This window comes from Malus sylvestris, chromosome 14 (assembly GCF_916048215.2).
Source record: "Malus sylvestris chromosome 14, drMalSylv7.2, whole genome shotgun sequence".
Classification (NCBI taxonomy): Eukaryota; Viridiplantae; Streptophyta; class Magnoliopsida; order Rosales; family Rosaceae; genus Malus; species Malus sylvestris.
Genome location: NC_062273.1, coordinates 18792918 through 18861859, shown reverse-complemented (window position 1 = coordinate 18861859; position 68942 = coordinate 18792918). Strand labels below are relative to the sequence as shown.

Below are 68942 nucleotides of genomic sequence, written 5' to 3'. Positions count from 1 at the left end.
ATGGCCCTTTGAAATTCCGTGGGGTCCTCCTAGATTCCCGAGTCCTCTGGCCTAGCCCTCGGTTGGAGACAGTTTTAGGGTTATTTTCGGCCTTCTGGCCTTCTGGACCCTTCGGTTGGAGATGACCTTATAATGTTTCATAATAAAAAGTATGATTAGAATAAGAAGTAATATTGAATAATAAATAAAAAATATCAATAAACATTGGATTGAAGTACTATAATTAGAATTAGAAAAAAATATAGCAATACTTACATTTTTCCAGTTCTTCACATGTCAAACATGTAAAAAATACCTAAAATATCTAATTGTCGGTTCGGTATAATGCCAACCGATTATGAAAAAAAGCCAAAACTATACCATAACATTATGAACTGATCGGTATGGTTCAGTCGGTAAATCGGTTTATGACAATCTTTGTGTGTATATATATATCTCTCTCTCTTTGTGTAATCGTTGGCACTAGTGAGGTGAGATTAGGAAATTAATTAAGATGTTTTATGCTAATATATTTGGCGACAAAGAAAAGAAATTGACATAATTTGACCTTGTTTAATGTTTGACACTATGGAAACTGAAATGAATATGATGAAATGAGTCACATTTTTTATGGAATCAGGTTCTTATTTGGACATTTTTTATTTTTTATTTTTAAATTAGTTTTTCATCCTTGTTTCGTTTTCTATTTCATTGATCAAAATTATATTTCTTTTTAATTTTTGATCAAGACGCTTTGGTTTTATATCCACCTCATTATTTAACTAATTAAATATTTATGTGTCAGCTTATTTAGATTTCATAATTAAAAATTATTTAATTGTTTTCAAATACATTTATTTAGTGTTAGAAACTTTACTTTTTGTATATTTATATGTGTAGCTAAATTTTATATTTTTAATTTGTACTCATTTTTTAGTTTGCAAACATTTTTTTAAATTGCACCAATTTTCTTTTAATTTTAGTTTGTACTCCATATATTTAATTTATTTTTGTGCCTATATTTTTAAACTTTTATTTGTATCCATAATTTATTTGTATTTTTTATTTGTACCCATTCATATATTTATAATGTACTACTTTGTTATATATCGAATGTACCAATATCTAAAACGTACTTATATTTAAAAAAAAAATCTGAGATATCCCTCTATTCAATTTTGAGGAAAAAATAAAAAATAAAAAATCCCTTATTTGGGATTAATCTTTCCCTGATTTTATAATTTTTTTATATTAATTTTGGTTATTAAATTTCTTAATTCATACTAAAATTCAATATGTTGTCCTTTAATGAAAGTATTCAAACGAAGAAAATTGAGGTCTAAGATTTTGGTTTAAACCAAAGTTTCCCTTTCTTTTTCATGTAAAACATTTGTTCTCCTACAAAATATAGGCTTCGACATCATTGTGTGTGTATAATTTTTCTAGTTTGTTATGTTTTATCCAAAAACAATGAATACGAGACTCTCGATCTTAAAATGCATCGAAGCCTTAACATTGCATTATTCATTGGCATTTGTAAGGGGCGGCAACATCACATGTTGTGCTAACGTTGTGTTATGCATTCCATACGCGTGGGTTGATCATTTTTAAATTAAGGTCAAGATATTGAAAATTATAAAAGTGCTATAATTTTAATGAGTTCGATTGTAACATGATGTCAATATGTCACATTGTGAGTATTATTTGGTCAATTTTGTGCAATATTAAAAAAAAAATCATTTTATTAGCTTTATCTAATTTGAAACGAAAGATGCTTGTACGTTTAAAGAAGTGATTGATAGACATTATCCATAAAGGAAAGTGTATAAAGAATTTATTCTCTTTCATTTTTCAGGGTTAAAGATTGAAGAACATATTCTAGATATTAAAGATATCTCAATGATTCCCTTTTAGTTTTTTGATTCGCTTTTAAGAGCCAAGAGTAAAATAATGTTATCAAAGCTATCACTCTAAATAATAATTAAGTTTACCACCAAATCAGAGAAAAATGACAATCACATAATAAATATTTTGGTATGTTAATAAATAGGCTAAATTTTTTGTATGATCCATGTGGTGCCACCAAACTTTTAATGTAATCCTCATTGTGAGTTCCGTTATTAATTGGTGCAAAACCTAAATTTCTGTTAGTTTCCATTAAAAAAGCACATGTGAGTCTCACGTGGAGCGGTTAAAGTCGTCCAATCAAACTAAATTAAGAAAACCAAAGGCATTTGTTGTTTGCTTTGGTCATGGATCCTGTGAAAATATGCAGGACCTTGTTCTTCTGTCCTTCATTAGCTGGTGATGGATCCTTCGGCAACAAACTACATCCCTTGCTTTTGGTCGCTGTTTATGGCATTTTCGTGTTGCCTTTTTATTATGGATGAGATAAGTTCCTGGTATAGGCTATGTGCGACCATAAAACATATTCAAAGCTCACATATGTTTATTTAACGGAAGACTAACAAACGTTTAAGTTTAGACCACAATTTCTAACGAAGCTTACTACAAGGGTTTCATTAATAATTCTTATCACAAGAGTCACATTGAAAGTGCATTATTAGTCACTTAATAAATGTTAACACCACGCAACAGCGCTTAAATACGTCGAAACATTACATTAATATTCAAAATTTGAAAAATTTGAACAAAAGGAAAAGTGGGGGTGGATATGTTTTGAAGTTTAGGAACTATTGAGTAGAGGGGAAGAGTAGGTGTGGGGGTTTGTGAAGATGTGATCACAAGGAAAAGCATGGCTGTTGTGGAAGTGCAGGACACGGAACTGCAATAACAACGTCAATACATACCCACCACCTCCTTTTCGTGAATATTCGGCAGGCAGGTCACGAGATTCTCATCGCCCCATTCAACATGGAATCACATTTCTGCTTTACCTGTTCACCAAGTAAGCCAAAAAGTCTTCGAAACTAATACCTAAAAGTTAAATTTTATAGCTCGGTTAGTTTGGAGTAAAAATTATTCGCTCGAGACTCTGGATTTTCAAAACTAATACATTCCTATCTTTAAATTGGGAGAACGAAGTTTATTTTTTAGCGCGTGAGAGAACCAATGAGACAAAAAGAGAAGAAACTTGAACAAAAAAGAAGGGCTTGAAAATTGCAAGAGAAATTATACCAAGTTAGAATGTTATTAAACGAATATGACAAGAAGATCTTAAGTTATCAAATGTGAATGAAAGCATTACCCGATTATGATCTCAAAACCTATCAAATTCTAATTAAGAAATAATATCACAAAATAAATCAACAAATCATACACAAGAATGAACGTATTTATACCTCATCATAGCAAATTCATATGGTACCATATCTGTAAACTATAACTTTTCTTTTTGTCAGATATCTGAAATTATCTTAATAAAAACAACTATCTAAACTCGCCAAGAAATTTGTTTTATGATTCAGAATGTCAATTAATAATGTAGTCTCCTTGAAATTAAGTATTACCCATTGAAGAACATATTTTTAATGTCAAGATATAACATTTTTTTATAAGAAAGGAACAAAGTATTATAGTAATAAAAACAAAATGACGATTTGTGAGAAGAAGCATCAAGAGTTTTGTACAGTTGTCGCGATGCCGGAGCGGGGAGCCTACAGGGAAGATTGGGGCAATGAGTAGCTCGACGAGTATCTGCAGACCCTCTACCCAGAGAAAATTTTCATTATGCCCATACCACGTGTTATTATATAAGTGGAGGGAAGTTTTATTTCTTAAGTTTTTAATTTTTTGACACAAGTATTCCTCAACTTGTATAGTGATATGTAGTATACCACTTCATGTTTTAGGCACACTGAAAAATCTCTCCTCTACACCATTGTAAAGGAGAAGAAAATAAATAATTAAATTTGTTAATTTTCCTATAAAGTATTGTTGGAGTAGAAGTTAGTTCGTTGGTTTTGGTCACCAACTTAATCAAAATTCAAAGGATGTAAGCATATTTTAATACAGATGATCTCACATTGTATCAATCTCCACGTGGATTAGCATTGACAAATAAAAGGAAGAAGAATAAGGAATCTCCATGTGGAAGTGTGATTGCCATATTTTCATTCCACACAATGATTCCACATTAGCGAACATTCTTTTCTTTTACTTTAAAATCCAATACAATGAAAAATTCACACATGCAAAATGTAGGTTGGAACGACACTTCTTTAACAAATTTTTAGGCGTTTGTCAAATTTTTAGGCGTTTGTTTGGTATTTGAAATTAATGAGCAGTAAGTAATTTCGTCATTTTAAAAACAAAAAAATTGAATTAGAGCAAGAGCGGAGTTAGGATTTGATGTGCAGGAACGTGTTTAAAAATAAAGGCAAAATTTTACAAATAGAAATTAGAGAACATCTTTAATATTAGAAAGCCAAAAGACTACTTTGGTGTCTCAAGGCTTCACCAAAAATTTCTGGACTAGAACACCCCTCAAACAAAAAAATCTAAAACTAATGAAATTTGATACATAAAAAAATGCAAGGGAAATTTTGTCAAAAAAATAAATTTGTTTTATTTAAAAAAAATATAGATAATAAAAAGGGAACATGCTCAAACTCCTCCATTTTAGGAGACATATAATGATACAAAAATATATAAAAAATAAGAAAATAAAAAGACAACGTGGGAGAAGAGGGGTAGAGATAGAGAAAACTGTTTGCAGTTGTCGTCAGGTTTATACTCCCCACTTTGAAAACGCTATAAGCAGTTATCATTTGGTTTATTTCTTTCTCCACCACTTATAAACTGAATTGTCTCAGCCTATCGGGTATTCTGTATTGTGTTTTTTACTTTTTTATCTTCTCTTTTTTTTTTTTTTGTTGTCTACTTCTCCTCTTTTATCTTGCATTTTGAAACATATACAAACATATTGCAGGGAGCGGATGGAAAGGTTGATGAAGACGAGCACGACCCTTCTTGCGAAAAGTGGAGGAAGAGGTAGGTGGAGCGGTATATTGTTGCTTGATTAGCGGATTCTGTTAGAGTATAGTGCTTAAGATCGAAACACTTGTCATAATCCTATAATATCAGTTAGTTAGGTTGTTAGAGTTGTAGCTTGTTAACAACCTATATAAGACTAAACTGATGTAATTACTTACAGATTAAGAAATATACAGATTGTTCTTTCTCTCTCTAAAGTTTTCCTCTCTCTCTCTAAAACTCATTCTCTGTTCTTCTTCCAATACACAAGATTACATTGTATGAATGATCAATTGATATAACTTAACATGGTATCAATCGCCATTGTCGCTTACGCTTGCCGTTTCGATCCTTTCCTGCTTCCGCACATTCTTTCTCGGATCGATTATCCTTTTCGATTCGGTACTTCGTGTTTTCCAATTTCTTGGTTCTACCATTTCTAGGGTTTCTATATTGCTCTTCCGTTCTTGATCGACTCTCTATACATAGTGCACACCACGTGTTTGTTGGATTGTCTCACTAGTAATTGGACCTTGGAATCACGATGGTGAATGCTTCGCAACTTCAGCTGCTTTAATCTCCAATTACGGCTCTCATTCCGTCCATTTCTACGTCGGTGAATGTCAAACTTGATGATTCAAACTATCTTAATTGGCACTTTTAGATGCAGCTTTTGCTTGAAAGCAATGGAATCATGGGGTATGTTGATGGTTCTACTCTCTATCCATCTCAACATGTCTCGATATCCGGCGAATCTGGTAACAATTCTCCTATTACTTCTTCATCTACTACGAATGATGAATATATTGTGTGGAAAATGCATGATAGAGCCATTATGCAATTGCTTACTGCAACATTATCTCCTATTGCTATGTGATGTGCCATTGGTAGCACTAGCTCCTAAGAATTGTGGGTTAGGTTAAAGGAACAATTTTCCACTGTATCTAGGACTAGCATTTTTCAGATGAAGTCTAATTTGCAGACCATTAAGAAGGGCTCTGATTCAGTTTCTCAGTACTTCCATCGAATTAAGGAAGCCAGAGACTATCTTTCGGCTGCTGAAGTGTATTTTGTAGATGAAGATATTGTAATCCTTGCTTTGAATGGGTTACCAGCTGAGTATAATACTTTCAGATGTGTCATCAGTGGACGTGAAAGTATGATTTCCCTTAAAGATTTCAGATCCCAGTTGCTTACCGAAGAAGCCATTGTTGATAATTCCACCCCTGCACCATTTATGACTGCTATGGTTGCCAACACAGGTCCATCTATTTCCAAAGGCCCTAATTTTCAGGCTCGTGGTTTCTCTCACACTTCTGGTCCATCATATTTTGCTCCTGGAGGGTTCAAACCATATACTGGGAATAAGAACAAGAATAAAGGCCGATTCAATCAGGGCTCTCGATCTTATAATGTTAAACCTGTGTTTTCTCCTCCAACACATGTGCTTCCTAATTCTAATCCTGGAATCCTTGGTCAGTCTCATGGTTCATAGTTTGGAAGTCCTTCTGCACCAACAATTCAAATTTTGTCAGTTATGTAACTCCGAAGGTCACACTGCTCCATTATGTGGATCTTCTTCTTCTGAGAGAAACAAATGTTAGATTTTTGGAAGAAGCAATCATACCACCTGGTATTGCTTTTATAATGACAAAGGTCCAAACTTTATTGGGATGCATAATACTCCAGCTTATTCTTCACAGTCCTCTTATCCTATGCAACCACAAATGGTCAACTACTCTTCATTCACACCTCCATATTTTCACTCCCAGCAACCTTCTATGCAAGCAATGCACACAGTGCTTCATTCTTCTGCATCACAGTTCTCCAATTCTCAGGCTTCTCCTCAGGTGCGGCTTACTGATTTAGGAGCAACCAATCATATGACAGCGGATTTGACAAACCTGTCTCTAGCATCGCCATATCCCATAAATGAAACCATTCAAACTGCCAACGGTGAAGGTTTGACAGTATCTCATGTTGGTTATTCAACTATTCACACACTAATTTCTTCCCTCAAACTGAACTCTGTGATCCATGTTCCTCAATTATCTCAGAACCTTCTATTAGTATATCAAATTTGTCTTGATAACAATTGCTGGCTGATTTTTTATGTTTTTTGTTTTTGGATTCAGGACAAAGCCACAGGGAGGATTCTTTACAAAAGCTTGTGCAGTAATAGGCTGTATCCTATCCACTCCTTGACAACTTCATCCTCACAGAAGATCCATTCAGCTAAGGCACTTCTTGGACACCTTGTGAAGTCTAATCTTTGGCACCATAGGTTAGGTCATCCCTCAAATCATGTTGTATCTCTGATGATGGCCAAAGCTATACCTTTTACCAAAACTTTTTTACCTGCAATGTGTCATAAATGTCTAAAAGGGAAATTTACTAAACTACCTTTTCCAAAGCATGTCAATAAGTCTGTAATTCCATTTGAGACAATTCACACTGATCTATGGGGTCCTGCACCATGTGTATCAGTTTATGGTTATAGATACTACACCATCTTTGTGGATGAATGTACTCGCCATTGCTGGATTTTTCCCTTAATAAACAAGTCAAATTTGTTTCCTACTTTTGTTGCTTTTCATTCCTTTGTTGTTACTCAATTTTCTACAACCATAAAGAATCTTCAATATGATGGAGGGGGTGAGTATATCAGCAACAAATTAAAACAGTTTCTTAGTGAAAAGGGTATTTCCCATCATTTATCATGTCCATACACTCCTGAACAAAATGGGTTAGCAGAGAGAAAACATAGACACATCATTGAAACCACTATTACCCTATTACAAACAGCTCAATTGCCATCTCAGTTTTGGTCCTATGCTTGTCAAACAACTACCTATCTTATAAATCGAATGCCCACTGTTGTTCTTAGTAATAGATCTCCTTTTGAAATGTTGTTTGGGACATATCCTCTTCTTACTCATTTAAGAATATTTGGATGTGCATGCTTTCCTTTACTCAAGCCATATAACAGTACCAAGTTGCAGGCCAAAACTACAAAGTGTGTGTTTATTGGGTATGCTACAAAATATAAAGGCTATATGTGTTATCATGTACCTACAAAGAGAGTGTTTATCTCTAGGCATGTCATCTTTGATGAACAAAACTTCCCATATACAAACTTATTGGCATCACATCAAACTTCCCCTGCATTACCACAAATACATCTTAGTTCACCTGATCCTGTCTCTCTGGTTACTTCAGCAAACATCATTGTCCCCCTTATATCACACCCATCTCATAGAAGTCCTAGTGTTTCTATATTTGCCACACCAAATATACCACATTCAGTCTCAGTATCCCCTCCAACCTGTGTTTCAGCAAATATGTCTGCAAGTTCTCAGTCCATTACTGCTTCAAGACAAGCTTCTCCTATAATCCCTGTGGCACCTGACATCAATTCCTCTTATGCGGCAGAATCTAATGAGTTTCATCCTCATACTCTGCAAGTGGTATTGTCCATTATACCTCTCAATTTGCATCCCATGCAAACTAGAAGCAAGAGTGGTATTATTAAAAAGAAGGCTCTCTTGGCACATGTTCAGGATTCTGGAGGCACTGATCTATCTTTGATTGAACCAACAAGTTACAAATCAGCCATTAAAGTTCCTGTGTGGTTAGCAGCAATGAAGGAAGAAGTTAATGCCTTACATGCTCAAGGGACTTGGAATCTAGTTCCTTTACTTGCCAACAAAAACCTAGTTGGTTGTAAATGGATTTTCAAGATTAAGAAGCATTCTGATGGGTCCATTGCTAGGCACAAAGTACGGTTAGTTGCTAAGGGTTTCAGTCAAGAACCCGGGTTGGATTATGGGGAGACCTTCAGTCCTGTGGTTAAGCCTACCACAGTAAGGTTAGTTCTTACTCTTGCTGCACATTTTAATTGGCCTCTTCGACAATTAGATGTCAAAAACGCATTTCTTCATGGCATCCTTCAAGAGGAAGTATACATGTCTCAACCTCCAGGTTTTGAAGATTCCATTCATCCTCATCTAGTGTGCAAGCTGCATAAGTCTTTGTATGGATTAAAACGGGCTCCTCGGGCCTGGAATGAAAGGTTTACTCAGTTTCTTCCTTCTTTGGGGTTTTCAAACACCTATTCTGATTCCTCATTGTTTGTTAAACATGTTGGAAGTGAAATGGTGGTGTTGTTACTCTATGTGGATGATATAATTATTACTGGCAGTGCTTCTGAGGCTATTTCATAGGTTATCAGTGTTCTTACTGCTGAGTTTGATATCAAGGATTTAGGGTCCTTACATTATTTCTTGGGCATCCAAATTATCAAAACTGTAACTGGTTTGTTTCTGTCACAAGCCAAATATATTCAAGATTTGTTGCTGAAATCTGAAATGCTTGATGCTAAACCCTGTGATACACCATGCCTCCCTTACAATAGGTTGCTCAAAGAGGATGGAGACCCTTATTCCAATCCTGGGTTATATCGAAGCATAGTGGGAGCTTTACAGTACTTAACCTTTACACGGCCAGATATTGCGTTTTCAGTGCATCAAGTATGTTAGTTTATGCAGAATCCAATGGTGTCTCATTTCACTGCAGTAAAATGCATTCTCAGATATCTCAAGGGCACGATGCAGTTTGGTATATCTTACACTAGGGGAGATTTGCAGTTAAAGGCCTTTAGTGATGCTGATTGGGCAGGAGACCCTAATGACAGACGGTCCACTACTGGTTTGGTGGTGTTCTTGGGTAACAATTCTATTTCTTGGTCCTCTAAGAAGCAACACACTGTTTCTCGTTCTTCTACAAAAGCAGAATATTGAGCATTGTCCTTTACCTCTGCTGAGTTGGATTGGATCAAACAATTACTAATGTTTTTGCATATACCATTGCCTGATGTTCCTGTGCTGTTTTGTGACAACCTCTCTACAATTGCTTTATCCTTTAATCCTGTTCAGCATCAAAAGACTAAGCACATTGAAATCGATGTGCATTTTGTCAGAGAAAAGGTATCTCAGAAACAACTTTTTGTCCAGTTTGTGTCTTCCCAGGAGCAGTTTGCCGATATTCTTACCAAAGGCTTAAGTGGTTCATTGTTTCGCACTCATTGTTGCAATCTCATGCTTGGTTCCTCTGCAGTATACTCTTGAGGGGGGATGTTAGAGTATAGTGCTTAAGATTGAGACACTTGTCATAATCCTATAATATCAGTTAGTTAGGTTGTTAGAGTTGTAGCTTCTTAACAACCTATATAAGACTAAATTGATGTAATTACTTACTGATTAAGAAATATACAGATTGTTCTTCCTCTCTCTAAAGTTTTCCTCTCTCTCTCTAAAACTCATTCTCTGTTCTTCTTCCAATACACAAGATTACATTGTATGAATGATCAATTGATATAGCTTAACAGATTCAACCAGGTAGTTTTTTCTCTTTGTCTTACTTTGTTTATCAAAGTTTTGCTTCCATTTGGTTTCCGTTCAGTTTTTAAACTCCCACAACTTTTTATCATAAATTATCCGACTGCATTTAGTTCGATACAATATTCTGATCTTCGTCCATCAAAAAAATGTTTTGGTTAGTGATTCCCCTCGTTGGGTTTTCATTACAGTTCAGTTTTAAAGTAAATGCAATTCCAGTTCCTGAAGCTCAAAGATGAGAAGGTTGATGAATGTACGTTAATGTCGTGTTCCTTTTGAATATGTGATTGCCCTTTTTTCTTTCTTCTATTCAGTCACCTGTTTTCCTATCAATTTTTACGGGAAAAAAATTTCACTGCCAAATTTTTCAGGGCACAAATTAGTATGTAATCCCTCATACGTGTAATGGAAGTCTGTAGGGTTTATGCTTCGATTTATAGTGACAGCAATAAAATTATTGCTATGAAGACCTCCCTTGCTCTCTGAAACCTTAAACGGATCAATGAAATGATAATTCTTGGTGACTTCTCCTTTCCCTTTCTTCACTCCACCAGTTTGGAAAATTCAAGGTTTTTTCTGCAATTTAAATTTCCATTGAAGAATTTCATACTTACTTTTCCTATGTTTTTCTCATTAAATTTGTTTCAAATGTAAACGTAGGGGTAACCAAAGTATACAAACCAACCACATGTAACGGAAGACATTATGATTCAGTACTATCACCAGCTCAAGAAATTATAGCCATCGTAACCATGAACAGTAACACTTGCCTATCATCAAGCTTTTGCTACTTTGTTTATAAGGGTGTGTGCTTGAACTAATTTTTTTTTATTGTATTATTTGTCTAATTAGATGTAGGTTTGCTCTATCTTCGACTTCGTGGAGCTTTGTCGAAACAGTCATCCTGGCAAGTTATACCACTCCACCTAAGAGACTTATCAACAGCAAAGTTCAAGCACACACTTATAAGAGAATTATCGACAAGCCCTGACTTGGCTTCAATCTTCTTATGGCCTGCGATGTCATTTTGTTTTATTTTAAGCATATTTGAGCTTTCAATTTTAAGAGAATTATCGACCTTTGATGTTGTTGGTGCAATGCAACTAATCAGGTATGACTCTTAATTATTTTGGATTGTTATACTTCGCTTTATCGCGTTTTTCTTTCATTTGGATTAGTCAATTTATTGCTATATTTTAGTTCGGTTTGTTCTTCATAGAGTTTGGAAATATATTCATACTATTGGATGGTCTAAGGCGTGTGTGCAAATTTGGTGCTCTTGGGAATGGAATCTAGAAGAAACAAAGGAACAATAGCTTTTTGGAGTGTCCTTGAACTTTTGAATACATGTTTTACGTTTATGTGCCACAAAGATCTTGATTGTGGATCCCTCAATGATTCGACTTCTGGTTGCATAGATTTAAGGTTTCTAATATGATTTTTTGTCATCCTTCTCCTTACGCTAGAGCTTCTCAACCAACAAGATGGATTTGAGGCAACAAATACAATAAAATTACTTTAGAAAATGTGGATTCATCGATATCGAAACACTGACTTCTAAACATTTCGTTTTATTGACAGCCACCCTCTTCAAATGCACCTTATATAGGTTTTAAGGGCCACAAATCATGTTGGTACACCAATATTAATATTACTGGGATTAGATAATAAAAGCAAAAGATGAGAACACACAAAAACGATACGGAAGATGTTGTGGGTAAAAGTAAGATTAAAATTCATGGTATATCAGATGATGTTGTGGGTAAAAGGTAAGAATAAAATTCATCATATTTGAAAATTAGCATTCGTGATTAAAGATACCATGATTTGGTAATGACACCATTATGGTACAATTAGACTTTATGTTTTTGTATGTATATATTGTTAATCTTTTGTTTTAGATAAATGTATCAAAACATATCATTATTATTTGGTCATGACAACTTGAAAAAATATGACATGTACCCTATAATTACAAGTTCATGCAATTTTTGTTTATACATTATAAAACACATTTAGAAAAACTTTAGAGCCGCATAGCGTCTGTGATAAATAAAAATGTAGTATGATGATATGCCATGTTCATTGACAACCCTAATGCCCTAATGATCTCAATCATGTGAATTTTTTTTTACAGCCCTCTCAACCAAATATATATCTTTAGGAAAATAAAAGACCTTTAACAAAAGAAGAAATCGGCAGAGAAATTACGTATTATGGATTAATATATAGTAAAAGATAGAGGGACATAGAGCAAGATTACAAATAAACATCGTATATTTAAAAGATTTTTAAGGGTGCGTAGCGCCCGTGAGAAATAAAAGGTCTAACAAAAGAAGAAATCGGCAAAGAAATTAAACATTATGGATTAATCTAAAGTAAAAGACAGAGGGACTAAGAGCAAGATTACAAATAAACGTCGTATATTTAAAAGATTTTAAGGGGCACGCAACACTTTTAATCAAATGTATTTTGCTTCCCTCAACATAAGGTTATTCTTTCTTTTAATGTTTAATTCCCTTTTTCAACTTTTAATGCAATTCAATTACAAATAATGCTAATATTTGATTTTAACCAAACACATTAAATTTTCAACAGGACGAAATGATATGAGTTCATGATATGATTTGCTGTCAAGTGTATCAAGGTCAATTGAAGTTCTTGGATTGTTTTTATACTTTTTATTTAGTTTTTAGTTGCAACTAAATTATAAGGATCTTCTCTGTTATTTATTACTTTTTTTCAACATATTCTAGAAAAAATACTTTAAATTCTTGCATGTATTATTAGAGAGAATAATCGTCTTTATTTTATGTTTCTATACATTGAACCAATCCTCGCATATAAATATATCTAAAATGTGTAAGTCGCGCGTAGTGCGCCGTAATTAAAAAAGTGTCTTTCGCACGCGCGTGAGGACACTGTAATAGGCATTGCTGTGTTTGAGAGAGTATCCACGTCAACAACTTCAAATTTATTGCTTCCAGTTATGTGCAACCATATCATACTTTCTAAAGCATATACATTGACAATTACAATGGAAAAAAAACTAACACAATACACATTTAGGGGCGCGTGCCCGTGATGCAAAAATGCCTCTCGCACGCATGTTAGTGCGTGCAAAGAGGCTAGTGATTTTATATATGGAAGTGTCTTTCAAAACTATGAACTGAAAAGTTGCGGATTGCGACTCTTCAATAAACAAAAAAAATATGGAAGGTCCCCGGTTTGAAACTCTGAACTGGTAAGTCTGCTTAACTGTGGCCACATGCAAGATAAAATTCCTCATAGCCTCTTTAGATCCAGAAAGGATGGATAACCTTGCCACCAGTTGTCCTCCTTTAAAAATTAAAAAAAAAAAAAAAAAAAAAAAGCCTCCGACTGTGCAATTAACGGAAACTTGGCGCCAAGGCCACTTGGGCCTTCTTTGTCTGCTATCAGCATGATATTACGTAGTCGTGCCAGATACGCGTTTAACCGACAGAAAATCTATCAAAGCTGCCATCTTTCTCCAATATTTGTGACCTTCGTGACGTCGAGATATGGTAAGTTATATTTTGCATTAAATAATATTTAGTTACTTAAGAATGAGAAGGATTTGTTATTCCAAATTCTGCATGTTATTACAGAGATTTGTACTTATCATTAAAATCGTTCAAATTATTAATTATTTTATCAAGATTATTTTTGTAAAAAATGAATTAAAACTAATTCGTTTAGTTAATTTATTATAGCAAATACATAAATAGTTGGATTTTACCAATTCTATTTATCTGTTTTTTTTACAATTTGATAACTAAACAACTTTAGTTTTATTTGGTTTTTTTGTAGAGGCGATTTTTAGAGTGATTTATAATATGAATGGTTCTGATCATAAATACACATTTTTATAAATCACAACGAATAATTTTAGTAGAAACTCGTACTCATCCTTTAATTAGCCAAGTATTATTATTTTGCATTCTCAACTTTGGGTCACATAACAAATTCATACTTTATCTTTTGAATATTACAATTTCATACATCAACTTACGAATTCCTTGCAATATCAGACTTTTGTTAATCAATCTGTTAATTTGGTCGCTAAGTGATAATGTGTCAACTTCGGATCTTAAGTTTTTACTGATGTGATGTCAAATTTACGCCATGTAGACAAACAACTAGTTAAAATTATATGAAATTATGAAAATAGAATACAACCTCTAAATTATATTCAAAAGACTTAACATTAGCAGCCCCCAACCCGAGTATGTTAACCCTTCCACTCCTCTCTATCTCCATCTTCCTTTCTACCCCTCCACCCATGCAAATTAAGTTGTATCATTTGGTGCCAATTTCATTTTGATTGGTATCAATTTTGTTGAGATTTAGTTAAAGAAAAATATTCTGAAGCATCAGCTTACAGAGGCACCAACCTGCTCATACGCTGTTCTTCCGTTGCACCTCTGCACCCTTGCACCATTGACCCGCCACTAGACCAATGAGATCATGACCCGCAATCTGCTTGACCCGAACCCGCTTGCTCCTTCCCCACCACCACTACGATTTGACCCACCAGGGCCACCACCAGTCACCAGACCAGCATCAACTGTCGCTCGCCTAAAAGTCACGAAAGTTGCGCCGTCGCACCACCAGACCCGAATTCGATCTTCAAGAAACAACATCAGCCCGACCCGACGCCACACCACTGCTCCGTATTACGAAACCCGTTGATGCCCTGCCATAACATTTTCCAAATTTCATATAATTTTAATTGGTTGTTTGTTCATGTGGCACAAATTTAATATCACATTAGTAGAAAAAATGGGACTTACATTTGATACATCATCATTAACAGTCAAATTAATGGATTAATTAGTGAATGTCTGATATTACAACAAATACATAAATTAATGTATGATATTGCAATGTTCAAAAAATGATATATAAGTTTGTTATGTGATTCAAAGTTGAGACAGTAAAATGCAATACAATTGTATGATGTTAGAATAATAGTTTGAAAGCTAAAGATGTACTGGGCAATGTGCATTACGACAAACGTGGCCGGCTTGTTATCGGCCCATTAATAATAATGCACATACAGCTCCTCATCAAATTGATTAATCACAACTCACAAGGACCAGTTTACTCGGCCCGTGCGTATAAAGGGAGAGGAAAAACTATGTAATCAGTTTGAGGATATACGTCAGAGAATGTGCAAGCTTAAAATACATTGTTAGCATCTTCCTTGATAAATTAAGCTTTTGAGGCTAGTGGTTGTCTCACAAAGTTGAGAAACCAATACGTAACTCTTGGACTAAGAAAACTTGTGTGAGTTGTTCATGTCACGCTAGGGGTGGGCACTTAGAACCGAAAACCGAAACCGAAACACGAACCAAATCGAACTGCACCGAACGGTTTGGTTTTACGGTTTTGAAACAGTTTCGGTTTTCAAACCAAACTGCAACATGGAAAACAGTTTGGTTTTGGTTTTGGCTTTTGAAAACCTCACCGAAACCGAACCACACCGAAAATATTAATAAACATTTAATTAAATGTCCATATTATATTTTATGTTTTAATTGGTTGTTTGTTAGAATCCATACACTTAGTATGAGACTCAACCACACTAGAATATCATCATTCATCACTTTCTTTCGTTCATTAACTTGAAGGACCTTTGTTATTTTATACCATCACACACACATATATGTACAAGGGTGGACTAATCTTGTTATCAAGAGTCGAACAATGATTTAATGAAGTCCACTCATTTGAAGCATGATATCACATATTCTAGTATCAAAGTTTCGCTCACGTTTAATGAATTCAAATTTATTCAACTTGTTTTATGATAAACATTATAAGGGCACCCTTTTGTTGCACAAACATGTTTTAACATCACAACTGCATGCAACATGCTAATTGTTTACATAACAAATGTCTTTTTCCTATTGCTATTAGGAAATGCTTATTAATATGTTGCAAATTGTACATTTTTTCTTAAAAACCAAACCGAAACCGTTTGAAACCGCACCGAACCGAACCAAACGGTTTGGTTTTATTTCGGTTTTAGCTTCAAAACCGCACCGAACTGAACCGCAAAAAATTTCGGTTTCGGTTTCGGTTTCACCCAAAACTGCACCGAACCAATCCGTGGCCAACCCTATGTCACGCGACATGTTGAGTAGAAGAACTTTGATGACGGTACATGGTCCCAAATTTAGTAACAACATTAAGCAAGGTTCTAAAAGACGCTAGGCGCTAGTTGGGTGAAGACTGGAGCTTAGCACCTAGGCATCTAGGCGGATTAAGCGGATTTAAGTATATTTATTATATATATAGTACAAATAAGTGTTTGTTTATACTTAAAACATACAGAATTGTACTGAGATAAATAAATTGTAAAATAGAATGACAAATAAATTATAAAATATTAATGAAAAAATTGAGAACAAGCGTATAATGTGTGTTCATCTACGTATTAAACAAGTCTCTTGTAATTTATTAAAAAAAAATAAAATGCAAAAATGAAAGTTATCGATTTTCTGTTTAAGTGAGAACCGCGACCTAAGCAGGTTTGTGCGGGTTAGGCAAGTTAGGTGGGTGCTTAGGCGGTCTAGCCGGGCGCTTAGACTTGTCTAGGCCAGCGCCCTTTCTTAATGTTAAACGCCTAGGGATTAATCGGGATGGTGACTAACCCTAGTGCCTAGGCGAGACGTAGACGACGCTAGGCGGAAATTTTTAAAACTGTAACATTAAGTTTAAGTCATCTATTGATTGGACTATTCTGCCACTCAACACTACCAAGCGACAAAACAATTTGTCACAAAATTTCTAACATTGTCTTATCATATATTCATGTAGTTAACAAATAAGTTGAGTTCTTGCGTTTTCTAGTTTTAGATTATTTACAAAAGCTTAGAGATATTTAGTTTTTTATGAGTGTCTTTGTGTTTTGTCCCTAAATTTGCGTTTAGACTTTGGATTTCAATCTTTGTGCAAACCAGAAGAGCTAGCTAAGTTGTTATAAATTAGAATAATGATCATATATTTTGATTATTATTGGGAGGAGGAACTACTAAATTAAATGTGGAGAGGGAATTATCTATGTAAGTACGATGCAGAGACCTCGTTGACCTCTTCTACTCTCTATATCTCTGCAGGTTCTCATAATTTGCGGTCATAAAAAAAGGCCAGAGGATTGAGTGGCCATTGGGGAGAAAAATGGCGGGAACCATCCATCACCTTCTTCATGGCCATGCATGTTAGAATTCAAACCCTAGGAAATACCCCATCATTTTTTTTCTTTTCCACACCCTCATGACAAACCCTAAATCAATTCCAATATCATAATTTTTTATTTTGTAAAAAAACAAAAAAAAGTATAAGCTTCTCCTTTTTCTTTCTTTCTTTCTAATTCTTTCTTTTATGGGGGTGTTTATTTTTAATATTTACTTGCAAATCAAGAAATATCGAAGGTGATCATCGTGATCAACATGCAACTTCACAGATTAAGATAAATTTTTTTTAGCTAGCTTCCTTCTTTTTTGTTGTAGATCATATGACCATATGGTGATGATGAGGAATTCATCAAATTCCTTGATAATGTTGAGCTATGTCTTCATGATCACGATGATGATATTTTTATTAAAGCCAAATAAGAGATTGGTCAATGCTGGTCAGAATGATATCGTAGTACTGCCTAATTTTTGTACAACACGTTTAAATGTTCTCCAGCCACCCTATCATGATATACCGAAATCCATCTGTTCATCCCTCGATTGGCACGGCTACCGTATTAGCGTAAGCGATCGTATATTATCGATTATGAGCTAAACCCAATTTCTTCATTTACTAATTACGTTTTTATATGGCGTGACATGACCATGACATGATGTAATATAACAGTTCTTTCAGGATAATAACGCTGTTCTTACCGTTGTACTATCGGGAATGAACGAAAACAGTTGGGTCGGAGTCGGGGTGTCAAAGGACGGCATGATGGTTGGTTCGAGTGCCGTGGTGGGATGGATGAACAGAGACGGCAGATCGGGCACAGTAAAGCAATATTATTTGAAAGGACGTACGAGGAATGATGAAATCATACCAGATAAAGGTGAATTGAAATTCACAAATGTTACACCCACCATTGTTGTCAAGGACCAAATCATTTATCTAGGGTTTCAACTCCAGTTTTCCAGTCGTCTTGATCGTCAGCCCTTTCTGTTTGCTGCCGGGTATGGAAAGCCTGGTGCTAACAACATCCTACCAACGCATAAATATAGAAGCGCCTTGTTAGTTGATTTCCCTAAAGGTTGGTTCATAGGTTGATTTGTTTTCGATCATGTTATTTACTCACTTTCTAACAGTTTAAGCTTTTCGGTAAAGTGGTGGTGAAAAATGGAGCCTTCGATTTGCAAAATATATGTCTTACTATTTCTACATTTCTTTCATTCTCCACGTGCATGATGGAGTCTCATCTTGTACATGATTGACACATTTGTAACAACTTTAGCTTTTGAGGTCTAGCGATAGCCTGCAGTTTACTTTTGTTAGGTTATTTGGGTTCTTAAACATGGTCATTGATTAATCGATATGCTAGAATTTGCAGTAAATTAGCAATATATATGCTACTTAGCACTACAGTGTAGCGTTGTACACTGTGTGGTTGACTTCCGTAAATGGCAAGTTAAGTTTGATACTAAATTATTATGATTGACTTACTGTGTGGTTTAACCCAAATCCTCCCACCTCTTAGTGTAAATGTGTCATTGTACATATATAAAAAACAATATATGTGTTCTAATTATTTGGTCTCTGATGGATGCAGGAGTCATTCGTATAGGGTTTGTAGACAGCAGGAAAGTGAAGATGACCCATGGAATACTAACTATTATTGGATGGGGCATAATAATTCCATTCGGAGCATCAATGGCCAGATATCTTAGGGAGTATGAGCCTTTGTGGTACTACCTTCATTCATCAGTTCAGTTTATAGGTTTCTTTGTGGGGCTTTCTGGTGTGGCTGTTGGAAGGACACTATATGAACTAGTACATGCTGACTTTAACAGCCACAGATCCATAGGGTACATTGTGCTTGCACTCAGTGTTCTTCAGGTAATCCTTTCTTTAATTCTTAATCTCACGTGTTGCCTCAATTAAAATTTTGTTACATTGTGTCCCATATGATGAATTTCATGCATTTTTTAGTCTGAAAAGTTGCATGCGTTTCGCACTAGATCCTTCAAAATGAGTGTGTCTGACGTGTCAATCGATACTTTGAATGTTAAATTAACTACCGCTCAAAAAGGTCTGGTGCAAGTCATGCACAACTTATTTGAAAATCCATCATCAAACCATACTTTTCTATGATTTCCAAAACTCAATTATAGAAAGGATTTTTATCGCAAATAGTTTCTGAAATTGACCCACCTCATCAAGATGGTTCCTAAAATTGAAAATCGATCAATGTAGTCCCTGAAAATTGGTGTCGCATATCAATATATATGGTCATTCCATCATAATTCTGTTATGTGGTGCTCTTTTCTCTGAACTTTTTTATTTGAGTTCTTAAATTTGACTTCCGTAGTTGTGATCACAGCTATGCCAGTTTATCATGAGGCCATCCAGGACCTCCAAGGTCAGGAAGTACTGGAACAAGAGCCATCAATGGGTGGGGAGATCGGTGGTCGTGCTTGCTCTTGTCAATATTTTCATTGGTCTCTTTTACGGAAATGGAGGGAAACCTTTTAAGACATTTTTTTTGTGCGCCTTTTCTCTTTTCGTTTTGTCCCAAATAATTTTGGAAATCCGGCACCTGCTTCAGAGTAAAAGAGCAGCTCTTGCTACTACCGCTGATGAGCCTCCTCTTTTTCAAGTTCCTCCACGAACTTAGCATTAATTCCACTACTATTTAGTAAATTATTTTTATTAAACTTTCTTATGATGGTCGGTGTTTATGTACATATACGAATTGAGATCTTAACAATTAGTGTCATTAAACATCAATCATTTAGCTTTCCGATGTTTTTATTTGTCATCTGATCAACGGGAGAAGGGGATTCGAACTAAGGATGTCTGTACACTGCTAAACCAATATCTAGTTGGTATTTGGTCTTTGTACAATGTTCTTGGTGGTAAGACATGTAAAAATATCAATTGCCTTCCCTCAAGTTCTCATAGGCCAGACGGAGAATTTTGCAAAACTCTATTTGAAAAACGGCAATAAATCAATCCAACGTCAGAAAGAAAACAAGGGTTGGAAAACTTGCTAACTCTTAGGCCATGTTTTTTTTACTGGACTTTGAAAATAGGAACAAGAATTGGAATCCTTTCCATATAGTTCTTGAATGGAATGAAGAGTAGAGAACATAGATTAGATCATCAATCGTCAATCGCGGTGTTTGATTGGAATTAGGGTTAGGGCTAGGCTTTATGAGGATACACAAAGTAGGGGTTGGCATAAAAACAGTCGAACCGGAAAACCAAATTGAACCCGTTTAAGAAAGGTAAAAAATCGCGTTAACTGAAAAAAGCCAAAACCGGTTCAGAAATTGAACGGAACCAAATAGATCAAATTTGGTTCTAGTTCTTACTTCTCAATAATCGGTTTGAACTGAACCAAACTGGCGTTAATATAAATTAATTTAAGTTATAATTTTACATAACTATCTGTTTGGACCCAAAATTACACAATCGGCCCGAATGATCGAAGTTGTTGAGTGAACGAAGTTCTAAACCTTTAGGTAATTAAGTCAAGATAATTTTGGTTATTATTAGGAAATAATATTGTGATTTTTATCATAATAATTATCTCTTAATAATATATTGAATTATCGAGAGCACAGTTGGGTGATAAAGTCGTGGTGATACAATGCCGTGTGGTTTAATATTGCTGCAATTTCTGGGAAGATAGCATGACTGTCATGAAGGGAGTCAGAGTATGGCAGGATGATTATCAAGTTCAAAGACTAATCAAATAATGAAGCAAGCAGTACAGTTCAAATTAATTTGGGATGATTGGCAGCGGACGTGTAGATTGAAACAATTTGGAGTGGAGATTAGCATATGGGATTTGATGATCTCCAAAAGTAAAATCATGGATAATGATGAGATAAGAAACCTAGGTAGGCTAGGCTTTTTTGCATGGTGATGGGTGTTGTCAGATTGAGTGCAAAGTGATAAGAATTGATGGTGGGAATACAATATGCATACCGTGTGAAAGGGTATTTCAAGATTTCAAAAGGACACCTGTTGTTCCTCTTGTAAAAGTCTACATGCATAAGGAGACTAGGGAGACTTTTGCTGAAATATATTAAAAATAATATCAGTTATTTTGATATTGTTTTTGGGATATTTGGAAAAAGGTCTCTATTGGATTGGCGATCAAGGAGACTCATTATAAATACAAAGCTGTAAGTAACGAAAGGCCCTCTCCAATTCAACACACAAATTGGCCTGCGCAAACCCTCGCTCTACACGAAATCTCTCAACAACCTTGAGATTTTTATTTTCTTTTTCCACCAACACATCTTCAGTTTGGATAAATAGCATTGTGAAGGCAACTGGCGAACATTTTCAATTTGGATAAACAACACTGTTGCTGTAGAATTAGCCGACCGCGGAGCACCTTTAGTTTAGATAAACAACACTGCATCGAGGCCGATTGGTTATCTATACAAGTCTCGATCGAGAAAGATTTTCGAATCCTTATTGGCAGAGGTCATCTCATTAGCCTTTTCGGCGAAGTGAGGTGTTACCAAGTTACTACATTCGGCACCCTAAGAGCCGAATTTGATATTGAACTTTACAGAACTAGCAGCCTTGTCTTCAGGCTCTAGAACCTGTAGGCCGAGACGTGTTCCTTCCTCGGCTGTAGTCGCAAGATCAAGAAGTCAGCATTGCACCCAACACAACATCGATAAATTTTACTCGCCGGCCGAGCTCGGCCGTCGAGTTGGCACACCCCGCACACAACCGAAGGACGTAGTTAGCTTATTAATTACTCAGCCTGCGTGCCACGTAGACTTGGTAGTTTTTAAGATCAACATTATTATACCTGACTTGCATTTCCTAGGCCCAAACCTTTTAGTCTATTCCTCTCTAAGCCCAATAACTAAAATAAAAAGAAAGCCCAATAATCCAATTTAATTTGCAACCCTAAGTTCTCCTTCCTCATCCATTATCCCAACCCGCAGCCTCCATCTCATGATCCCACCCCACCCCTCCACCCAAAAAAAAAACATAAGTTTTCTTCCCTATCTCCAATCCTCCACCTTCCTTGCATGCACATCCGCCATGAGCAACCCCACTCGATTTGCTTCAATTCAAGGAAAAAAGATAAGTCAATTGGTGGTGATGGCTGACCTGTTAGCAGGGGCGGATCCACAGTGGGGTCAATGGGGTCACACGACCCCTTGGAAGCCATGGAAATAACCTTGGAGCTGCTGGTGCGACCTCTTGGAGCTGCTGGTGCAACCTCTTGGAGCTGCACACCACGTGGTCGATGAAATGTCTGAAAGAAGAAGAAAGAGTTCGCTTGCAGGTTGAAGAAGAAGGAGGCTGCTGGCGTGTTGATAGCCTCCTCGAACTTTGAGAGAACTCACAGCCTCCGGTCTCGACCGAGCAACAAGCAAAATGCCGAAGCAGATCCATAAGATCAAGGATTTCCTTCTAACTGCAAGAAGGAAGGATGCCCGCAATGTCAAAATCAAGAGGACCAAGGATGCTGTCAAGTTCAAGGTTCGGTGCTCCAAGTACCTTTACACACTTTGTGTGTTTGATTCCGAGAAGGTCGACAATTGAAGCAATCTCTTCCTCCAGGTTTGAACGTTTAGGACCTTTGAACAAGGATTTTGGAGTAGCTGGTCGCGCTATCCTACCAAGACTCAATGAAATGACGATATGCATGCCGTTTCTGTTAAAAAAAAATTGCGCGCTGCGCACTATCCTTATTGACCCCCCTAACATTATTTCCTGGATCCGCCACTGCCTGTTAGATCAGTAAAAGCATCCGACATGCTTTAAGCAACGTTTTAAAGATCTAGAATAGGTCTCACTTCAGTTTCAGATTGTGTAGTACAGGGATCTAAATGAGACATATTGAGATTCGTCCACAACAATTCATGTTGTTCTACATGAATGTTGACGTTCTTATCTCCCTTTAATGGTGGAAAGACTGTCTCATTAAGGTGATAATCCGCAAAACGAGCAGTAATGATATCGCCTATCAAAGGTTATGATCATAACAAACATAGATTCCCAATCTTTGCTAATAACCAATTTTTGTACGTAAGGGGGACACAATTAACACGTAGACCCTACAATAGATTTCGGGCTTGTATCCAGTTATAATTGTAGTGTAGAATAGATTGAATAGAGATGGGTCTCAGGCGAACCAACATGGATGTGTGAAGTGATCTCGGTTCAAGGTGGTCGAGGCGAGTTATGGAGTTCACTTGGAACCCTAGGTCGAGGGGAGTTATGGAGTTCACTTAGAACCCTAGGTTGCGGCGAAGATAGATTTCTTGACATCAGGGGTTGCAGTGGATGGCTACGGGTGCTCTATAGGTGCACCGAGGCTGTGCTCAGCGCTTGGTGACGATCCACGAGCTCAATAATATTGAGGTGGTTGGCGGCGAGCATCTGGCTCGCGACTATGGTTGAAAACCTAGGAGAGTTGAATTGAATCTTGAAATATCTGGTGAGATTCTGGTTCGAAATCTCGACCACGTGGTCAGGGTTGACTGGGATATCGTCGGGGACGACTACAGGTCATTGGGGCTGCAAGGTTTCACAAGAAAACATGAACTAAGGGGCTGGGTTTCGACTGCGGGCAAAGCCCAAGCGGTGGCCTGTGTCCGAGGATAGGGACGACGCAAAACGACGCTGTTCTGGGTTTTGGATGGGAGCAGTAAGGCTCCAGCAGCGAGCCTGGGACGGCATTAGGCCATCGTTCGCGCTTGTCAGGGTGGAAAAACCCTAATTTTGCTTCTTTTTCTTTGGTTTCTCACACAATCATCAAATTCACAACAAATATAATATATAAAATAGGGAACTTTAACGAAAAGCACCCGGTACTGTTCACTTTAACGAAAAACCACATTTTTACATTAAAAAGTCAATCCTGGTACTATTCACTTTACCCTTTATTTTGTCCTTATCATTAAAACTCAAAGTTTTCAAGCCCTTTTCATTAGTTTTCCTTATAAAATCAAGCCCTTTTCATTAGTTTTCCTTATAAAATAATGTGAACACAACTTAAGCAGAATCTGAAATTCAAAATGTCTAAAATTTGGGGTTTATGCATGGTGGTGAATGTTTCATGCAATCCAGGTTGAAAAAATATGGACAATTTGGATACTTGGATTGCATGATGAGAACTGTGGACTGGTTTGTACCAGAAAATACCTTTCCGATTCCTTAGTGCAGCTCCAAGAGAGCGAGATGCGATTGATAGTGTTGTGGCCTATTTACCGAAGGCAAAGAAAAGGGAAAGGAAGTGGCCTGCGGCAACAGAGAGAAAAAGAGAGAATAGAGCTCAGGGAAATGGTAGATACGCTTCCATTGTGCCAGTGTTTTTTATTTATAGTAAACCATGCATAAGGAGAGACATACTTGCTCTACAAGTAATACAACACCTAATAGGATAGAATCACTAATTTACATAGGAATCCTAAACCAAATCTACCAAGGATATTCACCATCACACAATGTTAAATATTAATATTACAAAAAAGACCCATTTTTCAATTATAGAGAGATAAAATTGTAAATACAAAAGCAATAATCATGACTTCACCTACCACATGTAGAGAAGCTCCTGCTTATGAAGCCTCAACGAAAACCTCCGTCTTAGCATTATGAAGCCTCAAGAAAACCTCTGTCATAACGTTTGATCTCTTCTCATCCATCGTGAAACATCCACAAAGCCCCCAAACGGCGCAGCTACTGTAGAATCGTTCTCCCGTGCTTTTCCTTCCATTCCCAAACCTTGGCCACGACTCCTCGCGGCTGTTGTCATGTCTGGTCAACTGTTTTTGCCTCATGAGCTTCTTTTCCACAACCACCTGCATCGCTATCCCGGCATGATCCATTCCAGGCACCCGCACAATGTTATAACCGGACATTCTCTGCCATCGAACCAAGTGTCCTTGATTGCAGCAGTTAGAGCACGGCCTATGTGAAGGGTACCTGTTGCATGGCGGCCAAACAATCTTAAACGGAGGCTTCAAGCTGTTGGCATTCGCCGAGAAGAACCCCCTTTCTCCCACCTCTTGTACCATGACTTCTCTACGGCCCAAAGATGGTACCTTTTAGTCATAGGACTAGCCAACCTTTTCTTCTCACCTGACAGAGTCTCCGGGTATTCTTCGTCTTCTTCGTCCCAAGTCCTTGCATTCCTCATCTTTTTACTGGTCGAAGTAGAAGCAGCAGCCCATGCTTGCTGCTGCAGAGCTTTGTCATAAGCTTTCCCTTTCTTTTTTTTTTTTTTTCTCAACTCTCTTTTGCCTTCGCTTCCTCCTTGCTCTTCAATTCCGGAACCGGGAGACATCACAGGCAGTGGAGACAGTGTTGAAGGCGGCAGATCGAAGACGATATTAAAGGCAGGAAATCGCTGGGTTGAAGGGAAATGGAAGACGATTGCGTAGGGATGAAGGAGATTAAACCCTAGTTTCAAACTATCCAACTATGCCAAAAACCCTATGGCTTTTTCCTAGGAAGTGAAGGAAAATTCCAATCATATGAATAGGCCCAGGCTAATCTCTTTTTTTCCTGCTAATGTGTTACTTGCCAATATAACCAAAATATAAATTGTTCCTCATATCATGCTTAATTAATAGATTCCGTCAAGCAAAATATTAATGGCTCTTCTGATCTGGTGCAATTGCCATTGACGGAATTAGCCGCGATTCTGATGGCGGCTGAGCCATGGGCGATGTTTTGCTCACAGCCTTCGTGTTGAGAAAGTGTTCCTTGGGATTGACTCTGCACTTGCCGTGAACCTTTATCGCGGCCATTGCGAACACCCTGCACTTGCCGTGAACCTTTTTGGCTAAAGATTTGGTGAGTGATATCTTAAGCAGCATCAACTTGGCAAAAGTGAAGCAGTAAATCAAATAATACACATCTCCGCAGTTACGAATCAAAACTGAGGTAAAAGATTATTAGAAATCGGTGAAGAATTTTATTGAGTAGAGTAATAAACACTAGCAAAAGATTTCACTCACCCCAAATGGAATTTAATTTTATTCTAACAATAATCTCTACTTTCACACCACTCTTCATGTGGGCGACCTACATTGCCGGAAAATCAAGGAAAACAAAAACTTTGATTAGTTGACTCCATAGATCCACTTCTCTTGGTTGCTGGTGTAACTAACCAACTCACTTGGTGTAAACCACAAGTTGATTTCGTCCTTGGCAGTCTCTGGACCATCGCTGCCGTGGATGATGTTTCTGCACGTCATTGTGGCATTGTGGCATCCAAGTTAGAATTGGAGTGAACAATACAGAGAGATTGAAAACTAAATAGAAGATAAAAGGTAACTGAATGTAGCTTGAGAAGCGAAGTACTAATGCAATAAAATTATCAAACACTCAAGATCAAAGCTATTACCTTCCGACAACAACGGCTAGATCGCCTCTGATAGTTCCAGGTTCTGATTTTTGGGGGTCTGTAGCTCCAATAAGTTTTCTACCATACTTGATCACACCCTCTCCTTCCCAGACCTGCAAGAGTTAGGAATATGAGATTCGCCAGATGAAAGGATATTGTCATATCCAAGCATATGATTAGTCCTACTAACCATTGCAATAACAGGGCCGGAACTAAGGAAGTCACAGAGGCCACTAAAGAATGGCCTCTCCTTCAGATCATGATAATGCTTTTGCGCAAAATCCTTTGTAGGAACAACCACTTTAATGCCTACAAGTTTAAAACCTTTCCGCTCAAATCGAGATATGATTTCTGCAATCTGGAATCAAAGAAAAAAAAAAGGCTTAGCACAAAAAAGGTATAAAACATGTCATGGAAGCCATAGCACATGCTTCAGGGAACAATCTTAGGTCAAACAGTTAACTTACCAGTCCTCTTTGAACTCCATCTGGCTTGATAGCAATGAAGGTGCGTTCCAACTGATTAGAGGATGAAAAACTTGTAAATAAATAGAATGAAAAGATGTATTAACACTTAACAGTGAGAAAAAATGGCACAGAAGGTATTCGAAGTACCTCTGCAGCATGAACCTCCTGATCGACAAGAATGTAAGCTAGAGAAATCGGAGAAAAGAAAGCAAGGATGTGTTAGGATTTAGTTTGTAGAGACTGAAATTAAAAGAATCATCCTGGCCATGCTATTACAAAGATTTTGTCTAGTAACTTTAATACCAGAAAATGCACGAAAGCTTTTCAAGTGTGGATGTGCATGAGCACGTGAGAGAGACAAGAAGACAGGAAGGGGAAGTAGAGAGAGAAGAACCCATAAACATAAATAGCACTACATAGAATTTGATTAGTGCAGAGGTTTGACGGTAGGTAACATATCTTTCGGGGCTCATGTATAATGTCCGGTTGGAAGAAAATAAAGAAGAAAGTCAAGTCAAGAAAACATCCCAAGCGACACAATTCCAACCCATTACTATGCTTAAGCACAGTATAATTATTGTTGAAGAGGATCCGGAAGCCACAATGCTAAAACTTGGGCAAGGGACAAGGTATCTGCAATTTCCTTGATTTGCTGGAGATATCCCGAGATAGAATTGGAGCCTTTCTGTACCGATTGAAGGCGTGAGCGCAATTGATGAATATTAGCCTCCGAAACACCACCAAAACGCTGTTCAAGCTTCACCCAAAGCTCGCGAGAGGACGAAACGCCAACCGTGAACGGAATAATTTCTTCAGAAAGTGTGGAATTCAACCAGATCAGCAGATTTTGATCTTTTTCATACCATTCTTCAAAAGCTGGATTCAGTGAGCGATCAGCCAAGAGAGGCGGTGGACAGATCTCAGTGCCTTCAATCACACCGAGAAGTTTATAACGCCGGAAAATAGGAGCAAACAACGCTCGCCATGGAAGATAGTTGGAGCTTTTCAGTTTAATATAATACCATAATATTAGGACAGATGATAAGCATATTAGGACAAAATGGATGTGCTTCACAGCATCGTATCCATCTTCCGCATCGATCGATCTTCTCTTGATCGATTCTTGGTGTTTCAACTCTGATTCTTCACTCTTTCTTCTCTGATTTCTCTTCTGTTCGTCGATTGATTCTTGTTCGAGATCATGGCTTCTCCGTCAGATTCGTCCCCAATTGGATCTTCTCCGACTCCAAACCCTAATTTCTCTTCTAATCCTCCTTTTCTGAATTCGTACACTTCTCTGACGATTCACAACATTGGTAGTATGGTGCCGATTAAACTGAAAAGCTCCAACTATCTTCCATGGCGAGCGTTGTTTGCTCCTATTTTCCGGCGTTATAAACTTCTCGGTGTGATTGAAGGCACTGAGATCTGTCCACCGCCTCTCTTGGCTGATCGCTCACTGAATCCAGCTTTTGAAGAATGGTATGAAAAAGATCAAAATCTGCTGATCTGGTTGAATTCCACACTTTCTGAAGAAATTATTCCGTTCACGGTTGGCGTTTCGTCCTCTCGCGAGCTTTGGGTGAAGCTTGAACAGCGTTTTGGTGGTGTTTCGGAGGCTAATATTCATCAATTGCGCTCACGCCTTCAATCGGTACAGAAAGGCTCCAATTCTATCTCGGGATATCTCCAGCAAATCAAGGAAATTGCAGATTCCTTACATGCTGCAGGTGCTTCCGTCTCTGATCGTGATCTAATTGCTGCTACTTTACATGGTTTGCCTGATGAGTTTGAGTCCTTCATTGATTCTATAATGCTTCGTTTGTCTTCGACGTCTCTGGATGAACTTCACGGTCTCTTACTTACCAAGGAGCTTTCTATGGCTCGACGGAAGACAGTCGCTTCAGCATCTGTGGTTGAACCATTTCAGGCTTTTTCTGTGCAGTCTCAGCCTCCTCTGCTTCCTACTCCCTCGGCATTTGCTGCTCAGTCTTTACCACTTCACTCTGCCTCTCGGTACAACTCCAATCGTGGCAAGCCTCCCAGGAGTCAATTCATTTCCAATCGAGGAAATCGCAATTCTCGTGGTAATTTCAATCCTAATCGTGGTAATCGGATTTATCAAGGCTCGCGCAATCATCCCGGTTCTTCTACCTTCAAAGTTCAATGTCAAATTTGTGGATCTACCAGTCATGAGGCCCTTGACTGCTTTGATCGCATGAACCCCGAGATCTGTGGTCGTATTCCTCCGGCTAAACTTGCTGCCATGTGTGTACATCATTCTGCTAAACCATCTCAGCCTTGGTTAATTGATTCTGGAGCTACATCTCACATCACCAATGATGTTGCTAACATCTCTTCTCCTACTCCCTACACTGGAGAGGACAAAGTGTATATTGGAAATGGTAAAGGTTTATCCATTCATAATGTTGGTTCCTCTTCTCTGTATACTCCTCATCATTCTTTTAAGCTGCAGAATGTTCTTCATGTTCCTTCCATGGCACATAATCTTTTATCTGCTTATCAATTTCTTAAGGATAATGATTGTGAATTAACTCTTGACCCTTATGGATCCACTGTCAAGGATCGTACTTCGGGGAGGATGCTTTTGCGGGGACCGGTTAGAGATGGTTTCTATCCCCTGCAAAGTTCCAGTACCTCTTCTCCTTCGTTACACTCTGCCTTTCTCAGTGTTAAAGCTCCTGTCCAAGTGTGGCATCAACGCTTAGGTCATCCATCTTCTTCAATATTTCGCAGGGTCATCTCTACTAATAAGCTTGCAGTGCATGGTAAATCTTCGGTTGACTTCTTCTGTTCAGACTGTGCTCTAGCTAAGAACCACAAGCTTCCTTTTGGAGTGGCTTCTTCAACTTCAACTCGCAGCCTTCAACTGTTGCACTGTGATTTGTGGGGACCTGCTTCTGTTAAATCTAGTAGTGGTTTCCAGTACTACTTACTTCTGGTTGATGATTTTAGTAAATATAGCTGGTTTTTCCCTTTGAAAGCAAAGTCTGATGTATTTTCTACATTTGTTATCTTCAAAAACTATGTAGAAAATTTACTTGGAAATAAAATACAAACTTTGCGTTCAGATTCAGGGGGTGAGTTCACTGGTAACTCTTTTGCTTCCTTTCTTCGCACACATGGTATTCTTCATCAATTTAGCTGTCCGCATACTCCTGAACAAAATGGATGTGCCGAGAGGAAGCACCGCCATCTTGTTGAAACAGCTCGTACTTTACTTGTTGCTTCTCATGTACCTCATGTGTTTTGGGTAGAAGCCTTCTCGACTGCCATATACCTCATCAATCGCCTGCCCATCTCTGGTCTTCCAATCTCTCCTTGGGAAATTTTATTTACTCAGCCGCCGGATTATTCCAAACTCAGAGTATTTGGCTGTCAATGCTTCCCATGGCTCAAACCTTATGTGCATAGTAAGCTGGATGCTAAGAGCAAGAGCTGTATATTTTTGGGCTACAGTCTTCAACACAAAGGCTATCGCTGTTTTGATCCTATTGACAACCGAGTATACATCTCTAGACATGTAATTTTTCATGAAGACGCATATCCTTTTCAGTCCCTGCCTCTTCATTACTCTCGGTCAGCCACTGCTTCTCCAGTTTCTTCTTCTTCCATGGACCTTTACTTTAGCAAGTTTACTCAACCTGCTAATCCAGGTGCTGCTACTTCATCTTCCTCTAGCCCGAGGTCTCTTTCTACACCAGGTGCTTCTCCTCCTGCCTCTATGCCTGCCAGTCCTGCTGTATCACCAACTGCAAATCCTGATGTCTCACCACCTGCATCTCTGCCTGCAAGTTCTGATGCATCACCACCTGTGCCACGCCCTCTTCCCATTTCTGTTAATGTTCATCCTATGATTACTAGATCTAAGGCAGGAATTTACAAACCTAAGGCTTATGCAGCAACTAAACATCCACTCCCAGTTCCTCTTGATTTTGTTCCAAGCACCTATTTACAAGCGTCTAAGTATGCTCACTGGAGGGCTGCTATGCAGGATGAATATAATGCATTACTATCTACAGGGACTTGGTCTCTAGTTCCTTCTCATTCCACTCAAAATGTCGTCGGCTGCAAGTGGGTGTTTCGTGTCAAGACAAAGGCTGATGGTACTGTTGATCGATACAAAGCCCGGCTAGTGGCCAAGGGCTTTCATCAGCAAGAGGGAATTGATTTCCAAGAAACTTTTAGTCCAGTTGCTAAACCGGTTACCATTCGAATTCTGCTTACTCTTGCTGTTCAACACAATTGGTTCTTAAATCAATTAGATATTAGCAACGCATTTCTTCATGGTGACTTAAAAGAGGTTGTTTACATGCAACAACCCCTTGGTTTCATTGATCCTCTCCTTCCAGATCATGTATGCAAGCTCAGAAAATCGTTGTATGGCCTCAAACAAGCGCCTCGCGCTTGGTTTGATAACCTGTTTCAAGCATTACATGCTCTTGGTTTCACCCAATCCTCCTCTGATGCATCTTTATTTGTATTGCCTGGTCCTCAGTTGGTTATAGTTCTTGTGTATGTGGATGACATTCTTGTCACTGGGCCTAACTCCACTCTCTGTCATCAGTTTATTCAGCAGCTAAGTGACAGATTTCCGGTGAAGGATCTTGGTCCTTTACACTATTTTTTGGGGTTGGAAGTTCAGAGGTCTTCCCACGGGATCTTTCTTCATCAAACGAAATATTTACTTGATCTTCTACAGCGGACAAATATGGAGGGTGCAAAGCCTTGCTGCACACCTCTTGGCTCTCAAAAACTGGATCACAGTGGGTCACTTCTCTCCACTCCGACTGAATATCGGTCTCTTGTTGGAGGTCTTCAATACCTCACCTGGACTAGACCGGACATTGCTTTTGCTGTTAATCAGTTATGTCAATTCATGCATGCTCCGCGTGATCAACACTTTCAGGCCGCTAAAAGAGTCCTCCGTTTTCTCAAAGGTTCTTTTTCCCAAGGACTGTGGTTTACCAAAGGTTCTGTTGCTCTCTCTGCCTACTCAGATGCTGATTGGGCAGGCTGCACATTTGATCGGCGGTCGACTACTGGTTATTGTGTTTTTCTTGGCTCTAATCTCATCAGCTGGAGTGCAAAGAAACAAAGCACTGTTGCTCGTTCTTCTACAGAAGCCGAATATCGGTCTCTGGCTCACACTGCTGCAGAACTCACTTGGGTCTGCAAAATCCTTCGTGACCTTCACTGTTCTATTCCTACACTGCCTACTCTGTGGTGTGATAACATCTCCGCCATTTCCTTAGCTTCAAATCCTGTATTCCATGCTCGCACTAAGCATGTCGAGATTGACTACCACTACATTAGAGAACTGGTTTTAGCTCATCTGCTTAAAGTGCAGTTTGTGTGCAGTGCTGATCAATTGGCTGATCTACACACCAAGTCCTTGTCCAAAACCAGATTCCGCTACTTGTGTTCCAAGCTTCCTCTTGGCATCACTTCTGATTCCTCCTCTCGCTTGAGGGGGTGTATTAGGACAGATGATACATCATCCATTTCTGTTAATGATAAATAGTTTGGAAAAACTAAATGTAGTTAGTTTTGCTATTAGTTGTGGTTAGTTAGGATTGTACAAGTTTAGTTAAGGAAGCTAAGGGTATAAATGTAAAGAGCCAAAAGGCTATATATATGTACATCCATGTAATTGTTTATTCAGTCAATGAAAAACAATCTTACAGAAGAAGATTTGTTTCTTTACAAGGCCCCTCTTCATTTGGACCCAAACTTATCGACATCAAATTTTTAAGATAATGTACTGTATTCTTCTAACATCCAAAACCATCATGTCCTTCTAAACTGTTTATATCACACTTTTGAAACATAATCTAACAATCTCAAAAACACGATTAGACAATTAGAATAATTGCATTAGGAGACCAGATATGCATGAACAGCACTAAAAGCAGATTAAAAAACAAAAAGAAAAATCATATCATGATAAAATGAGTAAATGGAAACTGAAATAAAGCTTTATTCCTCTATACCTGCGGCAGGAATGGCAAGTGCTCCAGAAATCCATCCTCTAGATGCATTGTCAGAACCAGCTCTTCCAAAACTTGAAGCAAACAAAGGTGCCTTCGAACCCAACGCTACTGCTGCAGCCGTAGCTACAGCTCGCCCTTCTGCAATATGGACAACATGGTACACGATAAAAAAAAACTTGCACTCCGGTTTACACAAACACAAGCATCATCCTAAATTTTTCGTGGGTCACGATAAACAAGTGAAATAATCACTGATTTTTGATGTGGGAAAGGCCTAACACATACAAAGCCACGACCTTTATATGTACAACAGTTGATAGAAAGCAATGCTGCAATTATATGCACAACAGTTCCTACTTATCAATCATGGATGGAATCAAAAATCAAAGAATCAGTACATCAACCGTCGGTAGGTGAGTTCTACAAGATCGGTGTCCCAATACGTGGACCATCCATGTCAAATCCATAGACGACAGATCAAATCAAAGAAGCAAGCAAAACCCAATAACAATTTCCCAAAAAAAGAAAAGAAAAACAATGATTCATGTAAAAAAGAATATTTCCTTTTTTGTTGTTTTTGACGATAAAGCAATTCATGGAAAGGTAAAAAAAGTTGAACCATCCAAACAATCCAATAACTAGAAAATAATCCAGTCATTTCTTAGTCAAGCTCGAATTCTTATTCAATTTCCATGAAAACAAACAGATGGCGCATAGATCATCGATCGAGCTCCGAATTTGTGAGAATCAAACACTTGATTAAAATCAATAAAGTAGAAAGCTGAAACGAAAAACGAAACGAACAAGTAGAAATCAATGCTGAAAAAATAAGGTGAAAACAGAGAGGAGATGAAATGTTACCGGAGTAGGAACGGGAGGAGGCTTTGGGAGTAGAGAGCAAGGACCTCGCAGCTCTGGAAGCGGATCTGCAAATCTGAGACCTCATTTTCTTAGTTCAGCTCGGCTCAGATCAGAGAGAGAGAGAGAGAGAGAGAGAGATGAGAGAGCAGGTTAGGGAGTGAGAGAGCTTTAAGCTTGTGGTTTAGTCAAAAAACCTATCCGAAGTACACGGAACGAATGCCAACACGGGTGCGAAATTGCCAATGCGAAACCATGCGTAAGAGCCACCTACCGGTCTATAATTGGAAGGAATTGGCCCATTTAGGAACTACGACTTTTAGGATTATTATTTAATTAATACAAGGGTATACGAGCCACTTAGTATTGCGGTGATATTTTTCTGAATTTGTAGAGAAGTCATGGGTAATTATTACTGGATTTCGTCTTCATCCTCAGATGTATGTGGATTTGGTTCTAAGAATTTGTGCTTTTATTGATAGTTGAATTCATATTTCCCTGGCCAACGACTTCTGCCACGAGCGACAATGAAATCCAGAAGATCTTGAAGGCAGAGCTTTGATTGATGCTCTAAAAAACAAATCTTCTGCGATTCGAGACAACCACCAATTCTAGTGACCCACACAAAGAATACTTTATGAATAGAATTGTTGTCCTACTATCCATGATCAAGTCCTGAGTCATCCTAGAAAAACACAAAAAGGAAGATTTCTAATACTTTTAGTTATTTTCTTCCAATATCTTATTTTTTTGAAAAGTTTAATTCGCTTTAGAGTGAAACAACTAAGAACACAATCTGACTAATTGTTATCGTTTTGCAAGTTTTGCAAAAGAGATATGTGTTGATCACACAACCCTTTTCTTCAATGTGTCTGTGTTATTTTGCTGCAATCTTATAAATCCAAGTCCATGCCATCATATCAATTCCATCAACCATTTTGGTAGAGCTAGTAACTCTGACGACGACACAATTGCTCCGACGAGCATAGTAAAATCCCAACATATGAAAAAATTCATCGGCAAGTCGCCCCTAGAAAGAGCACAAGCATCGATTCCAAAATGCAATGATCATACTTCCAAGCCAAGAAGCAAATGCGGCTTTGGCTCCGTTCGAACCAACACTTCATCGCATGTTCGACTCATAGACATCTCGTTTAAAGTCTGCAATCAGCTTTTCATGGAACTCATCCTAAGTCCATTAACACTTCGACTAGGGTAAGTGTTCGTGAAGCTCTGGGAGCAACATATTTGTGCCTTAAAACTCATTATGCGCACTCGAATGACTTTTGGTGAAAAACTAACTTTTTGAAATTAATTTCAATGTACGGCCAATTAGAAACAAAAGGCTAAGGTATTGAAGATTGTCATGTCAAGTTTTCATAATTTTTTACACAATCAATCCTTCCAGTTTTTTGAAGGAAGACAGTCAAAGCTGCATTCTCTTATGACCTGCATTGCTGTGAAAACAAAGATTTCGAAGCCTTCCTAACTTTCCAAGCGACGTACCATATTAGGTTGGAAAGCTAAGAAGTGGAGATACAATGTTAATATTTTTCCAGAAATTTTCAATAGACAGAACAGTCTTAAATCTGGCATACAAAGTAGCTGAACAACAAGACAGCCCAACCAGCATATTGCAACAACACTATCAACTTGATAGATTAAACTGTACATGCTCAGAAAGAATTGGGTTTTGTGCCATACACTATCGCGAAGATATAAATGTCATATTTTCGTCCGACAAGCTAAAAACAAAGTCACTCGCAAAACATTGAGTGACAACTCCACACTTATTCTCTTCCATAGCTGGTTTGTAATGGAAAATGACATGGGGCATACAATATGAAGTAGAAGAAAAAGTTTATGAATCCGAAATGACTCCTACATTACATGGCGATTATGGATTCGGATTCCTACACATAAACAAATCTGAACGGGTACTCTTACTTTTAAACTATCCAAAGTAAGTCAAGCCGGAGTAAATGCGCCTTCATAGTCTAGTCATGGACTAAACAACTATGATCGAAATGAGCTGAAAACATTTGACCCTTGCGTGACTTTGTTTGTTATTTCGTACACCTTCTTTGCGGGATAGGGAACTCTTTAATTAGTTTTTAGGGCATAACTCCAACAATCTTATCCTAGATTCCTTCCTAGATAACCTCTTAGTTTAATAGGGATTACTCTCCCTACAAGGACTTTCAAGATCTCTATAAATACTCTAGCCTAGGTATTTATCGAGGACTTCTACCTTTCTCTAATCATTATCTCTACGAGGCTTGATATTCTCTACCATACACAACTCTTATACACGTCGCCATCTACGTGAAAATTGAATAAACAGCTCTAAAGCCTGCCAAGCTAAGGCACTATTGTCAAAGATGTATTCTGATGTAGCACACATCACACATACATACTACTTTCGTAGAACTACACCAGTGATTTGATTCTCTTTCACTAGAAATATATAGGCAATTGGATCTGGATTCAGTAATATCCCCCAATAACCCATTTCTCCCCTTGTCGGAGCTCATAAGTAATTTGGACTGGATTTTGTCTCCATCCGTGGAACGGCAAGAATTTGGTTTCAACAAAAGGTGTGTCAGAGGTAAAAAGAGATGTGTGAATAACACCATTTATGTTGTTTTTTGCATTATGTTAGCCCAAAAATGGAGATGGTGTGCAGAGTCGTCCAATCTTTTTTTATGAGATCATATGGTTGGGACTTATGCAACCTTAAGGCAAACACTCTTGAAAGAACCTTCTCCTTCGCAAACCAAAGACGTTCGTCATCGTCGCCGTCATCGATGAAAAGCCAATCAAAGCTTCAATCGACCCCTATCATGAAAGCAAGAAAGCATCGAGCAATTTGTAGACTAGGTTTACCAATTGGTTTTTTGGATGGGTTCAACAATTTTTCTTTCCAATTTTATTAGCTAAGCAAGCTATAAGAGGGACAAAATTTATAGATTTTTTTGACTAAATCGGGCATTTGAATGGGTTCAGGACGTAACCCATATTTTGGGTTTTCACTTTACCTTGTATACAAGAATTAACCAATCGAAAGGCTCCAACAAGGTGACAATTGGTGGACTGAATAAGACCTATTACTGACCAACCGGCTTCACATTAGGCGGTGTGGACCTTATGGCACCAAACACCTTTCACTTTTGCTAAGGAATAAAGTTCGATCTATGTTGACATTCGTCTACGAAATGTGGTTCGATGTCATCATTTTGCAAGATCCCAATAGCTACAGTATATGCAAATGCATCATTAGTGATCATCTCTTTCTTATTCTAAAGTGCATCCAAGCAAGCATAGTGGACTCAAATCTCTTGATTCTCAAGAGGCAGTTGTGTCTTGTCCAAGGCACTATCGTAATCTAGAATACCTCATGCATTGGAAAAAAAGAGACAAGATTTAGCTAGGATTCGGCTGTGCCATTTTTCTCTTCCTATGAGGGTGTGAATCCTTCAAACTTACTAGTCTGCTTCGCTTCTAGGGCTGGGTAGCTAATTGATTGGCCATCAATGTACTAGCATGTCCATTAGGTGGGGCTGTCCCTGATGAAATACAGTGGGATGCTGTGGATGCAAATTTCTTTCTCCTTGATCTTGGACAAAATTGCACCTACAAAACAATTAATACCTTAGGGTCAAGGTCAAGAGCCTCATGCACCCACGATGAATAGGGGGCTTTGGCCGAAGAACCTCCGATGCCAAAGTTAGAATTTAGAAAGAAAAATGTTTGGAAAGTATTGGGAACTTTGCAAGTGTGTTGGAATAATCTTTTGGTGAAAATGGGAGCCTATTTATAGGGATAGGGTGGTTGGTCCCCTTTGGATGTTTTTTAGGGTGTAACTTATGGTTTAATGTGTGATTTAATGGATTAATTAGGCAATTAATCCATTAATTGGTTAATCAACACATTTTTGGAATAAAGATTTTGGGGGTTATGTAATTTATATGGGATGTTTTGAAGGTTATGAAATAATTACCTTGTGGAAAATATAGGATAATGATAGATGAAATAACTTTGAATTTGTTACCTATTTTGGGCACTTTTGATTTGGTTGAAGGATGATTACCCGCTGCTCGCGCATAGGAACCCTATTGTACCTCAAGGGTATTTTTGCCCTCTTTTGTCCAAAAATCCACGTGTCGCCTTGTGATTATTTTTGGGTCCACAAATGCCCCCACACCTGTTGGGCTGCTCGTAGGAAAGGGCAACATGTGTAGAGATTATCTTGCTTTAGGAAATGTAGGACTGCTTCCTATTTTGATGTAGATTCCCTCTTTAATAGGAAATTAGGTCATTCTAGGAAAGTGAAATAAATTTCTCTCAAAGCCTATTTAAGTCCACCTTAAGTAGGTTATTAAATCAACTTTGAAGAGCGATTTATTCTACCCTACAAGAGAGAGAGAGTTTAGAGGATATTTGTTCCACTTCCTCTAGCAATCTTCTATATCTTGCCCTGCAAAGGACCGTCTTTCGTTGATTTCTTCGTCTTCTCCGTGCTATACCGATGTAAGAAAAATTAAATTTTTTTCTTGTCTTCTTCTTGGATAGTGCTATTGTGGGGCAGCCGTTAGGGTGGTACAACACGTCGTCTAGCAGGGGCCAGGAGTCGGCTCGGTATGGGCCGATGAGACATCGTGGCAAGGGCCACTGCTTGGGCTGTTTGGCTTGGCTAGAGCCAAGGGCAACTTGTGCAGCTGGGGCCTTGGATTGTGGCACTGAGGCGTAGTGCTAGGCGAGCCATACAGCTCATGTCCTTTGGGCTCTTAGACCTTACTCGGGCCAGGCTGGCAACTGAAAGAAATGAGGAAGTCGTGGGCCTCATAAGTTGCTGGAATGCTGGGCATGCAGGCCTCCTGCCTGCTAGAATGCTGGGTTGAGCTCATTTGCTGAGTACCGTGAATGTCGTTAGCTGCTTAGTCCTCTTCGTCAGGAAAAAGATAAGCTACCCCCGAAAGATGAGGTTAAAAGGATCAAGGTAGATGCATTGGCTCGTTTGATCGCTGTCATAGAGCTTACTATGAATGAAGGTGGAAAGAAGAGATCTTCCCCGCCTGCTCAATAGATGATGGTTAAGAGAAAACTTAAGACTTATTCCGCTGCTCGTGAAGGTCTGCCTGCTGCCGAGTGGTCTGTGATTGGCATGACTTCTTCCGATGGGAAGAAAAATAAGGCTACTAGATCTGAGCATGTGGTGCCTGCCATCGAGAATGGCTAGTACGATTGATGATAGGGTTGCTCAGCGTAGAGTTCCTGTCGTGCCTCTAATGCCGAAGTCTATACCAAGACGTTCGTTGGGAGCTAAGCCTGGTTCACCTTTGGAGATGCTTGCTATTATGAAGAGCGATAAAGTGGACTCTGCTGCTAAAGTGGCGCTAAGGCCCACTCCCTCTGCTGCAAAGACTGACTCACCTGTTGAGAAAGAGGAGACTGCTTATGTGGATAGCTATGAGAAATCCACTACGCATGCTTCTGAGGAGGCTACTGAGATCCATGTGCTTTTAAGACTAGATCTGCTTGAAGACATGGATGCTTGTGCCAAGTTTGTTGATGGCGTTAGAAAGGTTGTTTGCCCAAGTTCCTTTGTGAAGCATACGACCTAATATAGAATGAATGGTCTGCTTGCTATGATGCATATGTAGCAAGGTTGCCAAGGAGGTGGCGAAGACTATGGCAACTGAAGCTTATTCCTCGGCTAAGGAGATCAAGAGGTTAGATTTTGAGCTCGTTGCTTTGAAGGGGTTTAATATTTCTACCCTCACTTATTTGGAGCTTGAGACCGTTCGCCAAGAGATCATTGACTTGAAGACTAGGTTTGACACGATCTAAGTTAAGTATGAAAGTGTAGAAAAGGAAATTGGATGTTACATACCTCATATTCAAGATCTTGAATTTGCAATTTCTGAGCTTCGTTTCGCTGCTAATGTAAAGGATGAAGAGTTGATTGTTGCTTATAATCAAGTGATCCACTTCAAGAGAATTGTTGATAGGCTTAAACCCCAAGTGTTGGAATTTCAAGATGTACTGAAGATCAACGAAAGTTTGAAAAAGGAAGTGGATGAGCTGCATCGCGTCCTTGTTGGTCTGCTTAAGAAGAATGAGCAGCTGAAGGGTGAGAAAGATGGGCTTGAGGTTTTGAGACATTCTCTATTTCTCCGGAAGGCTTGCTTGTTTTTACTTTTGAGGCTTCCATTGGTGAAGTAATTGGAGAAGTTAGTACCCAGGCTGGGGTAGCTGAGGGTGAAGCGCCGGATGATGCCACTACTAAAAGCATCGCGGCTGTTGAAGGTGTGGCGACCGAGTAGTCGTGGGATGTCCAAGCTGCTGTAGTATTCTAGGTAGCCTTTAGGATTTTATTTGTTTTTCCTTGTAGCTCTTGTTTTGCTTGAACTCATTTGGCATTTGCTAATTATTTATAAACATGTTTCCTTCGCTTTTCTTCATCTTCCCTTCTTTTGTTCATGCCCTAACCTTTAGACTTGATAGACCAGTGGCAGGCATACTACTTTTTTTATAAGCAGACAAGCTCGCGTAGCCTATGCAGCCGTAGGTGTTGGTATAGAACTTTGCAAAGTTGTTAGCCATAGGGTTGGCAGCCGGATGCCTTACTTACAGAAGCAGACAAGTCCGCGTAACCACTTGGCTGTTAACCTTGAATTTCTCCAATTTCGTAGGTTGCGTAGCAAGTATCACAACACTTTAGGACTTGGTGTAGGTTGTTCCGCGCTTGGCATAGGTGAAGCTTATCGACTACGTAGCATGTCGGCAGTGGATAAAGCTTTGTATATGCGTGCTAGCTTGTTTAACCTTTCACAAAAATGTGCGGTTGTATAAGTCTAGTGCGGCTTTACTGCTCGAAGGGCAAGTGGTAGGCAGTTTTCTGGAAACCGTGGGCTACCTTAGTGCACTTGGTAGCAGCTTTAGGGTTCCAGGGCAGTCGTCTGTAGGGCGTATTGCATAATGTTCCCCCTCCGTCTCTAAAGCCCGGTTCTCCACGGATTAGGCTTAGAGACCCAAAATCTTTCAGTTAGCAAAGTCTTGAAAAAGACCATTATGGCTACTTCTAGGAATCCCGGCGCAAGCCATCGTGCATCTAGTTATACTAGGGCAGCTAGGTTCATCCACGTCTGGATATTCAGAGTGTAAAGTTTATCCTCTCGTCTTGGAGAGCTAACCCATATAGGTGTCATGAATTGGTTTACCCTATCGCACTGGAGAGCAATTAGTTTACCCTCTCGCATTGGAGAGCATGGTTGATCCCTCGAAGGGCACAATTTTTGCGATAAGTCCCTAAGAAGGGTGTAATCTTCTTTGGAAGTGCATGAGTGATCAGTTGTTGTAAGCATGTGGTCGAGCCAAGTTGTGATTACTTCTGAATTCCTCATTAAAAAAATGAGTGAAACGAACGAGAACTTAGTTGTAAGGTAGGAACTGCATAACAACTGGATAGTCCTTGGCTTGTGAGGTGGTACTCGTCGAGCTTCTTGAGTCTTCGGGTTTTGATGTAGTGGGAGGTCACACATGGTACTTCTTCAGATTGTAGGCGTTCCACTGCTTTTTTATCTTTTTATCGTTTCATGGTGACGAGGGTGTAATTACTCTTACCGCATACTCTGCTGATCTTGTACGGACCTTCCCAGATGAGATCCATCTTTTTGGAGCCTTCTCTACAGGCAGTGATAAAGGCTTTTGTTAGGACTAGATCTTCAGGCTGGAACTGCCGGATCTTGGCCCTTTTGTTGTAGTTGGAAATGAGTTATTGGTAGGCTGCGATGCAGGTAATGGTTGGCTCGTGCTTCTCCTCTGCCAGATCTAAGCTTGTGGCCATCTCTTTACTGTCTGCTCAATGCTTGGTAGTAGAGCGATGATACTTGGCTTGATGACATTGGGATGAATGATTGTTTCTTATCCAAATGCCAAAGAGAAAGAAGTTTCACCGGTTGCTCGTCTTTTGGTGGTGCGATATGCCCATAGACATCCGGGGAGTTCATCTGGCCATTTTCCCTTCTTATTGGTGAGGGATTTATTGAGGCCGTCGAAGATCATTTTGTTGGATGCTTCGGCTTGCTCATTGTCTTCAGAATACATTGGCATGGACATGTGCTGCTTGATGCCATACTTTTGGAAGAACTTCGCCAATTCTCTACCTATGAATTGCGGGCCGTTGTGGGTGATGATGGACTGAGGGATGCCAAATCGGCAAATGATGTTTCTCAATTTGAAGTGTCCGTCTGAATTGTGGTTGTTATGGGCTCTGTTTCTACCCATTTGGTGAAGTAGTCGATTGCCATAATGATCATGTCTCTGCCCTTAGTAGTAGGTGGCATAGGTCTTACTAGGTCGATTGCCCACTGCATGAATGACCAATGACTCATCTGCGAGTGTAGTTTGCTGGCAGGCAATGCTGGTACCGGCTTGTAACGTTAGCAACGGTCACACTTTTGTACTAATTCCTTAGTATTTTGGTGCATGGTAGGCCAATAGTAGCCTGTGTTAAGAGCCCTCTGTGCCAAAGATCGACCTTCGGAGTGATTTCCAAAAATGTTTTCATGGATTGAGCTTAAAATCTTTAAGTCACCGGGATGTGCTAAGCAGCGGAGATGTGGTCCGATGCAGGATATTCGGATGAGAATGTCGTTCCACATGTAGTATCGTGCCACCTTGATTTGAAGTTTCCTAGACTCCAATCTTTCAGTAGGGAGTGTGCCGTTGAACAGGTAGTTTATAATAGAACTTTGCCAGTTGGGAGTTACACAAACCTGTGACACTTTGGCTGCCGGCTCTGTCTCTATGCTTGGCTTGTCTAGATATTCCACCGGAATAGAGCGTTTGAATTGGTGGTCGAGAACGGAGTCCTAAGCTGGCTAGCACATCTGCATGGGTGTTGTCTACCCGGGGAGCTTAAGTGAGAGTGTAAGTCTGAAATGCCTCAAACTGCTTGCGTACTTTCTTTAGGTATTGCGCCATCCTCATATGTTTTTCCGTGTACTCCCTAGTAGTTTGGCTGGTGATTAACTAGGAATCAGAATGAATTGTGAGCTTCTTCATCACCAAGTCTTTTGCCATTCGTAGGCCTGATAGTAGGGCCTTGTACTCTGCTTCGTTGCTAGATGCTTTGAAGCTTAGAGTGATTGCCTGCTCGGGCATTAAGCCGTCTGGGGTGACAAGAACCACGGCTACTTGCGAGCCTTTGTAGTTGGATGCGCCGTAGACATGCAAATGCCAGAAATCTCCATTGAGGGAGCAAGTGCGGCTAAAGTGTGCTTGGCTACCTTCGGGGTGTCGTTGGGCTGCTCTGTTGCGCTCACAAAGCTAGGCGTGAAAGCGTGTCTGGATTGGGCGGAATAGTATGTCATGAGGATGACTGCATGCATTTGAAAGTGAAACTTGAGCTTCCGGGTTGCAACAACTATCTCCAAAGTTAGTTTTTGAATTTCTGATAACATCAATAAGAGCTTTTAAACTATGGAATACAACTGATAGCATCGAGGAGAGCTTTTAAACTGTGGAATACTAGTCGGGCCCTCAGCTTTTTTCGTATGATGGTAGAGCTTATTGTTGTTTCAGATGCGACTGCTCGTCTAGTTAGACTTTGAATCTCATTCAGAATAGTCATATTCAAGATTGCTCAGATTTGCCTTGAATGGGCATCGGTGAACTTCGTCCCAAAGTGCATGCTTTTCTGCTAGAACGAAAGAGTCTGCCAGAGTTAGATCTTCTTTCATTATCAGTTTTCCGAACAGTGGGTGGTTTGCTGGAAGTCCTTTTGGAAGGCTGCTCTAGCTATCGAGTCATTGCATCCGACTTTCCTTGCATTCTCTGCTTTAAACTTCCTCAAATAGTCACGAAGTGACTCATTTGGGTTCTTCTTGATGTCGAACAAATGGTTGGACTTCGTTTTGATCTAGCGACATGATGAATATTCTTTGGTGAAAACCAAAGAAAGTTCGTCGAAATTCCGGATAGATTATAGCGGCAGGGTGTAGAACCAATATTGCGCCTCGCCTTGTAGAGTGGCGGTGAATATCTTGCACATGAGATCATCGTTGTTTTGATAGAAGATCATTGCGCTTCGGTAGTGCTTTAAGTGTATTTTTGGGCTTTCATCCCCTTTGAAAGATGTGAAATATGGCATGTTGAACTCGCGTGGAGGCTCTGCCTGCTCGATCTTGTCCGTGAAGGGTGACCTGCTTATGTTGGTCATGTTCAGTCATAGTGCCTCGTCGATGACCTCGTTGCATTGGAATTTGCGTAATTGCTTGGTCAATAGTCTTTCTACTTATTCATAAATTTACCTTTGTTAAGGTAGTGGAGCTCTTGGCTGCCCCCAAACGTGACTTGCTGGTCTAGGCTATTTTTCCATGTGTTTGGCTCATCTATGCCACGGATGCGGTGCGTGTAGCGCGTTTCTAGCATGCGAGTGAGTTCTTCATAGGCTGCCGGTTGAACTTGAGCCGTATTGAGTGACTGCTTCTCTCCGTCCGTTGTGCTACCTACTCCGATGTGAGGTGGATGATGCTCTTTGCGGGCTTAGTCGTTAATGAACATTTCGCCTGGAAGGTTGCTCATGTTGACTATTGGAGTGTGACCTTAACCATGAATGTATGTTCGTCTGTGGGCTTAGTCGAGAGTGCATGCTCCTCGACGCTCTAAGACGAGAGTATATGCTATCTTGAAGGCCAAATCGGGAGTGTACACTGCCTGAACGCTCGGTTCGTGGTTGGTCGAGTGGCTGCTTGCTGGGACGCTGCTGGAGAGGTTCTTTGTCCCCTTGTCCTACTTTGGCACACTTCGTTTGGGGCACGTTGCATCTCGGTACGCTGTAAGAGCTGGTTCACCAAGGTCGTCTGTTGTGTGAAGGCACTCGTCAACTCTATGACTTGTCGAGACAAGTGTTGTTCTCCATTTGGGTTGGAATAGCTTTGAATGAATGTGTTTTCTTGAGCAGTGGAAGTATGGTAGACTCCGGGTGCGAGATTTGAGTTGGAAAATGTCAAATTCGAAGAAGAATGTGGTGAAAATGCTCTTGGTTAAATCGTCGGTTCATAAATTTGAAACCGGGACGATTGAACTAATCCTGGATCGATTTGGGCTGCTTGGAAGGCCATGAGAGTGGGCTGCTCGGCTGGAGCAGGCTGCTTGGTAGGAACAGGTTGGGTTATAAGAGTGGGTTACTCGGTCGAAGCAGGCTGGGCCACGAGAGTGGGCTGCTCTGTGCGTAATGTATGCGAGAGTGAAGCTTGGGCCGTGGCCTTAGTATCGTGAGCCACCTTGGATGGCATGGCTCGGGCCATGGTGAAGACACCATGGACCTCACCACGGGTGGCTACCGAAGTAGCCACTGCGGTGGAAACTCGTGGTGGTGGTACCGCTCCCCCTAGGATCAAATTTAGTCTTGTGGATCGCTGCGGTCCCATTTCTTGAATATTGGAATTTTCACTCGTGGAGTTTTCTAAATTTCTAGCCATTGTATTTCTCTTTTACGTTTTATCAAAGAATCTTTGCAAATAAAAAATTCTAATAATAAGGACGTATGAAAAAATACAAGTGGACTAGAATATAGAGAAAAACTTTTTTATGCGAGAGTTTTCTACGAGTGTGGGACTCAACTCTCAATAAAAGCACCAATTTGTGGATGCAAATTTCTTCCTCCTTGATCTTGGACAAAATTGCACCTACAAAACAATTAATACCTTAGGGTCAAGGCCAAGCGCCTCACGCGCCCATAATGAATGGGGGGGCTTTGGCCGAAGAACCTCCGATGCCAAAGTTAGAAATTAGAGAGAAAAGTGTTTGGAGAGTATTGGGAACTTTGCAAGTGTGTTGGAATGATCTTTTGGTGAAAATGGGAGCCTATTTATAGGGATAGGGTGGCTGGTCCCCTTTGGATGTTTTTTAGGGTGTAACTTATGGTTTAATGTGTGATTTAATGGATTGATTAGGCAATTAATCCATTAATTGGTTAATCAACACATTTTTGGAAAATATTTTGGGGGTTATGTAATTTATATGGGATGTTTTGAAGGTTATGAAATAATTACCTTGTGGAAAATATAGGATGAGGATGGATGAAATAACTTTGAATTTGTTACCTATTTTGGGCACTTTTGATTTGGTTGAAGGATGATTGCCCGCTGCTCACGCGTAGAAACCCCATTGTACCTCAAGGGTATTTTTGCCCTCTTATGTCCAAAAATTCACATGTCGCCTTGTGATTATTTTTGGCTCCACAGGTGCGACACACCTTTCTGGCATGCGGCTTTGACGCCCTCTTGGCACGTCAATCCTTATAGACACGCTTACAACTAATATATGTGATCTCATCACTATTGCTAGATAATTAAAAGTGTTTGGCTCTGAAGATCTAGAATACGTCGCACTTCCATTTCACGTTGTGCTATATAGGGATCGAGATGAGACATAGTGGGAACCAACCACGCTAATTCGCATTGTTCATCATCAACATTGACGTTCTTTCATCTCCCTAACGATAGGAAGACTGCCTCATCAAAGTGAAGATCCGCATATCTAGCGATAATGAGACCGCATGTCAAGGGCTCTAATAGAGAATAATCGAAGGTGAAACATAACCGACAAAAATTCTCAACCTCATTTGCAGACCCATTTTGGTAGGTTGTGGCAGCAATATAAACACATAAATGACATACCCAAACACACGTAAATGCGAGACTCTAGTCTTCTATCTAGTAACCAACTATAACAATAATTAATGTTAGGTTGTGATGGGTTATAGGCGGACAAGTATTGCTGCATGTAAAATTGCATAGCCCTATGCAAAAATCGGAAGCTTAGTGCGCAAGACCAAGGTCCTAGCAATCAATTAAAGACACTTTATGAACATTTTTACGAGACCATTCTAGGTGTGAACATAGGGAACAAGATGTTCAACTTCAATACCTTTAGGCATGCAATAGTCATGCAAAGTCTTTGACATAAATTCTCCAACATTATCCAGTCGAATCGACTTAATCCGATAATTAGGGTGGTGAGCCATCAGCTTAACAATCTACGCCGTGATCTTTGCAAATGCAGCATTGCCCGTGGACAATAGGCAAACATGTGACCAACGTGTCGATGTGGTCGTTGAATTGGTCCTACAAATATCTCCTTGAATCCTTTGGAGGAAAGCAGAATGGTCGACATCAATACTTGTTGGAGATGGTCTTGTGATTAACTGTCCCAAGGAGTAAGCTTGACATGACACATTTAAATGTACAATCTTATTTTTAGTAAAAGGATGCCCCTTGTAACTTTGAGGATTCAGTCATCATATCTCTACCCAGATGTCCTAGATGATTGTGCCAAAGCTTAAGAACTTGCGGGTCTTCCACCTTAGGGCTGGCCACATAGTGGACCTTAGCGGTTCGAATGGTTGTTAGGTACAACCCATTTGGGAGTTGCTCTATCTTTTTTATATGCTTAGTGCCATTATAGGAAGTAATATAAGGATATTCCACTCCTCTTTCTTCGGTGGTTTTGTCTTAATAGCCATTTTCTCTAATATCTTTAAAGCTGAAAAGCATTCTACTAGAAATGTGGAGAATATAACGCTTCATTTATGGTAAACACCATACCATGGGCCTGAGAGAGTTGTTAGAGACGAGATTTTATGCATGAAGTTAGTGAAGTACTTGCATTCACGCAAGATGGTGTCCGTCGTAGCACTATCAACCAGCTAACTAACTTCTCCACTAGACATATGATTGCAAAGACACCGTTTTTGACTCAATCTTCCCTCTAGAGAGACAATTCGTCTTGATAACGTGTTGAAGGAAAATTTGTATGGTGAGGGTAAAGAGGGGACAACAAGAGGGAGAAGGAGAACTCGGGGTTGCGACTCTTCCTCATAGCCCTATGCCTTTATTTATACTAATTAGGTTGCCTTTACTTGCCTCACAAAGAATACAGGTCATAAAGGATTAGATATCCCAAATCCTAATTTTAAATTTGCACAATAACATTCCGAAACAATATTAACTACAACATATTAGAGTTTGCTCCATAAATATAGCTTTTATTCAATTAGGGTGCATACCTTGTGCTTCTTACTGTCAAATTAAAGGCGACTTAGAATCCGCACGAATATAGGATTCCATGTGCCCACCTTTAACATTATTGAACTATTATAGTTGGAATGAAAATTTTTCGCAATTTTTTTTACCATATAACTTTTCATATTTCGTTTTACGTGTCAATAAATCCGTGGATTTGACACCGAACAAAATACAGATAAACATGGATAAACCCCAACAAAATCCATTGCCACCCATTTATAGAGGAAAGAGACAATGATATGTATTCAAACAAAGTAAATGAGAAGGCAACACGTAATGGTAATCACTTGAGGAAGAAGAATACGGGCATCCAATATCAGTAATAACATTGCTGCTTCAATTAGATTCCGTTACTAATTCTTATATCGTAAGTACGTCAGAAAATATGAACCAATTTTATAACATCAGAGTCAGATGAACTAATGTAAGTATGGGTTTTACATTTCTACCTATCTACAACTTGCTGCTCCTAAACTGTATAATTTTGCATCTCACAAGTCCTTTGGATCTGTGGCGTCTGAACCCTCCAATTTGCAGTCCGTTCGTAACGCTGACAACCAAGAGTCCACCTGAAAACGCGACAACTTAATCGTATAGTTGATTATACGGAATTTGACAATTTGGCAGTGGGAAAAAAGAACGCAAGAAATCAACATAGAATGAAGGCATAGCTTTAAGAACACTACACCAAAACAAAGAAAAAACTGGCGTACCTGCGCCTTAGAAGCGCTTGAGCACTCGAATCGCAGTCCTTGACGAGTTAAGATACAAAACGCAGTTCGAGTTCCTTCATCGTCTCGTGTAAAGCTGGGCAAGGGGCTTACTTCAACAATATCAGCTAATAGGGTGGAGTCTTGAGGACTCAAATCTGGAAGAAGAAAGAGCTCATCAGTGGTCAGAATATGTTCAAGTCTGCATGGGAAGAATGACGCTAGGACATCAGGGGACTATGATTCCTTGAATAATGATTCCTTGAATATTTACCCGTGGAAAACAGGTAGAAGAAAATGCACGGCCCTTGCAAGACAACAAAGCGAGGAAGCCAGTCATCAACGTCAGTATCATCAAGGGGGGGAGGTTCCCCTGGTAGTGGTTTCCACCTCTATCAGATCGACAAGAGAGAATATAAGCAAACCATAATTGGCATTATGCACTAAGTACATGCTCAAAGTAAAAATTGACTAGGGGGTGGTCATTACAGTTCGGATGTACAGATAGCCAGAGAGACGAGCAGATCGCAAAATTTCATCAACGTGTTCCAATCTGCATAAAACATAAGCAGTTCATGATTGATATGACGAGGACATAATTTCAGTTCAAAGCCTATCCTAAAAGGGAAACAATTCTGGTCCACTAAAACAAAGGGATATAAGACCTCAGCTAAAAACTGAAAATGTTCAAAAGCATTATAACTATCATGTAGTGTGCAAAGACGCAAATCACATTTAATGGTAAAAGTATCAAGTTCCCTTACTGAGCTTTCAAGTGCGCTTCCTTCTCTTCTAAATCAGCAAGATCCGATCGAAGTGATTCTAGTTCTACAGCAGTTAGCTCAACCTGACAGTTAAAGCAATTCTAGCTGTTAGGGACATGGAATTTTCAGAAGGCTCAATCAAGGAACTGAAAGGGTTACTGAATCAACCTTTTCTTCCCCATCTGTGCTAGACCCCCATGGCAGTCCCCGCAGACTAAAGAATTTCAACATATATGCTTCACTTCTTAATTTTCTCCTACTCCACGAACGGGACCTATGCTACACCCAATAGCTTTAATTTGAATGACCTTATTCTTAAATTTTTTCTTGTTCTTTTATTTTCTCCAAAGAAAAAGAAATACCTCAGATAGTTATCAGTTCTTGGTCGCGAGATAAAGAAGCTATGTCTTGAAAAGAGTCGATATTGGGTTTGGATGCTTTAAAATGACCTGGGACGATCTTTATATTTCCAAGACTATCATCCATGAAGCTTACTTACACTTATAGAAGTGAGGGCAGACCTATGTTCATACCATGTTAATGAGAATCGATAATCAACACGTATAGAATAACAAACTGTAAATTATTATACAATAACTTAATCATCCAACCACAGCATCATATATGTGTATATCTATAGATTCTATGAAGATCAATTGCAGAGAAATATGGTTGTGGATTTCGTGTAATTAACTATGTTGTGGAATGGGAATCCTAGTTTTCGATCCTAGAGTCTAGAAATAAGTTATCTTGCAAAAACATTGAGATGTCATCAAAGAATTTTCATGTGAGGAATACATTTTTTCTGCAACAAATACAACTTAGTCCAAAAGAACAAAGCCTCGTACTAACTACTTTGATTCACCACAGAAATCCTTATTTTGCCTTCTGACCGGCGTCATCTTAATCAACAGCTATCCTTTCTAACTATTTCTTCCCCTCCAAAGTCTTAACCTTGAACTTCTAATAACCACCAAAACATCTGCACTGATCACTCACACTAAATCACATGAGATCCATAGCTATACGTTGCTCTGCAAGTCTGCATCCCCACGTTTTTTTCAGACATTTATTGCAGAAAAACAAAAAGCATATTAATTAACACTTGAAAAATTGAAATACACCAAAAGCAGGTCTTGCAACTTGGATTTAATCACATGAACTCAATTCAACACAAATTAATTAAAAAACGCATAATTCTCCACTGAATGATTTATGAAACTACCAAAAGCTGAGATATTAAAACATGGGGGAGAAGTAAAAGCATTAAAAATACATGATTTGAAGAGCAAAAAAAACACAGCAAGAATCTGTTAAACCAAATCTAATCAAAAGAATCATCATGTTACAAATAAATCTAATCAAAATCAAATAACATAACAATTCCACCAAAAAGAGCAAGATTCAAACTTACATGAATTTGATCGACTGAGTATACAGCATATATACCAAGCAAATTGCAGCATAAAAACAAAGAAATACTTTGGACACAGATAATTGTATTTATTGTATGTAAGAACTAAAAGCTGTGGGCACAGAGAGGGAATCGTAGCCGTACAAGGAAGGAGAGTTTAACAGGAAGACAAGGTAGCCGATGGGAGGTCGGAGGGTCCTTGTGTTCATGGGAAAACGTTTGACCCCATGCGGTGTTGACTATTTGGTAACATAAGTAGTTCAGCTTTAGATGTGATATGACTGTTTTACCCCCGCCGGGACCATGTGATGTTCTACTTGGTTTGCAAATGGATAGATAAACACAAAAGATGATTATATTCCAAACTTTGTAATTATCATGTCTGAAGTGTGATTACCCACCTAGCATTTGTTGGATATAATTGCTTTTATATTTTATTCCCTGATTGGCTTTAAGCGCCATCGTTGTTTTATAACCAAATCCCATGTCATTATTTTTTGTGTTCTTTTGTGCTTTGGGGAATCATCAATTTGAATAATTGATTATGTTGAATTGAGGTGAATATCTAACCATCATGAAATTTGTTTCGGACGTGTTTACTTATTCATAATCAAAATTAAAATAAGGAGTTAAGTTTTGATTATAGATTACTCATGTGTTTATAAGCACAAGTGGTTAAGAGTGAAAACACGAGTGAGACTTAGTACAACATATAAATTAAGAGGGTTGTTATTCCCGTCTCAATATCATATATTCCCACTCGCTTTTTAATGAGAATTTTAATTACAAGTTTTTTTTATTTGTAAAATGACCGATAAAGACCTTAAAAGCTATATAATAATAATATGTTGGATGCCAAAAGGTAACAGGAGCTCGAAACTTACATTGAGTTGTGATATGTATGGACAATATCATATATACTAAAACCTAGTTCGGGTGGGTACTGTTGATGACCAGTGCGATGACTGTTTTGCCCCTCGGTTTATCCTTGCTTTCCTCATTTGTGGTCGGCTTCGTATAGTAAATTTACGGTTTTGCTCTTTTCCATGCTTCTCTCATCTTTCATATGTCAGCTTCGAGTTCGAGAGTTTTCTATTTCGTTTAAACCCTTCTTTCTTTTGCTTCTTCTCTGATCTGTGCGTTATTCTCACTGTTTTTCCCGAATTGTTTGTTTTTCTTCAATATTGTGGTGTTTCGATCCCAAAATTTTTCGTATTTTAAGAGATCTTATTTCTAGTATCTGATTTGTGGAGGGTTTTGGATCCTTTTAAATGTGGGGTTTGATAGAGATATTATGCATGAGTATGAGATTGTGACACTTGGCATAAGATTAGTTAGGTAGTTAGATTAGTTATAATCTTGTGTTCTCTATAAATACCTTGTAAGATTGCTTACTCTCTAAGAAATAATATACTGAAGAATTACATTCAATCTCTCTCTCTCTTCCTCTCTCTCTAAAGCTTCTCTTTCTGTAAAACCTTTATTCTTCTCTCTAGGTTAACATGGTATCACTCGCCGCCATGGCTACCGCCTCTTCGATCCTTAATCAGCTTCTGCTATTGTCTTTGTTAATTGAAGCATTTCCATGCCACAATTGAATTGTGTTGTGTTCTTCTCAGTTTTCTTCTTCTTCAAGATTCTAGGGTTTTGACGCTCTGCAATTTCTGATCGGAACACTCTTCTCGTTGTCATGTGTGTTTCTGCACTCCAGGTGTTTGTGATTTCGCCGCTGAGAGGTATCTTTCTTTCTACCAGATTTTGTGCCTTGATTTCTTGCATCATGGTTACTGCTAGTCAATTGCAACTGCTCCAGTCTCTAATTACTGCACTTATTTCATCACTTCCTACTTCGGTGAATATTAAACTTGATGATTCCAATTACCTAAATTGGAAATTTCAAATGCAATTATTACTTGAAAGTAATGGTATCATGGGATTTGTTGATGGATCTGTCCCGTGTCCTTCTCGATCTGTTTCTCCATCTGGTCCCTCTGGTGTGGATTTGTCAAATTCATCATCTTCTGTTAATTCTGATGCGTATTTGATTTGGATGATGCATGATAGGGCTCTTATACAATTGATCATTGCCACTTTATCTCTAGTAGCTATGTCCTGTGCTATAGTTAGTGTTAGTTCTCGTGATCTTTGGACTCGGTTAAGGGAACAATTCTCTACTGTTTCTTGCACTAGTATCTTTCAATTAAAGTCCAACTTACAAAACATTAAGAAAGGCACTGATACTGTGGCTCAGTACCTCCAAAAGATAAAAGTTGATAGGGATTATCTTACTGCTGCTGGTGTTTCCTTTGCTGATGAATATATCGTGATTTTGGCTTTGAATGGGTTGCCTCATGAGTATAATACCTTCCACACTGTTATTCGAGGACGAGAACAAGTTATTTCTCTCAAAGAATTCTGGTCTTAGTTGCTTGCCGAAGAGGCTATTGTTGATTCCAGTACACCTACACCATTTCTAGCTGCAATGGTTGCTACCAATTCATTATCGGCATCTAAAGGCCCATCTCCGTCTTTTTCCAATGGCTCCAGACAGTCTCATTTTGTTCAAAGGGGATTTAAGCAGTTCAATCAGTATAAGAACAAAGGCAAGGGAAAGTTTAATCAAGATTCTAGAAATTTTAATCACATACCATTTTCTCAACCTCAAACTCATGTGTTTCCAACTTCAGCTCCAAGAGTACTTGGTTAAGCTCCACACTCTTCTTATGCACCTTTTGCTCCATCACTTGTTACATGTCAGCTATGTAATAGTGAGGAACATACAACACCATTTTGTGATTCCCCGCCTCCTACCAGATCGCAATGTCACATCTGTGGCAAAACCAATCATGTCACCTGATTTTGTTTTTACAATGAGAAAGGACGGAACTACATTAGTTCTGCTTCTCACTATTCTCCTATGCCTGGACAGCAATATGGTTCATATCCTGGACAACAATTTGGTTCAAATACTGGACAACAATATGGCTATTCTTCTCAGAGTTCTGGTCCTGGTTATCATGTGTCACAATGCTCACAGCCATCCATGCAAGCTATGCATATTGTCCTGGCTCAACCATCACAACCCTCTACATCACAGGCCACTCCTCAAGTGTGGCTTACTGATTCAGGCACCACCAACCACATGACTGCCGATTTAAACAACTTGTCCTTAGCTTCACCGTATCCATTCAATGAAACAATTCAAACCGTTAATGGTGAAGGTTTGAAAGTATCCCATATTGGTAGTACTGTATTTAACACTTCTGTGCAGCCTATCAAGTTAAATTCTGTGTTATATGTTCCTAAACTATCACATAATTTACTTTCTGTTCACAAGCTCTGCCTAGATAACAACTGCTATCTTATCTTCGATGTTTTTTGCTTCTGGATATAGGACAAAGCCACAGGGAGGATCCTCTTCCGAGGGCTATGCAGTAATGGACTTTATCCCATTCATTCCTTAGCTACTACCACTCTTAGTGTACCTCATCCAAAGCTACAAGCTAAAGCTTTTCTTGGACAACTTGTCAACTCTACTATATGGCATGGTAGACTGGGTCATCCTTCTAATTCCATTGTGTCTTTGATGTTGCATAAGTCAAACATTACATGTGCCAAAGATTCTGTCCCTATTATGTGTCCAAGTTGTTTAGAAGGTAAATTTTGTAAGCTGCCATTTCACATACCTGTCAATAAGTCTGTCATTCCTTTTCAGGTTGTGCATAGTGACCCTTGGGGTCCTGCACCTTGTACATCAGTTGATGGATATCGGTATTATGTTACCTTTATCGATGAATGTACTAGATACACGTGGATATTTCCACTCATCAATAAATCAGATCTTTGTGCCACCTTTATTGCTTTTTATGCTTATGTGTTGAATCAATTTTCTGCTACTGTGAAGATTTTCCAAAGTGATTGGGGAAGAGAGTATTGTAGTAATAAATTTCAGTCTTTTCTAGTTGACAAAGGCATTTCACATAAAAAATCATGTCCATATACCTCAGAACAAAATGGTTTGGCTGAGAGAAAACATCGGCATATCATTGAAACCACCATTACTTTGCTTCGAAAGGCTCAGATTCCTTCTCATTTCTGGAGATTTGCTTGTCAAACGGCCACTTATCTTATAAATAGAATGCCTACTCCTTTACTATCCAATAAGTCTCATTTTGAGTTACTATATGGGAGTGTTCTAGTTCTTTCTCACTTGAAAATTTTTGGGTGTGCCTGTTATCCTCTTCTTAAACCTTACAATAGCACCAAATTACAACCCAAAACTACTGAGTGTGTCTTTTTAGGGTATGCTTCCAAGTTCAAAGGCTTTCTGTGTTATGAGGTGGCTAAACAGCGAATATATGTATCAAGGCATGTATTTTTCTGTGAACAAGAGTTTCCTTTTACAAACTTATTGACAGCATCGAAACTAGATAATGTTTCATTGCCCACATCCTCTGTGTCTTTCCCACTTCCCGTTGTTACATCAAACAACGTGGTTGTTTCACTTGTTTCTACACCATCTCATTCTTCTCCACTTGTCACAGAGTCCATTTCATCTTCCATGCATTCCATACCATCTTCATTGTCACCCTCATCTAGTTTCAATTTACCTGTTTTATCTCAGTCCATTACTGCTGCAGAAAGTGAAAGCCTTACGATCCCTGTGACATCTGTTCATTGTCCTGAGACTCTTCAAGTGGTATTGTCAGTTCCACCTATGAACATACATTCCATGCAAACAAGGAGTAAAAGTGGGATTATCAAACGGAAGACATTTTTCTCTGCTGTACAGTCATCTAATACCACAGATCCGTCTCTGGTTGAACCTACTTCTCACAAGTCAGCTCTTAAATGTCCAGTTTGGTTGACTGCTGTCAAAGAAGAGATTGATGCTCTTCATAGAAGACTTGGAGCTTGGTGTCTTTGCCTTCCAACAAGAATTTGGTTGGTTGTAAATGGGTGTTCAAGATTAAGAAACATTCTAATGGTACTATAGCTCGACATAAGGCTCGGTTGGTAGCTAAAGGGTTTAGTCAAGAACCTGGGATTGATTATACTGAGACTTTCAGTCCTGTTGTTAAACCCACAACAGTGCGGATAGTGTTGGCCTTAGCTGCTCATTTCAATTGGCCTCTCCAGCAGTTGGATGTCAAAAATGCCTTTTTACATGGCATTTTGCAAGATGAAGTCTATATGGTGCAACTTCTAGGTTTTGAAGACCCTACCTATCCTAATTTGGTCTGCAAACTACATAAATCTCTTTATGGTTTGAAACAGGCTCCTTGAGCCTGGAATGAGCGTTTCACTGCATTTCTTCCTCAGTTGAGGTTCACCACTACGTATTCTGATTCTTCATTGTTTGTGAAGACTGTTGGTTCCGCATTGGTTATTTTGTTGCTCTATGTGGATGATATTATCATCACTGGCAATGACTCCCTGGCTATTCAACAGGTTATTCAGTCCTTGACTTATGAGTTTGATATCAAAAACCTCGGTCCTTTGCACTACTTTTTGGGTATTCAAATCTCTAGCACTGCAAATGGGTTGTTTCTTTCACAGCAAAAGTATGTCAATGATCTGTTGGTTAAAACAGAAATGGTTGACTCTAAGCCATGTGATACACTTTGCCTGCCTTATCATCGACTCCTCAAAGATGATGGTGAACCATATAACAATCCTATACATTATAGGAGTGTTGTGGGTGCTATGCAATACTTAACCTTTACCAGACCCGATATTGCCTTCTCTGTTCATCAGGTGTGTCAGTTTATGCAGTGCCCTATGGTTTCACACTATACTGCAGTCAAAAGGATTCTTAGGTATCTTAAAGGTACCATGACATATGGATTGTCTTATTCCCATTCTGCTTTAGATATTAAAGCCTTTAGTGATGCTGATTGGGCAGGGGATCCTAATGATAGGCGATCCACAACTGGGTTAGTTGTTTACCTAGGTAGTAATCCCATTTCTTGGTCTTCTAAAAAGCAACAAACTGTCTCCAAATCGTCCACAGAGGCATAATATAGGGCCTTGTCTTCCACGGCTGCAGAACTTGATTGGATTAAGCAACTCTTGAGTTTTATGCAGATTACAATATCTTCTGTTCCTATATTGTTCTGTGATAATATGTTGGCCATTGCTTTATCTTTCAATACAGTTCAACATCAACGCACCAAGCACATCGAAGTTGATGTTCACTTTGTTCGCGAACGCGTTGCTCAGAATCATCTTCATGTTCAGTTTGTATCTTCCAAGGAACAGTTTGCAAACATTTTAACTAAGGGGTTGAATGCTCCATTGTTTCACACACATTGTAACAATCTCATGCTAGGATCATCCACGCATGAGTTTGCGGGGGGATGATAGAGATATTATGTATGAGTATGAGATTGTGACACTTGGCATAAGATTAGCTAGGTAGTTAGATTAGTTATAATCTTGTGTTCTCTATAAATACCTTGTAAGATTGCTTACTCTCTAAGAAATAATATACTGAAGAATTACATTCAATCTCTCTCTATTCCTCTCTCTCTAAAGCTTCTCTTTCTGTAAAACCTCTATTCTTCTCTCTAGGTTAACAGGGTTGTGTGTGTTTTGTCCAGCTTCATAAAATTGGTCTCTGTTTCTAGAGTTGTGATCAGGAAGGGCGAAGATTTGGCCCTTTTTACGTTCGAATCCATCTGGGATTGACGAGATTCAGAGTACTTATTATCAAATTGGTCGCACAGACCACTACGAGGAAGACATCCTCCAAACCCTCTACATAAGCATCGAGGTAAATCCTGCTTCTGCTCTGCTTCACAAATTATTTGTTATTTTCCGTAATATATTTTGATTTCTAGAACCCTCTACATAAGCATAGAGGGAGATGATGACATAAAGTATTAAGTTTAATTGTGATTTTAATTTTTTTAATGCTGTTAGTAGATGAATCCATCTGTTGGTTGAACTGATAGGTGTAAAAAAATGAATATGCCAAGATGTAAATAATTGGAGGTTTATGGTATTTTGCAGGTTTTTTGTTGGTTCGTGGTTTTGGCAGTTTTGATTTCGTGAGAGGCATAGAGAGTATACATTGAGACAAATAGGTGGGAAGACAGAACAAGGGAAGGGGAAAATGAGAGAGACACGGGTTGGGCCATTTTTTAAAATTGATTTGGGGTTTTGTTTGGGTTTGTGGTTGTGCTGTTTCTGTATTTAATTTGGTATGTCATAGTTTGGGGTTGAGTCGTTATTTTTTTGGACATTATGATCTCATTTGTGATTATCAAGTGCATAATGGTTAATTGTAATTTAAAATTAGGGGAATGGCTCCAATTTTGTTAGTCAATTAATTTAATTTTTTGTGTATCCCAAGCTTCGAATTGATTTCCTGCATCATTGTTTAGTTTTATTCACTGAGATTTGAATGGTTAATTTTTTTACCTTATGACCTCATTTGTGATTATCAATTGTACATAATGGTTAATCGTAATTTTCAATTCTTTACGTTGTTAATGGTTAAAATTAGGGGCATAGCTCCAATTTTGTTGTTCAATTAATTTAATTTTTTGTATATCTCAAGCTTCTAATTGATTTCCTGCATCATTGCTTAGTTTTATTCACTGAGATTTGAGTGGTTAATTGGATCAAACTCTAATGATTTTCCCTTGCAACAGTTGTGGTCCTCTGTTAGGACTTTCCTGGCAAAGAGTATATTTTCCATTTTAGTTGGTCAGTTGCTCGATCACAAATTTGCAAATAGCTCTGGTGGTGCTATTATTTTTGGGTATGTTTTCTGTCATTTTCCCCCTGTTTGATCACGCATTTATGAATGTTGGATTTAAATGTGTTTATTTTTGGGAAGAAATGAGACGGCTGGTTAGAGTTTTAGAAACCTTTGTTTTTCTTGCGTTTTATGTCAATGAGAAGGAGGAAAACATTGATCTTAATTGTAATTTTAAGTTCTTTACACTGTTAGTGTTGAAACCTCTGTTTTGTAGACAAATAGCTGACATGTGAACATTTGCAAATCCATGTTATTTTCTAAGTTGTTTTTTATTTTCCAATGTATTTTTTTTCTTCATATCAACCTGGATGAAATGATTGTTGGTGGTTTTTAACCAGATGCTTGGTTTCAAAACGATTAATCCTGTTAAGAATAAATAATTGCTTGGGGTATAAAATATGTATTGTAATTGTTTTCGGTTCGTATTGTTGATGCCTTGGTCAATCTAACCATAAAAATAGAGTGGATTTTGGTTTCTTTGACTCTTTTGTTTGCTTTGTTTGTTGTTTGGAGCTAAGCTTAAAATACTTATACAAATACTTGACAAGAAAGGTAATAGTTAGGATTAGGTTAGTGTTTATGCAATGATAACCATTGACAATTAATTCTCTGGTGGCTTATTTCATGCTTTAGTTTGGAAACTTTTATTTTTGTTATATATAGAATACTGGCACGGCGTGTAAATACACTATCAATGGGCTTCTAAATAATATTTTAATTTTTAGAAATAATAGTGAATGAGAAAATAGCATATTGAAGCTTATTTTAAGAATAATTGTAGGTGGAGAAATAACATTTTAATTTTTTATCTTTTCATAGTGAGTGAGAATATAATGTGGGTAGAGAAATATGACACTTAGGTGGGTCTAGCAACTCTAAATTAAACCCTTCATTTTGGAGAAATTGGACTTTTGGTGGGAGATGTATTCAGACTCGACTCCCTCAAATTCAATACATTATCATCCGACCACTAAACACAAAGAATGAAATCATTTGGCAGGCAAGAAAATTCCTTGATTTATACGACGCCTCACAACCATCAAGATTGGACTCCACAACTACAACATCTACACTTTACACGACCTCTTTGCACTAGCTTGCGCTAACTTCTTCCACAGTAATATGACAGAAAATTTATGATTTTATCTCGTTGGGATGACAGAATATAACTTACGTGACATAGATTCACCGTCATCGTGATGTCCCTGTCCAATAATTGTAATGTAGTGTAAATTTGTCTCTGCATCGTGATGTCTCGGTCACAGTTTGGAACATAATTCACATTCTTTCCACTAGAAAATGATGTCATCAGTCAGTTCATCAATCCAAACATCCCAAAATTACACTCACACAGAGCATCGTATGAATTTTCCCCCTCTTCATTCTAACATGTAGATACATTAGCCTTCTAAACTAAGCTAACATCCTCCTCCTCATTCGAAAAATAATTATAAATGCAGATTTAGGGAGTCTAGTAACCGTATCAGGATTTTGCCACCTTCCACAAGGCCACAACATGGATCTCAACAGTTAGAGGGTGCTAAAATACTATCTGTATCAGATTTGAATGTTCTTGATCCAGATATGTATACCCTTCCACTCCAAAGGCTCCAACCAAATATGTATTAGATTCCCCAAGCAATTCTGAAACCATATTTTCTGTCTGCAAAACAATATGTACACCCTTTCATTGCTCAATTTTTTTTGAATTATCAACTATCTATCAAACATGATCTCCTATTCTCTTAAAACTCAAACTGTCCACTAGATTTCTTTATTATAGTCAATTCGAAATTATGCAGTGCTGATAGTCAATTCAGATTCTTCATTTACGGTTGCTTGGTATGCGTCTATGAGTGTTAAATTTTTCATCGACTAACACTGATGAATTTTGCTGCATATCCTTGAAATGTCTGCATACTTAACTGATCAATTGTTGAACTCCTTCATTTCTATTCCTTTATGAATGGCTCAATTGATACCACCTATTGGTTGATGAGATAATCTACCAAAAGAGTAGGGAGTTAAATGCAGAATAAAGAATTCTAATATCGAACACTTTAGTTCACTTTGTACAATTTTTGTTAGTGTTTCTGTTTTCTTAGATTTTCAATGGTTATATGAAAGATGGAGAAGAAGAAAGAGGTTTATGAATGTTCTCTTCTCTGCCACGAAAAATGTTGCAGAGGAATATATTTATCTTACTTTAATGCAATCACACTTACATCGTGCAAAAATACATGACTGTTAGAGAGAAGTGGCTGGAATCCCCTACATCACAAAATGTTCTCAGCCATGCATTGAACTATTTACTAAGACCATTACACATGGCATTATATGCCTTACATCTTTTGACCTCACATTTGGCAGTAATATACTCAAGTGAATACACAAATAAGCTCATCTTATTTCACTAATACTAATCAGCTATAGACTTATAATTCAACACTCCCCTTTAAGTCTTGAGCTGATTTCACTTCGAGCATGCTCCTGAGATAGTTGAAACGATCCTTAGCCAGAGGTTTTGTGAAAATATATGCTAGCTGCTCTTTAGTGGGACAATATACCAGATCAATGATACCTTCTTGCAGTGCATCCTTAATAAAATGGTACCTTTTATCAATGTATTTAGTCTTCTGGTAAAACACAGAATTCTTGGTGATTGCAATTGCAGAGGTGCTATCACATTGCAGTGGTGTAGCTTCAGTTTGAAGTTCTCCAAAATCTTCCAGTACAAATCTGAGCCAGATTGCTTGTGCAGTGGCTTCAGATGCACTTATGTACTCTGCTTCTGCAGTAGATAATGCCACACAGTTTTGCTTGACTGAAGCCCTAGAGAAAATCCCACTACCAAAAGAGAAAGCATACCATGTGGCAGTGGCGAAGCCAGGATATGTCGGGGGGAGGGGCGAACTTAAAATATCCAAGGTTCAAAAAAATGCACAACCTATGATAATGTTTTTCATAATTTATTAAAACAAACAAAAGCGTGCAAGGATTTAAGCATTGTTTCTTTTTCTTATAGTATCGTTCTATTACATAACTGTATAGTTAAAAAAAATAATCTCTTTGACTCATAGACTATACTAATATGACTAACAACTAATCAAACCAACAATTCAATTAATTAATAACGATAACCACTACAAATTATTCAATCAATAAAAATTCAATTCAACTAATCAATACGAATAATAATATAAATTATTCGATAATTCAGTTAATCAATCAATAATCAATAACCATATTAATGTACTACCTTATGATTCAATACTTATTAAACAAAAATTTGTATGAAATAATTAATTAAGATTTGAAATAATATAAATTTTAAAAATAAAAAATTTACCTAAAATTGGGAAGGATGGCATGGTGGCTGGATGGCGATTGAAATGGAAGCTAGCATGGTGGTTGGAATGGAAGGGCCAACGGAACCGTTTGGGTTGGGTGTTCAAGTTGCTACCGTGGCTTTTGGTGATTGCTGGGAATTAGTGCTCTAATGGAAAATGGGGAGAAATTTGGGAACCAGTGGTCCCCCCAATATTTTATTATTTTGTTTTAATGAAGCAGTAAAACGGTGTCGCTTTGCTTAAATAAATATTTTTTCTTTTATGAAAACAAACCCTGTTGAGCGCAAGGGGCGCTGCTCAACAGCAAAGGCTAGAAACCACCATACTTTCCAGTTTCCGGCCGAAAGAAAGGGGTGCTTTTGGGCTTGTTTTCCTGCGAGCGGAGGGGCGGCGGCCACCCCTCGCCCCTATGTAGCTTCGCCACTGCCCTGTGGTGCTTTTACTGTCATCAATCGAACCAGCTTAGTCACTATCACAGTAACCAATTAGAATTGCATTTCTTCTTTTCACATACTCCAAACCATAGTCAAGTGCTCATTTGATATACCTGAGAACTCTTTTGGCAGTTCCATAGTGTTTATTGGTGGGGCAGTGCATGAACCTTGCAAGTAAACTAGTTGCATACATCACATCAGGTTTTGTGGCTGTGAGATATAGAAGACTCCCCATAATGCTTTTGTACAATTCTTCACTTGCTACTCCACTTCCATAATCTTTGGTTAACTTCTCAGTTGCCACAAGGGGTGTGATCATAGACTTGCACTCATTCAGGCCAAACTTGTTCAACAAAGAACTTGCATATTTCTTTTGGTGAATGAAAATGCTAGAGTTGGTCTAAATTATCCCTATTCCAAGGAAATGATGGAGATGACCCAAATCTGTCATTTCATATTTCCTTTTCATATCTTCCTTGAACTCTTCAAGCATCGGTCTATCACTTCCAGTATAGACTATGTCATCCACATAGATAGAAACAATCAAGATGTCCTCTCCCCTTGCTTTGGTGTACACTATTGGTTCACTCAAGCTTTTCTAAAAACCACACTGAGAGAAATATGTGTCAATTTTTCCATACTAGGCCCTTGGTGCCTTTTTTATCCCATAAAGAGCTTTGTACAATCTGTAGACTTTATCTTCCTTTCCTTTGACTACAAATCTTTCAGGCTAATCTACATAAACTTCTTCTTGCAATACACCATACAGAAATGCTAATTTTACATCGAGCTGATACAATTTCCAGCTCTTCTGAGCTTCCAAAGCTATAAGAGTTCTGAAAGTGTCCAATCTAGCCAATGGAGCATAAGTTTCATTGTAGTCTAGTCCTGGTTTTTTAGCATAACCCTTTGCAACCAACCTAGCTTTGTTTTTTAAAATTGAACCATCAAAATTTAATTTGGTTTTGTAGACCCACTTAACTCCAATAACAGGCTTTTTTGTTGGTCTATCCACAAGCTTCTAGGTGCCATTCTTCTCAATCATAGCTAATTCATCTTCCATTGCTTTTAACCAGAATTCATCTTGCATTGCTTTTTCATACTTCTTTGGATCCATGATGGAGAGATTGCATTGAGCCAATACTTCATCCAGTTTTCTCCATTTCAGTGGAGTGTGATCAAATGCTTGAGTGTTTCTTTCATCTTGACTTATGCTGCTGAAAGATTCACCTAAGAGAGGCAAGATGGTTGGAGAGTTTGAATTTTCAGCATTTGTATTCCTTCCATGATACTGTGATATAGGGGAAATTTGTGGTAATATAGGACTTTTATTATTTCCAGAACTGAGACTGTCATATACAAATCTTCCCTCAGTGAGAGGCATCACATGTTGCTCAGAACTTCCTTTCCAATCCCAAGCTGCTTCCTCATAAAAAACAATGTCTCTGGACAAAATAAACTTCTTGGTAACTGGATCAAACACTCTATAACCCTTTTTCACAGGTTGCATAGCCAACAAATACACCTTTGACACTTTTGGGTTCAAGCTTGTGTCTAAGCTCATTTGGAACATGAACATAGCATAGAGCACCAAATATTCTCAAATGAGCAATACCTGGTTTCCTTCTAGAATAGGCTTCAAAAGGTGTGATGTTGTCCAATGCCTTTGTGGGACATCTATTTAATAGCCGTATGCACTGCCTCAGCCCAGAGATAGTATGGCATTCCCTTCTCATGTAGCATAGATTTTGCCATTTCAACCACTGTCATATTTTTCCTTTCTACAACTCCATTCTGTTGTGGAGTGTAAGCTAGAGTAAGTTGCCTCTGTATTCCTTCATTCTCACAAAATTGCACAAACTCAGTTGACATGAACTCTCCCCTTCGATCACTTTTCAAACACTTTACTTTAAAACCGCATTGTAGTTCAGTCATAGCCTTAAATTTTCTAAAACAACTGAATGATTCAAAATTGTGCTTTAGAAAATATACCCAAACCATTATAGTACAATCATTTATCAACAACATGAAATATTTGTTTCCAGCAATTGACTCAACTTTCATAGGACCACATAAATCAACATGGACAACTTCAAGTGGGGCATTTGCTCTCAATGCTTGATTCTTTGAGAACTCATCTCTGTGTTGTTTTCCATATTAGCAGCCTTCACATACACCACTATGACTTTCAAGCTATGGTAAACCATGCACCATATCCTTATCCCTCAATTGCTTTAGATCACCAAAATGTAGGTGTCCAAGTCTTCTGTGCCAAACCGAAGTAGAATGATTTACACTAGCTCTCAGTGCAATTTGATTTTCAGGTAGAAGTGACAAAGGATAACATCTGTTTTCTTTCATCTTCACTTTAATGACTAAGCAATCCAATGAAGGACCATCAAATACACTACATATTCATCCACCAAATAACAAGAAATATCCATGTTCATACATTTGACCAACACTGAGCAAGTTCTCTTTTAATCCAGGAAGATACATGACTTCTCTATCACACTTTCTGCCCTTATTAGTGTTAATAACCAAAGAACCCATTCCTGCAACATTTACAAGGTCTCCAGTAGGCATTTGAACTTTGCCTACAATGTTGGTTCTCACATCAACAAGAAGATTCACATTTCCTGTCATATGGTTGCTGCATCCACTATCAACGTACCATTCTTCATTCACTTTAGCCTCAGTGATTGCATTGTTGGCATAGAACAGGTTTCTTGACACTTCTGCTTGATTTGCACTATTAGCTTTGTGCACTATTTTTCCTGTAATACACTTTCTAGCCCTGTTCCTAAATTTGTCACAGTTATAACATTTTGGTTTGCCCTTGTGTCTACACTCACCAAAATGAAACTTAGAGCACACCTTGCATTGAGGTTTTATGACTTCTTGGCTCATTGATTGAGAAGAGTTCACATTTTGAGATGAGTTTATAAAAGGTCTCTGTTGAAACTTGGATTTTGACTCCCATTTCTTTCCCTTTGGATTCCAATTTCTCTGAAATTTCCCTGAGTAGGTGCTACCTCTATTTTTCCCATTTTGACTCACAGAGAGTGAGGAGAAAGCTCTCTCAGTTGTATCAACAATATGCAAATCAAATCATTGTTCTTGACTCTTCAAGATTGCAATTACTTCCTACAATTCTACAATCTCCAGACACTTTGTATTTTCTATAACCAAACAAATAGAATCATAAGGTTTACTTAGACTAATCAGAACCTTTTGCACAAGTCTCGAATTCGAGAGAGATTCACCAAATGTTTTCATCTGATTAATTAATTCATTCAGTCTTGTAAGATAACTAGACAAAGACTCATCATCTTGCATCCTAGCATATTCAAATTCTCGTCTAAGATTTTCAAGTTTTACCGATCTAACCTGATCACCACCATGGTACTCTCTACGTTTTGTATGATTCCTAAGGCCTTTGCATCCTTCATGAACACAACTATCATTTCTTCTTCAACTGCATCTTCTGATGACCCTTCAGCTTCCTTCTTCTTCTTCTTCGAATCGGGGGTTGTAATCCCTTTTTCTACCAGTTTCCATAACCCATGAGATTTGAAAATCGTTACCATCTTGATTCTCCAGAACTCGTAGTTCTCACCGGAGAAAATTGGAGTCCTCACTTCCAAGACTCCAGATCTAGACATCTATGGTCCGAATGCATTGTTTCTCTTCTCAGATGGTAATGGAGTTCCGACGACCTTCATCGAGCTTCAAGTGAACTTCGATTCAGCTCAGTGAACTCACAGATCTACGCCCAGGCTCATATGATCGAACCTGGCTTTGAGGCTATGTTAGTGTTTTTGTTTTCTTAGATTTTCAATGGTTATATGAAAGATGGAGAAGAAGAAATAGGTTTATGAATGTTCTCTTCTCTGCCACGAAAAATGTTGCAGAGGAATATATTTATCTTACTTTAATGCAAAAATATATGACTGTTAGAGAGAAGTGGCTGGAATCCCTTACATCACAAAATGATCTCAGCCATACATTGAACTATTTACTAAGATCATTACACATGGCATTAATTATATGCCTTACGTCTTTTGACCTCACACTTGGCAATAATATACTCAAGTGAATACACAAATAAGCTCATCTTATTTCACTAATAGTAATCAGCTATAGACTTATAATTCAACAATTTTGACCATCTGTAAAAGATCTTCCAATACCAAGGTTCGATTTCCAGATGCATGCAGAGGTTCGAATTCCAAATTTCCTTTTTTCTATCTATTTTTATAATGTATCTCACTGGTTTTGTTTTTTATTGAAATGTTGTGTTTATTTTTTAACAACTTGCTATAGAAGGGTACAAATACATTAACAAGATAGAAGGCACCTCAACAACCCAAAGAAGATAAATGAACAACTCTTAATGTTGTGACCATCTTTTGTATGTACATAGGATAATCTGTCATATGTAAATATTATGTACATACACATCACGTACTATCTTTTGCATGTAAATAGAACTATCTACCAATCTTTTGTTTGTTAATAGTATGCACGTACACATCAAGTATCTTTTGAATGTAAATAGTACTAAATATACGATTTTCAATCTCACATCATTGCGTGCACATCTCTTGCTTGTTATAAGCCTAAATACCTTCTCTCTCTCATCAGTTGATTGAAGCTGTAAAACAATGGCTTTTAGCATCGCTATTCCAAGCTTTCAGGGGCTTTTTGTTAAATCCAATTATCTTGGGAGAAGTGATCTCTCGAATCGAGCTCATAGATGCCATCAACTCATTCCCTAAGACCCTCTGCCAAATTTAACTTATCCAAAATCTTGCTAGGCAGAGGGCTTTGCAATGGCGGAGCAAGTTTACTACAAGAGCTTAAAAGAGATGTCGAAGAAGAAGAAGAAGCATTATCATGGGTTGCCGCCGAAGTAGAGGAAGAAAAACCAGAAAGTTCTGCAAGAATTGCAATCGAAAGTGTTCAAGAAGATGGTTTAGAACTTTGGATAAAGAGTTGATGGGACTTAAATGTGGCACACTTCGCTCACGCTAAACAATGTGAACTCGGGCACACAGAAGATGAGGCAGGCTTCACTCACAAAAAACGAGATGGACTTTTGCCACGTTAAACACGGTTGTCTTAGCGCATGAAAAATGGAGCTCACAAAACAAGGCACACTTTGCGCGAGCAAATCGAGGCGGGCTCCACTCATAGAAAATGAGATGGGCTTCTAGGCAATCAAAACAAGGTGGGCTCGACACATAAAAAATTCAGCCCGCATGACGAGGTGAGCTCAGCTCATGAAAAATGAGACGACTTTTGGTACGTAAAATGAGACGAGCTCATCACACGAAAAGAATCGACATGTAAAATGATGCAGGCCTAGGTGCACAGTCCACCATTGTTGCCTGCATGAAGCATTGGTGTCGAGGTGGAGCATATATAAGCTGCTATCAATATGGGGTAGGGTTTAGTTTTAATCTCACGGGTCAACCATTGTTGCCTGCATGAAGCATTGGTGTCGAGGTGGAGCATATATAAGCTGCTATCAATATGGGGTAGGGTTTAGTTTTAATCTCACGGGTCAACCATTGTTGCCTGTACAAACCAATTGCGTCGGGGGTAGGGTTAGTTTTAATCCCATGTGTTAGCCATGGTTTGCCATACAAACCATAAGTGGCAAGGGTAGGGCATTTATAGGGGGTAGGTTTAATTTTAATCGCACAGGTCAATTGTTGTTGCCTGCACAAAGCATTGGTGCCCAATGGTGGGCAATTATAGGTCGTTATCAATAGGGTGTAGGGATTAGTTTTAATCTTAGAGGTCAACCATGGTTGGCCGGACGAAGCATTATTATTAGGGGTGGAACATTTGTAAGCCGTTATCAACGAAAAAATTCAAGTGCGCCAGGCGCTGAAATGCGTCGAACTCACGATGTTATTATTCACACGCCCTTAAACACTTGAACTCAAGGTGTTACTATTCACCCATTACTATTCACACGCCCCAAAACTCTAAACCTCATTGGCCTCCATTGCTTCTACTATGCCTTGGACCTTCTTGAGGGCACGAGTTTGGGCTTGGGCATGAGTTTGAGCTGCAACTCCCTGCGCCTAAACCATTTATTAATTTATTTTATGTTTTATTTTCATTTTTCCCATACCACACCACC

The 68942-nt window shown here is 38.5% G+C and overlaps 2 protein-coding genes and 2 pseudogenes across 4 annotated transcripts; 2 read left to right on the top strand and 2 right to left on the bottom strand.

Moving 5' to 3' along the window:
• Positions 1-17470: 17470 nt before the first annotated feature.
• LOC126600229 (cytochrome b561 and DOMON domain-containing protein At3g61750-like) lies at positions 17471-20310 on the top strand. 3 transcript variants are annotated; one of them, XM_050266796.1, is made up of 4 exons: positions 17471-18095; positions 18210-18606; positions 19123-19409; positions 19894-20310. In XM_050266796.1, the coding sequence occupies exons 1-4, from the start codon at positions 17862-17864 to the stop codon at positions 20185-20187; spliced, it is 1212 nt and encodes a 403-aa protein (XP_050122753.1). In that variant the 5' UTR covers positions 17471-17861; the 3' UTR covers positions 20188-20310. The 3 variants fall into 3 exon arrangements, with proteins under 3 accessions (XP_050122753.1, XP_050122754.1, XP_050122752.1); XM_050266797.1 differs by having other exon boundaries at positions 18201-18408; XM_050266795.1 differs by having other exon boundaries at positions 17473-18095; positions 18201-18606.
• Positions 20311-22892: 2582 nt separating this feature from the next.
• On the top strand, positions 22893-23137 carry LOC126600310 (60S ribosomal protein L38-like; annotated as a pseudogene).
• A 3318-nt stretch (positions 23138-26455) lies between these two features.
• On the bottom strand, positions 26456-34478 carry LOC126599668 (nucleoside diphosphate kinase III, chloroplastic/mitochondrial-like). The gene is made up of 7 exons (XM_050266083.1): positions 34253-34478; positions 33392-33529; positions 27525-27562; positions 27378-27428; positions 27101-27268; positions 26911-27023; positions 26456-26750 (listed from the first exon to the last, which is right to left on the bottom strand). Exons 1-7 carry the CDS (start codon positions 34335-34337, stop codon positions 26627-26629), a joined length of 717 nt encoding a protein of 238 aa, XP_050122040.1. The 5' UTR covers positions 34338-34478; the 3' UTR covers positions 26456-26626.
• Positions 34479-48661: 14183 nt separating this feature from the next.
• On the bottom strand, positions 48662-51227 carry LOC126599667 (uncharacterized; annotated as a pseudogene).
• Positions 51228-68942: the final 17715 nt, after the last annotated feature.

What these genes read in the sequence shown, in the direction of transcription:
- LOC126600229 (XM_050266795.1), top strand. Translation starts at nt 17,862, where the DNA reads ATGGTGATGATGAGGAATTCATCAAATTCCTTGATAATGTTGAGCTAT. An exon ending in GGCACGGCTACCGTATTAGC is followed by an intron (nt 18,096 to 18,200) that starts GTAAGCGATCGT and finishes GTAATATAACAG; the next exon opens with TTCTTTCAGGATAATAACGC. An exon ending in GTTAGTTGATTTCCCTAAAG is followed by an intron (nt 18,607 to 19,122) that starts GTTGGTTCATAG and finishes TGATGGATGCAG; the next exon opens with GAGTCATTCGTATAGGGTTT.
- LOC126599668 (XM_050266083.1), bottom strand. Translation starts at nt 34,337, where the DNA reads ATGAGGTCTCAGATTTGCAGATCCGCTTCCAGAGCTGCGAGGTCCTTG. An exon ending in CTCCTCCCGTTCCTACTCCG is followed by an intron (nt 33,530 to 34,252) that starts GTAACATTTCAT and finishes TCCATATTGCAG; the next exon opens with AAGGGCGAGCTGTAGCTACG. An exon ending in CCGGCCCTGTTATTGCAATG is followed by an intron (nt 27,024 to 27,100) that starts GTTAGTAGGACT and finishes TAACTCTTGCAG; the next exon opens with GTCTGGGAAGGAGAGGGTGT.